Source organism: Dromiciops gliroides, chromosome 6 (genome assembly GCF_019393635.1).
Source record: "Dromiciops gliroides isolate mDroGli1 chromosome 6, mDroGli1.pri, whole genome shotgun sequence".
Lineage (NCBI taxonomy): Eukaryota > Metazoa > Chordata > Mammalia > Microbiotheria > Microbiotheriidae > Dromiciops > Dromiciops gliroides.
Window position 1 is genome coordinate 264,580,775 of NC_057866.1, and position 72,089 is coordinate 264,652,863.

Sequence of the window (72,089 nt, forward strand, 5' to 3'; positions counted from 1 at the left end):
TCGGCTACTCTTTCCACTGGCATTACATAGGAAGAGGGCTAAAGAGAAGATACAACATGGGCTATAGCTCTGGTCCTCTTATCTCAGAGCAGCATTCTTCTGGAAATCACCAAACAACATCTGTCTCTGTGACAGACTGGGCTAACCTTAGCAGAGGAAGGGGAAGCACTGAGGAGGTCCCAGGAAGGCCCCCTTCCCAAAATAAGCTATTTCTTTCCCCCAACCTTCTTCTGAAATTCTTACCATAATGATCCATTCCCATGAAATTCAGTTACCCAGGGGGGAGGAAGTATATTTCACACTGTAGTGTGAATTCATTTTAAAGTCTTTGCTTGGGGGGGGGGGAGGAGCAGCTAGATGGCGAAGTAGATAAAGCACCAGCCCTGGATTCAGGAGTACCTGAGTTCAAATCCGGCTTCTGACACTTGACACTTACTAGCTGTGTGACCCTGGGCAAGTCACGGAGGAGGAGGAGGAGGAGCAGGAGGAGGAGGAGGAGGAGGAGGAGGACGAGGAGGAGGAGAAGAAGAAGAAGAAGAAGAAGAAGAAGAAGAAGAAGAAGAAGAAGAAGAAGAAGAAGAAGAAGAAGAAGAAGAAGAAGAAGAAGAAGAAGGAGAAGAAGAAGAAGGAGAAGAAGAAGAAGAAGAAGAAGAAGAAGAAGAAGAAGAAGAAGAAGAAGAAGAAGAAGAAGAAGTCGTCCAGAATGAATGAACATTTGTTTCTTACAGATGGGAGGAATTCCAGAGGGCACTGGGGAAGGAGTGAGACATGGATGGGGAAGGGTGGAAGATGAGGATGAGGAATGGGAAATAGAGGTTAGGGAATGTAGTCCTAGTTAGCTGATGGTTAAGTAATACAAGGATACCCAGAGTAGCACATGGTGGCTTAGCCTTGGGGGCATAATGGATGGAAGATGAATCAGAATTTTCATGTGGAATGCTTAGAAATCTCCAAAGAAAATCCCAGACTCTTCCACTCACTAGTTCCACAACACATTTAATAAGAGCAATCATATTTCATATCTGTATTTTGTGAATTGACTCCCTTTGTATTTTCACACTACAGTCACTTCCCAATGAACCATCCCCATCCAAGGAACCATCATCTATAAGAAAAACTGCTCAACAAAACCAGTTCGCACAGAGATGGTGTCTGATGTGGGATGAAGCATCTCATACCCATTGTTTACCACCTCCACCAACGAGAGGACGAAAAGTATGTTCCTTCTTTCCTTGGAACCAAGATATATTATTGTATTTATTCTTGGTTCCACAATACTCCACGAGCAAAGAAACACCTCACCTCCACATCTAGTTGACAACAATAAATAATGAAAATAAGTTCTTTGAGCTATTTACCCTCCACCCCTAGCAAGTACACTCTAGGTGAGCTCACTCTCCCAAGCAGTAACTTTGCAGTGTCCCAGAGTCTTTCCCACACATATACACCACCCATGTATTTTACTAGCTGAAGCCCTGCCCAAGAACCTTTAATCCACATTCACGCATGTCCTGAGCTCCAGCCAGGCCAGGATCATTTCAATCAGCTATCAGTCCCAAAATTGGTAGAGGAGGGGGAAATATGGGAAGAAGTGAGGATGGAGTAAGATGCTTCCAATTGTACCATTTAATAAAAAGGCTGTTCGGTTTTTTGGTCATCTTCCTAGAGGTTAGAAACTGGACCATTAATTCAACTCAGTAAATCTTTATTGAGCATCCCTGGAAGTCATGGAGCCATGAAAAGAACACCAGAGTTGGCAGCATGACAGTTGGCCTCCTTGCTCATGACAGTCGTGACAGCATGGCATGACATTTATTTCCTTAGAGATCTCAGGTAAATTACTTAATGCTTCTGAGCCTCGGTTTCCCCCTCTGTAACAGGAGGTTAGAATAAATATCCCTGAGTTCCCTTCCAGATCCGCATCTACCATCCTCCAATGCGATATACAAGCACTCTCTCAAACTTATCTTCTAATTGTAATTCCATGACCAAAGACTCAGAAGGAACTTGTCCAATGTCTTTGAAAGCTATCAGATCCTTCCATTTCTTTTTTTGTTTGTTTGTTTGGTTTTGGTTTTGTTTTGTTTTGCAGAACAATGAGGATTAAGTGACTTGCCCAGGGTCACACAGCTAGTAAGTGTCAAGTGTCTGAGGCTGGATTTGAACTCAGGTCCTCCTGAATCCAGGGCCGGTGTTTTATCCACTACACCACCTAGCTGCCCCTATCTTTACAATATACACTGCAACCTTCCCACTACACCTAATTCCAACTAGTATTACATGGTCCTATTTGAACCTATACCATAGTTTTAATAAAGTTTGTTCTTATTGTTGCTGTTCAGTCATGTTCAGCTCTTTGTGATCCCATTTGGGGTTTTCTTGGCAAAGATACTGGAGTGATTTGCCATTTCCTTCTCCAGCTCATTTTATAGATGAGGAAACTGAGGCAAACAGACTAAAGTGACTTGCCCAGGGTCACATACCTAGTAAGTATCTGAGCTGGATTTGAACTCATGAAGACGAGTCTTCCTGATGCCAGGCCCAGCACTCTATCCACTTACTAGCAGTAAATGTACCAGAATACTAACTTTTATTAACTTTTATTAAATGTGCTCCTTTCCTATAGGTGTGTGAAGGGGTTTATCAACAAACCAATTCAAGAAGCATTAAGTGCCTACTATGGTCCAGACCCTATGCTAGGGGATATGGAGAGAAACAACAGCCCTCATGGGGCTCACAGTCTGACGAGGGAGACAACCTATAAAGAACTATGTGAAAAGAAGCTATAGACTGGAGGGAAGGTGCTACCATTGAGGGGGTCAGGAAAGGTCTCCTGTAGACAGTGGTGTTTTAGCCAGAAGACAGATGAGGAGGGAGAGAATAGATGCCTGGAGTCTGGAGCAAGGAGGCCAAATGGCACCACAAGATGAAAGGGGCGGGAGACAGACAGACAGACAGACACGCAGGCACAGAAAGACCCTTTGAGATTTGTCCCTTCGTGAAACTGTTAGAGATGGTTTTATTTCATAAAAGAAGAGAGGGGAAAAGCTCATTTAAAATAACCCTGGAGTGTGACAAGAAAGTGGGAAAACATAAAAATTCACAGTTAGGCGCCTCCCCTACATTATCCAAATGCAGCTCCAAAATATCAGATTCTCCAGAATCACAGACACATCCACAAAGCCCCCCCCACCCCCCCACCTGCTGCCTCAGGGGAAAATCTGTGAAAAGCAGAAATACCAAATCTGAGGAAGTGACCTAGCCCAAGGTACAGTGTCAGGGATTAGTGTCCTCACTTTCAAATCCTATTTTAAGGATTCATTCAATTGGGTATGGCCAGAGGGCAGAATTATTTCACTCACCCCCACCATAAATAATTAACAGAATGGTTCGGACAGAAACACCGGATGTGAACTCAATCCCATAATTCTGAGTAAATGCAGCTAGAGGACTGCATTCAAATCCTGGTTCTGTGACTTCCTGTTTATGTCATCCTCAGCAAGACACTTCACTGCTCTGAACCTTAGCTCCCCAAGCTATAAGGGAGTTAAATCAGATGATTTTGTCCCTGCTAGCTCTACATAAACACGTGTGTGTGCACAGAGAGAGAGAAAGAGACAGAGAAACAGAGTTTAGGATCAATGACCCTCGCGTATGCCCTTTGTGGGTACTGGATGCATGTACCAGTCAACAAGCACAGGAAATCTCCACCATATAGTTTATTTGATATGTTACCTTATTTATTATTGTCCCAGATTCTAAGGCAATTAAGGGGCATATTCTGATTTTCCTCTTCAATTACCAATTTTGCAACTCTAATCAATTAGCTATGAGCCCCCCTATCCCACCTTGTAGTTTATTAATTATCATCTGTTAAACAAACTGGTAAAATCTGTTTTCATATAAATATTTACTCATCTCTCTAAATCCAAGGGCCTTAACCTTTTTTTTTTTGTTAAGGTCACAAACATCTTTGGCTATCAGCAGAGCTTACAGATTCCTTAAAATAATCCTTCAGTAAAGACCTAAAAGGGCACCAGGTGAAACGGTGATCAAGAAGATGAAGGAGAAACACTAGCATGCATCCCCATTCAGTCCAGAAATGCACGGATGGCCAGGTGCCTGTGGAAGTTCAAAGTGGGGAACTCTCAGAAGACAGGGGACAAGCTCTGGTAAATGGGACCTGAAGCCAGTGAGGCCTTGGCCCTGGCTGTCATTGCTTTCAGAACAGAGCCAGCCCCCCAGTAGATTACTGTACAGGGGAACCTAGCCAGGCAGGGCAAATAGGCACTGAGGCTCCCCACCTGCTGGGGGCTCCTCAAAGAGGCCTGAAGCCCACCCTCCTGAAAGAGCCACAGCAGGAAACAGAGACAGCCCAGGGTTGCACACCCAGATTGCATAGGGGATGGGGGTGGGAGCATCTCCAGGAGGCGTAAGACCAGCTTGATCTTCAACATCGAGTTGGGGCCTGTCAGGGCCATGGCAAGAGGGTGGAGCTGATTCCTGGATGGGATTATGCAAGAAGGAGATCTGAGGGCAGCACTGGCATGGGGCCACGGGGAGGCAGAGACAAAAGCCAGAGAGGGTGGTAGAGGTCAGGAAATGGGTCCATCCAGAACTATAATGGGAACAGCATCCAGAATAAAGCAGGAACTTGAGCCAAGATGGCCCATCAAGGAGAGGAAGGCCCTGAACAAAGTCCCAATCCAGGACCTGAGGCTGGAGACATGAATAAAGCACAGAAGACGCCAGCTACTTTGGAGAAACACTATGGGTTAAGAGAGCCCAAGAGGTAAACCAGGAAAAGAGAGGAATGCATCATAAGAATAAGGAGCGCCTCAGAGAACCAGCTGCAAGGACACCAAGAATAGATGGAAGAAATGAAACAAGAAATCAAAATGAATTAGAACTACTGAGGAAAGAATGGACATGGGACTGGACAGCTTAAAGTGAGAAACAGAATGGGTCAAACAGAACTCCTTGATTCTGTGGGACAAGAAGAAATATGAGAACAAAGTCAAAAGAGTAAAATTTACAAGAAGCTAAAAGGTATCTACTATCAAAAACCACTGATTTAGGGAAAAGGTTGAGGAGGAATAATTTAAGAATCATCAGACATCTTGGAAACCATGCAAGATAAACCAGAAGAGCATGTTTCCAAAAAATCATAAAACTGCCCAGATGGAAAAGGTCAATCAACTGGTCACCTCTTGAGAGAAGCCACAAAGGGAAAACACCCAGTAATATCAAAGCCAAAATCCAGAGCTCCTAAGTCCTGGAAGAAATACCACAAGCGGCCACAAAACAAGAGTTAAGGTATGAAAAAAAGTCAGTAATAAATAAATCTGCAAAGACTTCAGAGGTAAGCTGCTCCACCCAGTCTGAAGTGCACAAAAACGAGGCTAGGAAAGGGAGAAGGGAGGAAGGGGGCCGAGGGGCTGAACCAGACATTGCTGGCTCAGGAAAACTCAGAAGCAATGAAGGCCAAAGGAGGGGGGTCTCTTGTGAACTCCAGACACCCAGGTGGCGGGAGGTGGGGCAGATGCCTACAAATTAATCTGAGGCAGCCAGAGGTCAGAACAGTGACTTCACAAGCCAGAGCGACTCCAGTAATGGGATGCCTGAAGCCAGGTCCCAGCCCAGACCTGGCAAAACAGACAGGTACACCAGTAGTCCTCAAGGGTGACTGCACAGGGAAACAGTGTGCCTGCATGCGAACTCTTGCAAGCACTGTGAGCCTCAGCAGAAGACAGAGATACCTTAGAGGCCAGTGTTAGAACGGTGGGATCTTAAACCTGCCATGGGGGGGACGGGACCGTCAGGATTATGAGAATCATGTGAAGACAAACAGCTGAGGCCTGAAGCAGGTATGGATTACCAGGACACGGATAAGAATCAATGATAGAGGGTGATACCTAAAAACAGCCCATCCTGATCTCAAGCAGAAGCAACCAGGAGGGAAAGCAAGAAAAGCATTGGTGCCAGGCACATGATCCTCACAATACTCCATGGAGGTAGGCGTTATTATTACCCCCAATTTATAGTGGAGGAAACTGAGGCAAACAGGTTCAGTGACTTGCCCAAGGTCACAGCCCAACATTCCATTCATTGCACCACCTTACTTTGATGCCTCTACCTAACTCTTTCAAAAGTTCTAGAAGATACTGGCTAGAACACAAAAATCTACTGAAAAACTGAAGCTAAAAACATGAGCAAACAGAAGGTGACTCTAAACACAAGAAAAAAAGAAATTTTTGAAAAAGGTAAACTGGGGGGCAGCTAGGTGGTGCAGTGAATAGAGCACCAGCCCTGGATTCTGAAGGACCTGAGTTCAAACCTGGCCTCAGACACTTAACACTTACTAGCTGTATGACCCTGGGCAAGTCACTTAACCCCAATTGCCTCACCAAAAAAAGAAAGAAAGAAAGAAAGAAAGAAAGAAAGAAAGAAAGAAAGAAAGAAAGAAAGAAAGAAAGAAAGAAAGAAAGAGAAAGAAAGAAAAGAAAAGAAAAGAAAAGAAAAGAAAAGAAAAGAAAAGAAAAGAAAAGAAAAGAAAAGAAAAGAAAAGGGTAAACTGGAGACAAAAATCCAGAAGAGAGTAATCCCATAACAACTACAACTGGTGGGGGGGGGGGTGTTATAAAGACTATAAGAGTAGCTAGAAGTGAAAAGTTATAACAAAGTCAACCAATAAACAAAAACAAGTTAAAATTTGAATTAGACATTAATTAAGAGTTTGGGAAGAAAACTTGAAAAGAGAATAAATAGCTTGGAGTAGAAAGTGGAAAAATTAGAGGGAGCAATGGATTCCCTGAAACATAGAATAGAGCCAAAAGGACTCAGTAACCCTATAAGACCAAAAGAAATATTAGAACAAAATCAAAAGTCCCCCAAGTCCAATTCTTAAAACATGATATTGCAGAGGCAGCTAGGTGGCACAGTGGATAAAGCACCCGATCTGGATTCAGGAAGACCTGAGTTCAAATCCAGCCTCAGTCACTTGACACTTACTAGCTGTGTGACCCTGGACAAGTCACTTAACCCTCATTGCCCCACAAAACAAACAAACAAAAAAAACATGACATTGAAAAAGGCAAAAGATACACTTTCAACCAAAAATAACTTAGTCTGCAAAACTATATACAATCCTAGGGGGGTGGGGACAGGGGGTGATGGATTTTTTTAAATCACAAAAGTATTTTATTATTTTCCAGTTACATGTAAAGATAGTTTCCAACATTTGTTTTCATAAGATTTCTGGTTCCAAATTTTTCTCCCTCCCTTCTTTCCCTCCCTACTCCCTAAGACAGAAAGCAATCTGATATGTGTACAATCACATTAAACATATTTTTGGATTAGTCATATTGTGAAAGATGAATCAGAACAAAAGGGAAAAAACCTCATGAAAGAATAACAAAACAAAAAAAGTAGAAACAGTATGGTTCAATCTGCATTCAGAATCCACAGTTCTTTTTTCTGGATGTGGAGAACATTTTCCATCATGAGTTCTTTGAAATTGTCTTGGATCATTGTATTGCTGAGAAGAGCTAAGTCTATCATAATTGATCAGGTGACGGATTTTTAATAACAGATTTTCAGACATTACCAGAGCAGAGTAGAAATTTTTAAATGAAAACTCTGGAGGCAAGAGAAATCTAGAAAGGTAACGGGTATTTAAAAGGAAGTAAATGCTGATTAAGTTTCAAGAAGAAAAGATAAGCATCCCTTTGGAATCCTCAGATAAGAAAAAGAGAGGCAAATAACATAGATGGTCTGGGTGTGGATTTGCTATGTTTTGTTGGTTTTAAGAAAGAATAAAGGGGGGGAGCAGGGAAGAAATACATGAAGGAAGAAATGAAGAAAAAGTGAGGGGAGGAACTTAAAAGTACAATAAGAGTATATGTGAGTGTGAGGTAGCTAGGTGGTGCAGTGGATAGAGCACTGGCCTTGGATTCAGGAGGACCTGAGTTCAAATCCAGCCTCAAACACTTGACAATTACTAGCTGTGTGACCCTGGGCAAGTCACTTTACCCCTGTTGCCCCCCCCCCCAAAAGAGTATATGTGAGTGTAACAAATAATAAAATACTTTTATGGAAAAAAAAGAGTATATGTGAGTGTAACAAATAATAAAATACTTTTATGAAAAAAAAAGAGTATATGTGAGAAGAAGAGTAATCCAAGTTTCAGGCCTTAAGGCATTTCATCAGCTCCTGCTTAAACCTGGTTCCTAATCTGGTAGAGAAGGATGCCAACACAACCTACCTGCAAGAAGGGGAGTTGGCATGACATTTAGGAGAAGAGAGAGAGTGTTCTTTTTGTTTGTTTGCTTTACCAAAAGAGAAAACATTTCCATATATGGAAAGTGGGACAGAAACCAGAGGACTAAATATAAAGCTGTGGTGCTTACATATCCGCGCTTCTTTCAAAAGCATGGGATAACTTCAACATGTTGCTTTCAAAACCGGCCTGCTTCTTTGTTTCCCTCTGAACTTCCTCCTGTTACCTTCTTTCTTCCTTTATTTTTCCTTCTTTCTGTTTATTTTTACACAGATTTATTCTCTGTCCCTCCTACTCTCCTGGCTCCCAACTGGATAATTAAAAAAAAAAAAAGAAAACACTCATAAAAAACGTGCGTAGTTCAACAAAACAAAATCCCGAGTTGACCACGTCCAAAAATGTCTGTTGCGTTATGCATTCTAAGCTATCACCTTCATGGCAGGAGACATATAATGCCTTTAGTCCATCTCTAGTCCTCTGGCATTGCCATTTGTCATTACATTGATCAGAGGTCTAAAGTCTTTCAAAGCTGATTTTCTTTGTAATATTTTGTCATTGTATAAATTGCCCTAGCTCTATTCACTTCACTCTGCATCAGATCATGGAGATCCTCAGTTTCCTCTCATATTGTGCATTTCATTGTTTTTTGTTTTTTTTTTAAGTGAGGCAAATGGGGTTAAGTGACTTGCCCAGGGTCACACAGCTAGTTAGTGTTAAGTGTCTGAGGCCGGATTTGAACTCAGGTACTCCTGACTCCAGGGTGGGTGCTCTATCCACTGCGTCACCTAGCTGCCCCTTCCATTGCCTTTTTGTTGTTGTTTGTTTGTTTTTGTTTTTTGCAGGCAATGGGGATCAAATGACTTGCCCAGGGTCACACAGCTAGTAAGTGTCAAGTGTCTGAGGCCGGATTTGAACTCAGGTCCTCCTGACTTCAGGGCTGGTGCTTTAACCACTGCGCCATCTAACTGCCCCCTTCCATTGCTTTTTATGGCATAATATTACATGACTATAATATATACAATAGTATATGCTATATACTATAATTTATTTAGCTATCCCCCAATAAGTGGGCATCTCCTTGGCTTCCATTTTTGGACTACTCTGAAAAAAAGCTGCTATAAATGCCTGTGTGCACATGGAGATATTATGTGCACTCAACATTACTTCTTTAAGAAAGAAACGAGGGCAGCTAGGTGGCACAGTGAATAGAGCACTGGCCCTGGATTCAGGAGGACATGAATTCAAATCCAACCTCAGACACTTGGCACTTACTAGCTGTGTGACCCAAGGCAAGTCACTTAACCCCAACTGCCTCACCAAAAAAAAATAAAAAGAAAGAAAGAAACAAGGGGTTCCCAACTTGGAGGCAGACCTTTGGAAAGAAAGAAAAGATTTGGGAAGGCAAAAACTTAGAAGATTTCCTGCTGATCTCCCTAGAGATTTGGGAAATTTCCCCTTGGGTGAAATCAAGGCCTCTCTCTTGGGTGAGCTATCTCATTCAAATCAGGAAAACTCATTCACTCAGTGTATTTTCCTGGCACAGAATGAGATGGATTGATAGTGTCATGGAAACAATGAACAGACTTTGAGAGATATTGGAAGATACTATGCCACAGTCCATGAGGTCACAAAGAGTGGGACATGACTGAAAAATGGAACAATAACATTTTTTCATATATTCTAATTTGTCTGACATTTCCCATTTCTGTCTGCTATTCACTTGGACAAATGGGTTTACTCATGACTGATGATTTGAGATGGTCTTCTGGGTAACTGGCATTTGGTCAGAAGAAGCCAAGCCTATGGGTGCAACCTTGGCTTACCCTCCCCTTCTTGAAGGGATAGTGACTAGGGAAGCCAGCAGTTTGTTGCTTTTGAACCTGAAAAAAATCATGCCTTTTAGGGACAAGTCATAAGGGCTCCAGCCCCTAGACTACTAAGCCACTAAGATTTGGAAGTAAAGACATAATATAATTCTCATTTGGTACCCCTTCTCTCTCAGAGAACAGAGAAGGCAGCCTCATGGCCACTTCTCCTATTCCCCTCCATGAAGCAATCAAAGTGTCCCTTGGAGAGAGGTGGGCAAGATTCCTAATTATCAATGCCTTTCCACAAGCCAAATTTAGATAACCTTTGTGGACACACACGACTTACATGGGCAACACACCCCTTGCACAAACATGAAGGAAGGGGAGATGGGAGCCAACATCTCATAACCCTGATGTTCTCTGAACCAGATCAAGGAATACAACAAAGTCAATGGAACACACCAGAGGACAGAGGATGGAGAGGGTTATAAGGGAAGTAACCACCACAAGCAAAACAAACTTCAACCCTGGAAGGCTAATCAAAAAGGGCCAATTAAAAGTTCAAGAATCAAAGAAATGGTTCTGGACTTGAAGAGAGGAAGGGCAAAGGAGCAGGACCAGGTTATTACTGTGGCCCCTCGAGGTCCTGCCTTTGCTTGTACATTTGAAACAGGGCTTCCCTGCCCTACCACCATTTAAAAAATTTTTTTAAATATGAACAATATCAAACTTTAAGAGAGATTGTTGCATGTGATGGCTACTACCAGCTGCAATGGAGAGAAATCAAAAGGTAGATTGTGTTAGCCAAATTAGGGGTGGAGAGGGCAGCCAGGTGGCCCAGTGGATAAAGCACTGGCCCTAGAGTTAGGAGAACCTGAGTTCAAATCCAACCTCAGACTAGTTGTGTGAAAGTTAAAACTGCTAATGCTAAATGCCCAAAGCCAATGCTTAACTCATCAAGGTTTTTGTTTTGTTTTTTACAAATGACCATATATAATGATTCCACTTTTACAAAGATATAAGTGAACAAAAAAGCAAAATAAAAAGTGATGGGGAAAATGGGAACAATGCAAATTAAAAGTTAAAGTGTCACTTTTTTTTTTGAGCAGGTTGTTAAACATTTGCCAGCACACCTCTGCCTTCCTCCGATAGATTGTCACCTTGAGTCATCTTGGCCTGTTTATGTATAAAATAAAGACGTTTGGTCTAAATCAGAGATTCTTAATCTGTAATCTACAGGACCCCAGAGGATTTATTTGGGGGGGGAGGACAAAAGGGATGTGAACTGGAATGGGGGGGGGGAATTACATCTTTATTTTCATTCTGCTCTAACTGAAATTTAGCGTCCCCTAGGTTTTGCCAAACTGCACGTGGCGGGAGGGGGGAGGGGGTCCCGGTCGCTGCCCCGAAAGGGAAGCCTCCCGGATTTCTCCAGCCCTGAGATACTATGAATTGATTTGGACAAAGGGGACGCGCAGTGGATAATGGGATTTCCTTAAAGTTTACGTGTAGGGTTTGGGGGGCAAACTGTGGTTTGGAGCGAACAATTTTTAAGCGGTTCTCCTCATGGTTTCACAGGGGGCGATGTTCTTTATCGGTTTTTGTTAACGGCTCTAATTTATACAGTATATAATACAAGTTCTTATAGAAAAATGAACTCTCCCGTTACGGGGCCACAGCCTCGGCACGGCTGGAGCAGGCACCGCCCCCCTTTTCCGGAGGGGCGCCCAGCTGCCGGGACAAGCTCGGACGCCAGCCGAGTGACCAGGACGCCGGGAAGCCCCCACCCCGGGCGGCGTGGGTGACCAGGAGCTAAGGCGATTGGGGTGCCAAGCCAAAGGGCTAGGAAAGTGACCGCCCCCGGAGCCTGGCGACACGGAGACCCAGGGACCCCAGACCCCGCAGGGGGTGAACACCCCGGAGAGATACGGGAAGCGGGCGCGCCCCCGGCCCGCATGGGCCAAGGCGGGGCCCGCCCTCGGGGAGCGCAGGAACGGGGGCTCCCACACGGGGCATCGCCAAGGCTGCATGCAGGGGTGGCGGCGACAAGGGGGCATGGCTGGGTCACCGGGGTGACGCCGAGGCGGTGGAGCCCGCGACAGGAAGCGTGCCAGTGAGGGAGGGGGCATCTGGGGTTGGGGGGAAGGGGCGGCAGGCCTAAGGCGCTGAGGCTTGGGCCGGCGTCGTGGGCGGACGCAGTACTCGGGAGCCACAGCCCATTCATCCACGCGCGCACGTGGAACACTCGCAAACGGGCGCCATTTGGAGTCCCGGGGCTAGGGTACGAATCCGACTCCGGCACTAAAGGCGTACCCGCCTGTGCTGGGCCTCGGTTCCCCCGCCTGCAAAATGGGGGGGGGGTGGAGGGATAAACAACGACCTCGATTCCGGTGCGGTCCCCCCGCCCTTTCCCGGAGCAAGCCCAGAGAGGGCCAGCGACCGCGGGAGGCGCCGCCAGAGTCCCAAGGTTCCAACTCGCGCAAGCGCCAAGCCGGCGGAGTTGTGAGGCTAGGGAGGGGGCGGGGAGGGACTGCGCGTGCGCGGAGGACGGAGGTTTCCCTGAGATGGGAGGGGCGGGGTGGGGCCGGAGAGAGAGGAGGGACGCGTGGCGCTACGCACCTCGAACTCGCGCTCCGCCCCCTCCTCGCGACAGGCGGTTGAGGCTCCACCTCCCCACCTCCCCGTCCCAAGGAGAAAGGAAGGAGAGGGGGGAAGTGTGGGACGATGTGGGTGGGGCAGCGTGGCGTGCGCGAGCGCCGCCAAGGAGGGGAGGGCTCGAGGTGGGCGGGCCGGGCCAACGTCTCTGCCCCGCCCCCTCCCGTGCGATCGTGACCCGGCCGCGGTCCTTCCCCTCGCGCGTCTCCATTGGCCGAGACGCGCCGGAGGGCGGGCCCGGGGGCGGGCCGGAGGGCGGGGCGGGCGGGCAGTGATGGCGGCGGGCGATGGGGACTTGAAGCTCGGCACCCTGGGCGGCGGCGGCGGCGGCGGCAGCGATAGTAGCAGCGGCGGCGGCGGCGAGGCCGGCGGCGAGGCCCCGGCGAGCGGCGCGGAGGAGGGCGGCGGCAGCGGCGGTGGCTGGGCTCTGTGGTCCGCGGCCGGCGGCGGCGGCAGCGACGGCGGCGGCGGCGAGATGCTGCTGAACGTGCTGCTCGTGCTGCTCGTGCTGCTCGGGGCCTACCGGCTGTGGGTGCGCTGGGGCCGGCGCGGGCTGGGCGCGGGCGCGGGCGCCAGCCCGGACAGCCCGGCCGCCGCGCTGCCGCGCATGAAGAAGCGCGACTTCAGCCTGGAGCAGCTGCGCCAGTACGACGGCGCGCGCACGCCGCGCATCCTGCTCGCCGTCAACGGCAAAGTGTTCGACGTGACCAAAGGCAGCAAGTTCTACGGGCCCGGTGAGGACGGGGCGCGCGCGGGGGAGGGGGCGCGGGGACGAGCGGCCGCCCCACCCCCACCCGAGCCCCGCGTCCGGGGCCCGCACAAAGCCCGGGCCGCCTTTTGTCCTCCGGGCCTCCCCGTCCATTCCTCCCCAGGAGCGGGATCCCCAGCCCGGCCGCCCAGGCTGCCGGGAGCGGCCCCACCTCCCTTCCCCTCGCCTCTAGAAGCGGGTTTTACCCCCGAATCGTCGCCACATAGGCCCGGATCCGGGCGGGTCTCCGCAGGGCCCCCGGCCGGCTCGCTCTTCCGGAGGAGCGGGGCGCGCTGGGGGTCTTAGCCCCCAGTTCACGGCGTCCCCATGTGCGAAGCTCGGAGCGCTCTGTAGACGCGGCCGCTGCGGGTGGTGGGGATGGGGGGCCGGTGTCCGCGTACATCGCTCCGAGTTAGGGCGCCAGAACCTGGCTTGCAGCAGCCGCGGGCGGCGGGGGCGAGGCGAGAAGCGGCCCGGGCCGTGCCCATGCCCGTGCCCCTGCCCAGGCCGCCGCTCCCAGACGCCGCGCGGAGGACTGGCGACATGAAGAGGGCTATTTCAGAGGGCTTCGGCTTCCCGCGGAAGAGCCGGAGGCGTGGGGGGCGGGGGAGCCGGGTGTGCCCTGCGGGGACATGCCGCCCTGGTGCCTCTCCTCGCGGCTGCCCCTGTCGTGGGGGTGAAACTCCTCAGAACTCCGTCTCCCCAAGGTAGTGCCGTGGCTGTTCGCCTTCGGTCCAGCCAGGTGAGACCTGGCCATTGGATAACTGGCCGAGTTCCATGCTTTTGCACACACGTCCAGCCGCTTAGGTCAGCTCTTCTGGCTAATGCTTGTAAAACCTAGCCCCAAGAAAGAACAGGAGCGTTGTTTGCATTCTCATCCATTTCGTGTTGACTTAGAGAATGTGTAGAGGATCGTCTTCCATATGACAGGAATGGCTTAATCCACTTTTTACAGGTTTTAGCCAAGCTATCACACTTGATTAAGCAGTGCAGCTGTAGGCGTGCTCACATTTCTTTTAAAAGTATTGTCATTATCACATGAATGTGAAGTGAATTGTGTATCCTATCTGGATGGTTTTTGTATCATTTCCGACTTGAGCACAGAGTTTACCTGGCTTCTGTTAATACTAAGTTTATCCGAATTATGAACCAGGAGCTATAGCCAAGATCTTATAGGAGAGAAGTACAGAAGTCACACTATGCATGGATGGTATTGTCTTAAAGTAGCTACTAGAGAGACAACCACAGACATTTTGTTTGGCCTACAGTTAATGCTCTATGATCATATGTGTGACCATACATTTAAATACACATATTTTAAAGAGCTTTCCCCCAGGAATCCTGGAGTTTTCTTTTAAGACTTGAAGCTAGAGACAAAAGCCCCACTGAAGGGGCCACTAAGGCAGCAGCCCAGAAGTGACACAAACTTTCCTGTTCCCTCCTGCTTTTAGTTAATTCAGCAAGGATATTTATAGATGAATATGAGAAATGCTGCCCACATAACTGCATGGGCTTGAGTTTCCCTATTTTTTGATTAACAAAGGGTAAGAAGGTCTTTTTTAAGTTTAGCAGGGGAAAGGGTAGGACAGTTTTCTAGCTGTGCCACTTAGGATTTTAAGGAGGCTTTTAGAGGACCTGTGGTTTCATTGGTGTAGAAAGGTGACCTCTCAACATACCGATGCAAATAGGCAGAGTTGCCTAGAACCCTTCAAGGTTAAGCGAGTTGCCCAGGGTCACAGAGTAGGGACTTAAACCCCTCAGTCTTCCTGACTGCAATCCAGCACCTGTGCTTAATTTCTCCTACAGCTTACTATTATTGGGAAAATGCATTATATTTAGGTTGGTATTTGTTTTGGTTTGGTTTGGGGTTTTTTGCGGGGCAAAGGGGGTTAAGTGACTTGCCCAGGGTCACACAGCCAGCAAGTGCCAAGTGTCCGAGGCCGGATTCAAACCCAGGTATTCCTGAATCTAGGGCCGGCGCTCTATCCACTGCGCCACCTAGCTGCCCCCTGTATATTTAGGTTTTAATTTAAATAATTTTCAGGTAAAGCCAGTTTTCAGATAAATAATTTGCTAAAAATTACCTGAGGCTGAGTCCACCTTTAAGGATCACAGAAATTAGGAAACTTTCTAAATCTAGCCAGACCCAAAATTGGATTGTTTTAACTTTATAGTGCCTCCTCTTCCTAAGGAAAATGAGTAGTAGCTTATACTTTACTAAGGTGCCTTCTGGGAGTTTTCTACAATAATAACAGTGCCTAGTTTATAGAATTGTTATTTGATTGAATTAACATTAGTGTAGTAGAAACAACTTCTGGATTCATAGACAATCTGGGTTCAAATTTCGGTTCTGTCACTTTTTACCCACATGACTTGATGTCTCGCATCTCTTTGGGCCTCAGTTTACTTTTTAAGTTTACTTTTATAAAATGAAAAGGTTTCACTACCTTAGGGGGTTGTTTTACCCTGAGGCCCATGAAAATATTTCAAACATGCCTGAATCATCCCCAGGCAGGCCAGAAAGGATACTAGCTGATCTCTAAATCTGTGATGGGACCATGGGACACGAGCTCCTCGGTGCCACACAGGAGAAGCATGAATGTATGATCAGTACAAGGAACCAGGAAAACAAGAGACAATGGTTACTGCACATACCGCAAGCTGTTCTTGGCCTGACTGCTTATCTGAGAGAAACTTGTAAAGAGGCCCACTGGCCAGGCTCCATGTCATTGTGCTTTCTGAAGTTGGCTTCGCCTAGTGGCAGATTCAGATTCTTTAGAGAAATCGCAATACAGACACTTGAAGATTTACAGTAGTATCCTTTATAGCAGCTTCAACTCAACTGTTAGGTTGAACTAATTTCAACCTTCATTAAAATTAAGAATGCGTTGAGGTGATGATTTTGACGTTTTGTGAAACTATTCATTGACTTCCAAGCAAGATCTCATTTCCAGTTGAAATTTGTTCTGGTAGTAGTGAATTTGTTTTTCTTATAAATGTATTGTTTCAACTCAGCAAACATTCAGAGTGCCTATTTTGTACAAGGGCGTGCGTTGAGATGAAGCTATGAAGACAAAAAGCAAATAGTCCCTGTCTTTGAAGACCTTATATTCTAGTTCTTTATTAACTGAACAAGTACATCCTTGTGTGGATCTTCTTTAAAGAGAGGGATTACACATGCAGGGAGTCGTTCATCTCCCAGGGCTTTAGGTTTTCTCCACTCTAAATTTAGGGGATCAGATGACATCATTTCTAAGTATTATTATTATTCCATTGCTTGTATTTTTAAGTGCCCAATAAGCAAATAGACACTTACTCTACAATATGTCCATAGTGTAAAATCATACTTAGGCAAAAATTACTAGGCTGGTTTTGACACAGCAATTTGTGTGACTATTAAACTTTTTAACTTAGTTTTTCCATTCCTAAGTTTTTTCTTAAGTATGATATTTGGAATAATTGCTACAGGATATCTAGATCTGTGAATAAAATGGGAAAATAGGCATTAAATTTTAATTAAAACATGAAGAAAATATGTGCTAACTGCTTTTAAAATCAAGAGTTGCAAGGGATCTCAGAAGTACTCTGGTCCAACCTCTAATGGATCTATGACATCCAGAAGAGTAGTCATCCAGCTGTGGCTTGGAGAATTCCAGGAGTGGGGAACTCACTAGTTGCAAAGGCAAATTCTCTTCAGAAAACAGTATAAATGTCTTTATCACCGGAAGAGGAAGTGTGGATCTAAAGCAGAAGGCCAGTGGAGCCCCGGAGCACTCAGACACATACAGGTGGCAGCCATCTTCAGTAACTGACATTGTACCAAGCGGTATAGAAAGAAGTTGCCTAAGTGTGTATATCATTTAGTAAGTCTATAAACTATTTTTCCCAAAGTAAATTATACAGTCAGCCCTTCATACTCATCACCTAAGAATGTAGTTACTCAACTAGTATTTATTGTATTCTGTGCATAGGCACTTTTCACTGGAATTTAAAAAATAACAAAATTATGCTCATTTTAATGCAATAAATATTGGCTTTTGGATTTTTGCTAACTTTGTTTCCTTATGATGATAGAGATAATCATGGGATCATAAATTTGATACCAGAAGGAACCCAGTCTCCCATTTTGCAGAGGAGGAAACAGGCCCCCCCAGAGGTTAAATGACTTGTCGGCAGTGCTAGAATTTGAACCCAAGGCTTATGACTCGATGTCCAGTGATCTTACACTCACACCACACTATCAAATTTAATACGAAAATAAAACTGGATTGTTGATTGTTTTTATAATCCATCATGAAATAAGTGATTAGGAGAGGAGGCAGATCCCAGGATCGTGCATCTATTGTCTAAGATCTTATAGTCCAAACAGGCTCCAAGCAAGAGGTCATGTGAGTGGCAGTGTTAGGGGTCAGGATTGGAACACAAGGCCTCTCCCCAACACCATTTCCCCCCTCTCTTCACACATAGGCCGGCTAAAATAACCCTCTGGAAAGGATAGGTGGCACTGCCTCCAACTGCTTGCTGTACTATAGCTCAAGTAAAGCAATTAGAATTTATGACTGTGACCCCCGTTGGGCACCCAAGCAATTCAGGAAAGATTCTCTTAAGGCTCAGCTCAACCAGTTTAATAGAACTGGCTTTCTGCTGCTGTATTGATTAAGTATTTGTAAGAGTTAAAAGGGAAGAGGTCAGAGCCCTAGATTGAAATGGAATGTAAGGGATCTAAAGCCACGTTTCTGTTTATATAGGAAGCAGGAGAATCAACATTACCGTAGCTTTAAAAGGATACAACACTTAAGATTTGGTTCTTGCTAGGATTAGAGAATGTTAGGTAAGTCCTCCCTTGTGTTCCTAGAAGTTTGGAACACGCGTGGTATGATGTCCCCAGAGGCCAGGGCGTTCCTAGGCTGCATTCAAAAAGGCAAGAGGCCTTGGTGGGGGAGATCACAGGTGGAGAGGACTTTTAGGAATGACACTGTCCCTTGGAAGGTGTCAAAGGAACCTGCCCAGAGACTCCTTGGCCCAAGAGGCCTTCTGAGGCTGAAACGAGAGGCAAAGCAAGTTTTGATGCCACATGCCTAGTGGGCAGTGGGGTCACCCCCCTAGAGGGCCAGAGGGCCTCTTGTGAATGCTGTAGAAGAGTTCTTGTTGGTTGGGCTCTGCTGGCTTCCCTGTGGGAAGGCCCTTTCTGCAGGTCCTGTGGTTCCATTGAGGATGGGTTTGAAAGAGTGAAGAGGCCGAAGGATGGCAAGGCTTCCCAGAAGCCCAGGTAATGAAGGAATGCATTCAGGGCACAGTCTGGTGCCTCACACTGCCTTGTGGAGGTACTGAGTTCTTGGAATAGCCCGTCCAGTTCAGCTGGATTACAAAGTTGGGCATAGTGTGTAAGGCAGCACTCCCAGTGCAGTGTGTTGTCTTTGTATCCACAGCACCTGCTCTACCTGTAGGCGATTAATAAATGCTTGTTGATTGATCCCTTCATAAGGTAGTGGGTTCCCCTTAATTGGAAGGCTTTGAGCAAAGCTGGCAGGGCCATTTGTTGAATTTGCTTCCAGGGCTTTGCTAACCCGGATTCAGCAGCTCCAACTCAGATTTCGGTGAGTCGTGGACATAATTGAGTGTGAGTGTCGGGTACAGAACTTCAGTCAGCAGGTGTGTGCTGCTAGTTCTCCGAGTGCCGGGGACACAGATGCAGAGAAGATCAGGTCCTGGCTTCCAAGGAGCTTCCAGTCAGGAAATGGCATTGAGCGCAGGCTTTTCCACTTGCCAGCCTTGACCAGGACCCTGCACCACCCTGTACAAGTGAGGGTCTTGCTTGCAGGTAGCTACCCAGAAGGTGCTGTAGGGAGCAGCTGAAGTGTTATGGAAAGTGTTTTAAAGACAGGAAAATACTGTATACCTTAGCAATTATAATTTCATAATCATTCTGAATTATCTTTCTGCTCTATGTAACCCTTTGATTCAAACTAGCAAAAATAGTATGATAGCTAGCCTATGCATACCGGCACCATACCATGGGCTTTGCAATTCTTGTGATCTTCAGAACAACCCTGCAAAGTAGGTGCTAGTGTTATCTCCATTTTATAGATGAGGAAAGTAAGGCAGAGGTTGTGACTTGCCCGGGGTCACACAGCTAAGTGTCTGAGTCTAGATTTGAACTCAGGTCTTGATTCCAGGCCCAGCTCTCATCTACTGCACCACCTCATGTCAGGGTCTCAAGCCTCGTCTTTTCCAGTATTTAGCCTAGATTGTTCCTGCTTAGCTTAGGCCGCTTCACACACCACGTAGGTATGATTGTCTCCAGCTTAATCCCAGTTACCACCCAGACATGGCAAGGACAGCCATAGGACCAAGCCCAGGAGGGCCAGAGAAGTGCACATTGGTGCAGGTCATAGGTCTCCATACAGAACCCCCTGAAAAGGGGGCCTGCCCCTGAACAGGCTCTTCTCCCCGAGTTCCTCTAGAGGCAGCTCACATCGCACAGCCCCAAGTGTGGATGAACCTGACCTGGCACTCCCCCCGTTATCTCAGCCTCCCCTCCCCCCAAGTCCAAAGCCAGCGTTCTGCCCACTGGAGCAGGCTGCTCTCACCTGGACAGCATTATTGCCATGTTTGAGTCTTTGACTTTGTGTAACTAGTCATTTCTTTAAACTTGGGCGTAAAAGGCCATTTCCTCCAGCAAATCTTTTACGAGCAAAGCAACATTTTTTTTTTCTGGCTTAATATGAACTACAGTTATCCCTTCCACATCACGACTTGCCCCATTGTGCTTTCAATATAGCACCGATCAGCATAAGACATTAAATGGGAATTTGGGCCAGCAGATGACAGAAAGTGTAGAAACTCAGAAATGCATAAAATGTATATATAGTATTGTAGAATATCAACATGTTTTATCTTTTAATACCATAATTCAGACTATGGAGGACCAAAAAGTTTTGTGTGGATTTTCCAGATGGGCTACCATGCCCCTAACCCCCTCAATGGCAAAGGAAGAACTGTACTAACTGAAATGATTGTTCACCTAGTGGTGTGCTGTAAGTGGCAGGAATGCTTTGTGCTATAAAGCTTTTAGGTTCTAACCCCTATCTGATCAAATTCCTTGTAGAATTACTCTTTCCAGGCGCCCCTATAATTCATACCACCCCCCTGAAACTGCTCAGAGTCATCTGTGACTTTAGCACTGCTAAATCCAGTGGCATTTTCAGATTTCATTTTCCTTAACTTCTGTGTAACATTTGTTGCTATTAGCCATTCCTTCTTTTTTGGGGGGGGGGGTGAGGCAGTTGGGGTTAAGTGACTTGCCCAGGGTCACACAGCTAGTAAGTGTTAAATGTCTGAGGCTGGATTTGAACTCAGGTCCTCCTGAATCCAGGGCCAGTGCTTTATCCACTGCGCCACCTAGCTGCCCCCACCATTCTTTTTTTGTTGCTGCTGTTGTTTGTTGGTTTGGTTTTTGGTTTTTGGTTTGTTTTTTTAGTGAGGCAGTTGGGGTTAAGTGACTTGCCCAGGGTCACACAGCTAATAAGTGTTAAGTGTCTGAGGCCGGATTTGAACTCGGGTCCTCCTGACTCTATCCACTGCGCCACCTAGCTGCCCCTCCCACCATTCCTTTTTAAACCCATCTTCCCCTTGCCTGCTGACTCCTGCTTCTTCTAGCCCTCTGTTCTTCCTCTGTCTCTTGGATGCCTTTCTGCTTCCCGGTTTTTCTGTCCTTTTCCTCCCCCTTGCTAATAATATTCTCCAGTATTCAATCCTTAGCCTTAAGGACCTTTCTCTCAAAGCTCTGCCGCTATTTCTCCCCCAGCCTTGATTGCCCTTGGTCTCTAGGTATGACCCTACCCCAGACTGTTGTCCTGAAACATCCTATCCTGCCTTTGCACTCTGGCGTAGCTCTTCACCAGCTTAGAATGTATCCAAATGCTACACATGCTTTAAGGTCCAGCTCTCCTACCATGGTCTTTGTGAGTCCTCCCCTGACCACTGAAGAGAGAAAAGATCTATTCTGCCCTTTTTTCAACTGCAGGAAGCAGTAGCTAAGCTCAGTCTCTCTTTTTTGCGCTTCTTCTGCCCCAGATGGTTGGTATAGTTAGCTTTTGTCTACAGAAACTTCTCGCTTTATTTTCTGAGCCCATCCCTCCCTGGCCCCTACACAGGTACACTGCGGTCCCTCCTTCGTCCCCTCACCAGTCCCATGCTCTCCTTTTTGTGATCTATGGCCCAGGTATTGGGAGGAAAACTCTGTGTGTGTGTGTGTGTGTGTGTGTGTGTGTGTGTGTGTGTGTGTGTGTGTGTGTGTGTGTGTGATTAAGGGGTTGTTAATAATAAAACAACGAGGCAGAGCACATTTATTAGCACATGCTGTGTTCTGAGACCAGCAAATGGGAAACGGTTCCTGCCTTCAAGAATTTTATGGGGAAGACAGCATGTACCTGTGTATACAAGACACTTAGGCAAAGAAGGGTGAGAAGCACTAGCAGGGAGGGCTCCTGTAAGTAAGGAGGTGAGCTTTGAAGGAATGGAAGGCCACCGGCTGGCACAGGTGATGGGGATTGCATTCCCCCTTGTTGGAGACCAGATGACATCTCTGGGAGGAAAAGCAAAGAAGGCCAATCACCCCCTTCAACCAGTTGGTAGAACTTGGGTCTGTAAATATGAAAAGGGAATGGACGTTTGGGGGCTGGGTGAGAAGAGCATTATGGGGGAGAGATTGGGGGCTTCTGTTGATGTAGAGAACTTCATCAGTGGCATTCCATGTGCTAGTAGTTGGGTGACTTAACCAGAAATAGATGTGTGCTTTAATTAAGGTATCCAACTCTCAAAAGCAAATGCTTCTAAACTTTTTATCTGAGGCCAGCAGCCTCTGAATGCAAACTGTTAGGTCCTTGACCTTTTCTTATGCCCCCCCACCCATGTCATTTACTAAGAGCATAATACTAGATTCCACAGAGTATAGAGTAGGTTATGTGGCTCTTTTGATGAATTATTTTATTTATGGCCTTCAGTCTAGAGTCACATTAAATGAGCACCATTAATTTTAAGATTCTAGAAATGGCTAAGATTTAATTCAAGAAATATTTATTGAAGTTTGACATCTAACACTGTGCTGTTATGCTAATAATTCATTAATATAGCATGGTTTCATATCTGTGAAGAAAGTGTAGGTGTTAAAATTTTGTAGATCAGGAAACATTTTTTAATAGTGACAGCAAGTCTGGATTACTGAATGAATGCATAAATGAGCATTTATTAAGGATCATGCTAAGCACTGGATTTATTAAGAGGTGCATTTACTAAGGATCAGGTTAAGCATTGGGGGAAAAGTCAGTCCTTGTAAACAAGCACACTCTGCTTCTACATTTTAAAGAGTTGTGATGGCCCCACCTGCTGAGGCTGTGGGCCAACAGGTGCATCTCCCCAAGTCAAGGTTCCTTCCCTGGGTCTTGAAGTTCTCCATTCTTCTCTCTGAATGAGCCTCCCCGTTATGGGACGTGCTGGTCATATTGAATTCTCCAGCAACTACTGCTTTGCATGCCTGGTAGGACCTAGCCTAACCTCCAGCCACAGGTGTGGCCATGCAGATGACTTAATGGCACCCTTCACCGATGCCTGCAGCAGAGTTCTGCCTTGCTGTTCCTGAGTTCCTGAATCAGCTTTGCCTGTAGCTCTCTGTGCCACTTGGTAACAGGGAGTGTGAGCTAACCATGAGGTCTAACCACTAAGGTTCCTTCTTATCTTTGGGGTACAGTACTAAATGAAGACTCCTTCATTTGTTTGCCACAACAGCAAAATTGTCACTTTAGGTGGTAGAATTCATTGTGGTTTTTTGCTAAGGACCTTTTTTTAACCCAACTTACTCTAATGCCCATACTTTTTTTTTTTTAAAGGTTTTAAGGTCATTTTTCCATTTCATTCTGTCCTTTTCTCCATTTAAAATCATTGCTGATTAAATGCCATTTAGGGAGAAAATTGTTACACACCTGAAAAGGTTATATTTTTCTTTTTTTGCTGAGCAATGAGGGTTAAGTGACTTCCCCGGGGTCACACAGCTAGTCAGTGTCAAGTGTCCAAGGCTGGGTTTGAACTCAGGTCCTCCTGAATCAAGGGCTGGTGCTTTATCCACTGTGCCACCATCTAGCTGTCCCTGAAAAGGTTACTCTTCATAAAATACACTAAGGTTTAGAAGATCGTGATGTGCGTTAATGGGGATGGAGTAATAGCAAGTTACATACATTTCATGCGAAAGGTAGATGCTGTTCTCATGCCCACCTTACGTGGAAGAGAAACCTAGGTGCAGAACATTAAGTGATTTGTCCAGCCTGACAGCATGACCAGTAGAGATCTAAGGTGGCATCTACACCAAGGGAGTCTTGGATCCTTAGGGTGTTGTGATCTCTGGCTCCCTGCAGCCTATCACAGGATCAGAGCGACCGATGGAAGGGGGCTCAAAGGTCTTGTAAGCCAGCCCCCTGAATTTACAGATGAGATGGTTAAGTGACTTGTGATGTGGCCAACAGAGTCAGGGTTTGAGTGGACCTTCCCTTGTCTGATGACCAAATCCAGCCCTCTTCATGATGCTGTACTGTGTCTCACAGCAGCACTGGGTGGGAAATCCTTCCTCGCTTCGGATTCATTAAATTATCCTTAGTAAGAACTTTTATGAATTTATTTTAAGAACTTTCACTAAGGTCTCATTGACCTTAGGAATCTCATCCCTAGCTTTATTGACAAGAATAGAGGAACAGAGTTGAATGCAGTGACTAATTACTAAACTTACTCTATTTTAAAAATCTTGACAGTGACTTGTATGGTCGGGCAGACCACTGCTGGAGTTGTTGGAATTAGAATTAAAGTAAGGCAGTGCTGGGTACATTTGGCCATATCCTTGATATATGATTAACAAGATGTCTAAAAATGGCATCCTTGTTCTAGAGAGAGGCTATTTTTAAAGACTCTGTTTTATGAATCACACTGACTATTTTCACTCGAATTTGGGGATCTATTTTCTTGGCTTAATCCTGCTCATTAGATTGTGAATGATGATTGCAAATTCTGAATTTATTTTAATGAACTAAGAATATCTAATTAGTGAACACGCCCTCATTTCTAGGCCTAATGTTGCATTATAACACTATTGTTGGTTGGGTGGATCCTTATTCAACATTACTGAAAGCCAAGTACAGCTAATAAAATGTGAACAAGTCTATTATGTAAGAGTTTAATAAAATGGGAATTATGACTGGTTTCTGAGGTTGTACCTCTTTTTCGTGGGTCCATATTTCCCATACTAGAAAAAGTTCCTTTTATTAGAATAGAATTAGTCACACTCAGAACTGACTGATCCCACATCTGAAAGCATGTTATGGGTTATGGCCTTGCATAACTTTTTGGTGAAAATGAAGAAATCTAATGCCACAGAGACTTTGGAGGGCTTGGTATTTCATGTGAAATATAATTTTTTTTTTAGTGAGGCAGTTGGGGTTAAGTGACTTGCCCAGGGTCACACAGCTATTAAGTGTTAAGTGTCCGAGGCCCGATTTGAACTCAGGTACCCCTGAATCCAGGGCTGGTGCTTTATCCACTGCGCCACCTAGCCACCCCCCCCCCAGTTTCCTATTGCTTTAAGGATCAAATGCCAGCTTCTCTGGGTGACCCTTTCTCATTGGGCTTTATTCCATTGAACACATCCCCATTCCCATTTTTTTTAAATGGGCTGAAAATGGCACTGTGCTATCTAGCTGCCCCTGTGAAATATAATTTTTTTTTAAATGGGCTGAAAATGTGGGCACATCTGTTTACCACTGAACCATTTCTCTTCAGGAGTCAATAAAGCATACTTTTGTCTTGGTTTTGGCATAGAATTCTAACTGTTTACACAAGTCCACTTTAATTCAGTAACTGTCAAGAAGAAAAGGGGGAGAGTGGTATTTATTCAAAATTGAGACCTCCTGAGGGAAATTGGCATTATACACAAATTCGATCATACGCTAGTGTATATATTAATTTCCTAAAGCTAGGAGTTTTCCTGTCTAGCTGTTTTCAAAGATAATGGCCATCTATTTCTTCCCCAGTCTTTCTGCCCTTGAAATGAAAGACCATGTAAATCTGCCATTGCAACAACCACCTCCTCTGGACCGAGCTAGCCTTTCCAATCCTCGCTGGCCTCGGACAAGTCACTTCTCTTCAGTTATATCAGGTGACCCCTAAAGTACATGCCATCTTCCAATTTTATTTAAGAGTTGCACCGCATGGGGAATTTTTTCTTGATGGGGGAAGAGTGAGGAACCATAGACTGAATTTGTCTTTATCCCAAGTCTGTCATTAACTTTGTTCTTGTCCTTATGTGTTCATTGAAGGGTGAATGGAAGGGCCCAGACATCTAAGGGTGCTGACAGGTGTCCATGCCCCTGAGGTCTGGAGGATATAGTAGCAGGTGGATCCTCTGCGGAGGAGACTGACCAGGCAGGAGGTGGGGAAGGAGGACTGGACTGGACCTGCCCTGGCCTAGCTCACCCCCAGACTAAAGTTTGGTTGGATCTCAGATGTGTTGAACTTGATGTGCTGGCAGAACATCCGTGTAGAGGTTTTGGGAACTATCCCTGTAGATCTTAGAATACTCCAGATGTGATTAATAGCTGGTAATTAAGGAGCTGTGGGGTTTTTATTGGATTTTTTTAGCTTCTTCTGGGAAGTAGGAAGGAAATTATCAGCTAACAGCATGACATAATTCTCATTACCTCAAAGTGACCAGAACAACCAAACATGGCTCTCCTGAAAGATAAATGCTAAGTGAGATTCAGTCACAAAGTGGGTGTGTGTCCCTCAGCATCGTCAGTGAGATGGAGCTAAGCTAAAATAATTAGCAAAAAGTTGACTGGAAAGCTCATAGGTTTTAAAGATGAAATGCCCTGAGAAATTGTACAATTGAAATTGTTGTTAATGAGAGCATGACACCACCAGAATTAACAAGACATTGAAAAATACTTAAGCTTTTCTTGCCGAAAATCTTGTGTGTGTCACCTGTAAGAATTCTTATCTGTGTTATGATAGCTTGGGAACCAAACAGTCTGACCAGTTAAAAAAACTTCCAAAGTCTCTGAGTTTTGAACCCATTTGTTTAAAAAAAAACATTGCAGCTAGGTGGCACAGTGGATAGAGCACCGGCCCTGGAGTCAGGAGGACCTAAGTTCAAATCCATTTTCAAACGCTTGACACTTACTAGCTGTGTGACCCTGGGCAAGTCACTTCATCTCTGCTTTTTCTCATTTTCCTTATCTGAGGTGATAATAATAGCACCTAATTCCCAGGGTTATTTTGATGATCATTTGAGATATTTGTTAAGACCTAAAGTGATAATGTGAGCTCTGGTGGTGGTGATGGTGTCATTCTTTTCATGCAGAGCTTCCTTTGGGGAACCTGGCTCTTTAAATTTACATGTACTTTATACTTGGTAACATAATTCAGATATTTATTGGCTTATATTCTAGTAATTCATATTTAGTAATTGCTTTGTTTTATACATAATTGAACCCTTTGGGGGGTTCATTTGGGATCAGTTTTTGAGGCTGTGTGACCCTATGGATTAAGTATAGACTAAAAATTAGAATCATGAATTCTTTTTTGGGGGGGTGTAGAGGTAGAACGTGATATGAGCTTTTTAGATATTAACATTTTATTATTAGTTTAGATATTAAATTAACATGAGCTTTTTAGATAGCTGTTTAAATTGGTTTTGGTTTTAATCTATTCCATTATTGTTGATGGCCCCATTTTCTCCTCCCTTCTGCCTCTAGCCATTTAATTAGTTATCATTAAGAAAGTTGTACCCCACAGTAGCTCTCTTCCCCAGAACCACAGATAATCAATATCTAACTGAATTGGCAAAAAGAGAATGAGCCCTCTAGGATATCTAATCTTTTCTTTACCTCCTTATTATATTAAGCTACTTTTTATAAATAATACTTTTTAAAATAGATTGTATTCATCCAGCCAGCCATCCCTATCAACTGAGCATCCCTTATCAGGAGCGAAGGGCAACCTGATGAATTAAGATAGCCTCCTACAATACATTTCCATTTAAGTGTTCTTAAAGTGCATTTATGGTTCATAGAGTACTATATTTCCAAGCTGGGTATCAGTAATAAGGTTAAAGTGGGAATTTGTGGCTAGGATTTCAAGGTGGCCAGGAGGTCTCCTTGGCACAGCTCTTTTCTCTCATAGAAAGTATGGGGAGACCAGAGGTTTTTTGGGGGGGAGGGGTGTAAATGGTACTAGGATAGCATTTCTTCTCTACTTAATAGAGAACAAAATCAGATTTTTAAAAATATTATGTACCATATATTTGATTAAAAATTGTTCTCAGATTTATCTTCCTTTAAACTTGCTATGGCAGTTCTTGTCTGTCTTAAGCTCCAGGTCAGGCTTCCTCTTTTCTCTGACTTCTGTGGCTGGCTCACCATCTTCTCTCCTCCACAAATCCTGCCCTCGGGTAGGAGGCTCAGTGCTCATGTTGATCTGACAGACCTTCTGTCTGTGACCTCAGCTGCCCAGAGGAAGGGCCCCACCCTAGATCTCACTCTCCACCAAAAGTGTCCCAGTTTCATGATCAGAAATTCTGACACTTCTTCATCTGACTATAACCTCCCTCTTGCTCACCGCTGTAAACCTCTGACCCCAGTACTTTCTCAGGCCATCCATCGGCCCTGTTCTGATTTCATTTCCTTCCCTTCCTAATCAGTTAGCCAGTTCAGATCTGCATTGTTTTCTATTCTCACATCTCATGCCTTGCCAAACTCCATCCCTGAATTACTCCCATCATCCATTTCTCTCACTTCTCCTATCTGTCTCTCTCACTCTCTCGCCCTTTCTTCCCTCCCCCTCTCTCTTTCCCTCTTTCCCAGCAAGTGCCTGGCACATATTAAGCTTTTAATAAATGCTCATCGAGAGAAGGGGGCAGCTAGGTGGCGAAGTGGATAAAGCACCAGTCCTGGATTCAGGAAGACCTGAGTTCAAATCCAGCTTCAGACACTTGACACTTACTAGGTGTGTCCTCATTGCCCCACAAAAAAAAAAAAAGGCAAAACAAACAAATGCTCATTGATTGCTACCACCACTTTGTGATTCTCACTACTTATTTTCAGAAGAACATTAATCTTATCGTTGTTGTAGGTATCAGATACCAAAATGGATCACAACCTCGCCATTCCTTAGTTAAATGGTCTCCTTTAGTTGCCAAGACCAAAATCATCTCCTGGTTGCCAATTCTGTGGCACTTAACTACTGTGAAACTGACTAGTCTTCAGACTTGTGAAGACCATTATTCAAAGGCTTTCCAACTTTAGTAAGACCTGCCAAAACTTGTATGTCTTGTTAACATAGCCATCAAAAATTCTCCACGGCATAATGAATCATCAGAGTAGATGTATTACTGTGTGCAGTGTGGGATTGTGGATATTGGTCAATGTCATTTTCTCCTATTTCCAAATCACTTGGTTCCCTGAAAGGGTAGCAAGAGGAACATGTCTTACCTAACTGTACCCCCATCCTTAGCACAGTTTGTAAATTGATGCTTATAGCTATGATGCCTAAACAAGTTGCTGATATTGTTGGTATTGCTGTATTGCTTTGTGACACACACATTTCTTAATAGTCTGGAGAGTTATTTGCTTCTCAAACTGTGTTTAGAATCTCACTTCACATTTCCAACATTGGGCTTCCTACCTTATTTTGGAAAAATAGGTTCATAAATCTGAAAATTTTTATTTCTGAGATCACAAAGGGACTTGATAGGCATTATATTTGGTTAATGTAATTAAAGAAAACTTTGCAAAATGTACCGCATCATGCAATACTTTGCATGTTGAAAGCATGCATAGGACTCTAGGATAGAAAATTCTTAAGATTCTCCAAAATATGTATTCTTCAAAGGGCTCCTGGAATCCTCAAAAAAATTGATCAGGTCAGGGAAATCCCTATGTGAGTTCAGAAAATGAGAAGTGGGGGACAATATTTTCAGATTTTAGTGCAATAAAATAAATGACAATATAGATAAGAGACCTGGAAGTTGAAAAAATAATCAAATAAGCAATGATTAGGTTAAAGAAGAAACAACGGGAGAGTTTGAAAGAATGAAAAGAATAGCTTTTATAGAGCCTAGTATATGCCAGGTACTGTGCTAAGCACTTTAAAAAATAAGATTTCATTTGATTGTACAACAACCTTGGGAGATAGGTGCTATCATTATCCCATTTTGGAGATGAGAAAACTGAGGCAAGCAGAGACTGATTTGACCCCTATGGTCATGTAGCTAAAATGTTTGAAGTTGGATTTGAATCCAGGTCTTTTGCCTCCAGGACAAGTATTCTATCCACTAAGCCAGGAGGAGCATCAGCAATAATATAACAGTACTTCATTTTGCAAATTGATTTTACTGAATGCCCATGTTAAAAGAAAATAGATGAAGTAAATGTACTTCAGGACAGTAGACAAGGAACAAAACAAAGTCCAAAGTAAAAACACATTGATAAAGAGTTTTAGAGAAACAGACTAAAAGGTGAAAGAGCATTTGAAATGATAAAGCCAGGTACTGATTTGAAAATAATATAAAATTGGGAAATCAATAACAATCTGGAAAAGAATTTGGTTAAATTACCAACAAAAAAGGAGACAACCAGGTAAAAATCAACATGACTACACTAACAAATCAGAGAACAGATGATTGGCCACAAGGACATGAACCACAGAAACTGGATATTTCACAGTAATAAATTTGCAATAGAAAATCATTTAAAGAAGTAAATATCAGGGGAAGCTAGGTGGCACAGTGGATAGAGTACTGGCCTTGGATTCAGGAGGACCTGAGTTCAAATCCAGCCTCAGACACTTGACACTTAACACTTACTAGCTGTGTGACCCTGGGCAAGTCACTTAACCCCAATTGCTTCACACACACAAAAAAAGAAGTGAATATCAGAAAGGAGCAAGATAAGTCATATCACTCAACCAAAAACTAAAACTACTCTATACTATAGATTCTTTATTATTTCTAACAAATATAGAATGTACGTTACCACCTTTTATGAAGTAAATAGTTTTGATTTTAAAACCTGGAAAATATACTCAGATATACACAGAGAACTATGAGTACATTTATGTGAATCTTCTCTTTAATGATGCAGATTGCCACCCATCCCCTCCATCCGTGCTCCTTGACGGTTTGGGGCAAGAAATGTGCCCAACCTGCCACGGGCTCTTTTCACATTCTCCTGGCACTGTGAGGATGCCAGTACAGTACGCCCACTGTCCAGAAGTTACCGCTTGCTCTTGCCATGTGACCAGTCCATCTTATTTTTCATTATACATTTCTTTGAAATACTTTAAGGAAATTATAGAGGAATTGCCTTCATGATATGAATGCAAAATACTAATTTGTTAACATATCTATAGACATGAAAAAATGTTCTAAATCACTATTGATTAGAGAAATGCAAATTAAAACAACTGAAGGAGTAAAAAAACAAACCCACACCTATCAGATTGGCTAATATGACAAAGAAAATTGATAAACATTGGAGATGTGGAGGAAATGGAACTATTTTTTCACTAATGCGTTTTTGGTGGAGTTGTGAACTAATCCAACCATTCTGGAGAGCAGTTTGGAACTATGCTCAAAGGGCTATGGGACTGTGTACATACCCTTTGACCCAGCAATACTACTACTAGGTCTATATCCCAAAAAGATAAAAAGGGGGAAAAGACCCACATGTACAAAAATATTTATAGCTACTATTTTTGTGGTGGCAGAGAATTCAACATTATGGGGATGGGATGCCCATCAATTGGGAAATGGCTGAACAAGTTGTGGTATACCAATGTGATGGAATACTATTATGCTGTAAGAAATGAAGAGCAGGCAAGATTTCAGAAAAACTTGGAAAGACTCACATGAACTGATGCTGAGTGAAGTGGGCAGAAACTGGAGAACGTTGTACACACAGTAACAGCAACGTGGTGTGATCAACTGCTTTTCTCAGCAATACAATGATCCAATACAAGTCCAAAAAACTTGTGATGGAAAATGCTCTCCACATCCAGAAAAAGAACTGTGGAGTCTGAATGCAGATCGAAGCAGACTATTTTCTTCTTCCTCTTCCGGGTTTTTCCCTTTTGTTCTGATTCTTCTTTTACAACATATCTAATGTGGAAATATGCTAAACATAATTGTACATATATAATCTATATGAGATTGAATGCTGTCTGGGGAGGGGGGAAGAAAGGGAGGAAAATTTGGAACCCAAAATCTTACAAAAACAAATGTTGAAAACTCTTTACATAAAATTGGGAAAAAAGATAAACTATTAACAGAATAGAATAATGCTACTACTAATATTCCTGTATAGCACTTTAAGGTTTACTTCATTTTACAGAGAAGAAATTGAGGCTTGGCAAAGTGAGAAGTGAGTGGGCCAAGTTCTTAGCAACTAACAACTAATCAGTGTGTAAGAGCTGACTTTTAAAGCCAGAGCTACCCTGCTGCCTCTTTAAGATGTACAGTAGGGGCAGTTAGATGGTGCAATGGATAGAGTACCAGCCCTGGAGTCAGGAGTACCTGAGTTCAAATCCGACCTCAGACATTTAATACTTACTAGCTGTGTGACCCTGGGCAAGTCACTTAACCCCAACTGCCTGACTTAAAAAAAAAAAAAAAAGAACATAAATGACCAGGGGCAGCTAGTTGGCGAAGTGGATAGAGCACCGGCCCTGGAGTCAGGAGTACCTGAGTTCAAATCCAGCCTCTGACATTTAACACTTACTAGCTGTGTGACCCTGGGCAAGTCACTTAACCCCAATTGTCTCACTAAAAAAAAAAAGTTAAGTTTAAAAAAAAAAGATGTACAGTACTTTTTAGAAAAATGGAGCATTTTAAATTTATCATTTAAAAAGAGCATATATAATTAAAGAGCAAGAATGTCGATTCTTACCTTGTAAAGGAATTTTCCCTCAAGCCTCAAGTCCTGGTGAATTCCCTTTCAGTTATGCAGATAGCACACCACCCCTGCTTGCTCTTTCTCTACGAGCCTCTGCATCCTCCCCCCCACCATCTGTGCTTGAGGCCTTCTTCAGTTCCTCATGACATTTCAGGGCGACTGGTGAAGCCTGCTTGGCCGTCTCCCTCCCATCCCTGCTCATGCCACTTACCTTGTTCATCTTCCTTTTCTGATATGATTCCTGAGAAACCTCCTTTACGCCTAGTGACATGGCCCAGCCTTCACACACTGACCACAACCCTTTTTGTTGTTCCTTGGGTGATACTGATGCCTTTCTTAAGCTCTTCAGAAGCAGTGGTGTTTCAGGTCTCATTGCTCTACGCCAACACTGAGAAAATGTATTGAAAAGACTGCTTGCTATTGTGGGAAGTTTGAGTCAGCTTTGAAATTTCCCAGAAGTAATCAAGCTTATTTTCCTTTTCAGTTCTGGGCCCAGCCCCTTCTGTCGGTATCACCTCTGACTGTCTGTCTGTCCGTCTGTCTCTGTCTCTCTGTCTGTCTGTGTGTCTCTCTCTCTCTCTCTCTCTCTCTCTCTCACACACACACACACACACACACACACACACACACACACACACACACACACACACACTGGTAGATGAGCTTTATGGGTTACTTCAGATGCATGTTGAAATCTGGGCAATAACCATTCTTCATCCATTTGGTCTTTCCCATGTCTGTGGACCAAAGGACCTCTGGGTGATTACATACCTCAAGACAAGGTACTATATGTTACCTTTAAGCAAAAGTTTAAAACAGACAAAATGGAAAGACATTAAAGATTCCTGTTACGAACTGGTACCAAGTAAAAGTCTGCCTTAACCACTTCAATGTAGCATATAAGTAGTTTAGTGATGCTAGAAGAGGCCAAAGCCCTGACTTCAGAGGGTTCCCCAGACACATGCTCCCTGTGTGACCATGTCACTTCACTTTTCTGAAATAGCCCCATGCTTGTAGTCCCCACCCACCCCTGTCTTGTTGTGTGGCATTCAAATGAGACCATGCATTCTGCAAAATTCAAGTGTCAAGTGTAAAATACCAGGTAAAATTATGGTATTGGAAATGATAGCAATTGAAGTGAACGGTAAAAGACGATAGGATTAGCTTCAGAAATAAAAGAATATTATTTGCAGATTATTTAGTATATCAAAAAAATTCAGCTGTCTCCACCAAAAACATCAAGAAAAATGAGCTCAGCAGGGCCTCAGTAAATTATTAGTCCACAAAAATATTTATATTCTTACAAGAAAAAGAATTTTTTGTTTGTTTTTAAACATTAAAAACAATCAGCTATTTGGGAATGTAATTCCCTAGCCACACATCCCTTCATAGAGACACCTGTAAGCCTACAGCTACCCCTTCCACGTCGCAGATGTTAGGAGCTTGGAGCCCCTGAGATCCAGAAAATCCACATAAAATGCATTGGACGTCCTTACGAGAGAAGTCTGAATTTTTTCTTTTATGGGGTGTTTATAGTAGCTTATTGTAAAATTTGGGTTATTGTATAATGACTACAAATGTTTTGTGTATTTCTGAGTTTCTAAACTTTTTCCCATGTCTGTGGCTTCCACAGAACTCCCCAAAAATTCCCATTTCTTAATGCCAACCTGTGATATAGCAAAACCGCTGTGGGCAAAGTCACGATGTGAAAGGGATAACTGTATGATAATTGAAGAAAAGGAAGTTGGAGTAGACGGAGTAATTTAATGTTCAGGAATAGATTGGATCAGCATCGTCAAGATAATATTCAAGAAGCATCTGGAGGGAAGCATTGGCTGTGGGGATTTCCTCTTTCCTTTGGATCCAGGCATAGACATTTCCCATGATAGCAAGTGTTTGCAAGCATCCACCTCCCTGCTGTATGTCAAGTTTGGTTTAGAATAAGCAGACAAAGGTGTCTCTGTTTTTGAATCTTATGTCTTTGACACATGCACATGAGAGACCTTCTTGGGAGAGAACCTTTAAGTAAGCACTGCCAGATCGAGGACTAGCTAACAAGCACAGCAGAATCTGGTGTTCTCGACCATTGTCAGCCAGAGGGATGAAGATGAGATCTAAAGCTGGGAGATGCCTGCAGAGTTTAGTTCTGCTTGCTTGCTCCTTTTTACAGGTGAGGGAGGAGGTGCTTTGACTACTCTCCCAGCAGGAAGAGCCAAGCCCCTTGATTTCAAACCCAGAACCCTTCTCACTCTGCTGCTCCTCATCGTGGAGCCCCTGAGCAGCTGGACACATCCTCCTAAAATCATAGGACTACTGCAGAGACACCATTAAGCTGATAAACACACATATGTGAACTCCCAGACTTCGACACAGGTTCTGAGGCAGCCATTAAAACTATCATACCAGGCAGAGAGAGAGAAAAGTTGGCAAAACAGCATAGAAATGCTGATCACCCAACCAGAAACGTATTAAAGATAGAATCTGATAAAACACAGCTAAGGAAAGCTTCATTATTTCCCAGGTAAATGTCCTTGGGGAAACTAACTAGCAGTGTGATAAGAATGTGGTTTTATGTTCCAAACCACTCCATATGGAATAACAATGGCTAACATTTATAGAGCACCTCTTGTGTGTGAGGCCCTGGACTAAGGACTTATTTTACAGATGATGAAACTAAGGCAAACAGGGTGAAGTGATTGCCTAGGGTCACACAGTCTGAAGGTGGATTTGAACTCAGGTCTACCTGACTCCATGTCCAACACTATCCATTGGGCTAGCCACCTAGTCACACTTAAGGGGAAACATTAAAGGGAATTCCATCTCACTAGTAGTTTTAAATGTAAAAATAACTCTGAAAATATAAACATGGTGATGAAAAGGTGAGTTTTCTGACAAGCAGAAAGAATAAGTTACAAACAAGGTAGGTGTGCCTGGTTTCAAAAACAGGCTTCAATCCATACAGTTAAAAAAAATCACTAGACTGAGAAAAATGTAACTGTGATATAAAATCTGGATGTCTAAATTTTATAAATTTTATAAATTTTATATTATAGAGTTTTAATAGTAGCGCCTGTTTTGTGGTACATGTACAGATAATTTCCAAAAAGGAAATGCAAATCGATCATTTATTTAAATGCTCGAGCTCATAATCACATGCAATTCAAACCATTTTGAGGCAGCATTTTCACATGCATAGCATTGCTATAATGATATAATAGTAAAGCAGCCCAAGTTGAGTGGGGTTGTATAACATAGAACGCCTCAAGGGTGGAGATGGCTGGTTTTCTGTTTGGTCCCCAGCATACTGCACACAGAAAGGCCTTAAATGTGTATAGAACTGAGTTTGTTTTAATCGTAGAGAAACTTGCCCATTTCGTTTTTGTTTTTGTTTTGTTTTTTTTCCCAGGGCACTGAGGGTTAAGTGATTTGCCCAAGGTCACACAAGCTAGTAAGTGTCAAGTGTTTGAGGCTGGATTTGAACTCAGGTCCTCCTGAATCCAAGGCCGGTACTTTATTCACTGTGCCACCTAGCTGCCCCAAAACTGATTAGTGCAAACTAATGCAGTGTCTTTAGTACTGTGTACAGCAAATAAACATGTCCTTTGGTACCCATATGCACAAAGCCCTGGACCTGAAGTTGGGAAGGCTTGAGTTCAAATCCAGTCTCAGACCCTTACCAGTTAGGTGGCTTTGGGCAAGTCACTGAATCTGCCTCGATTTCTCCATTTGTGAAATGGGGATAATAACAGTACCTGCCTCTCAAAATTGTTGTAAGGATCAAGTATTTATAAAGTGCTCTGCAAACTTAAATTGATATTAAATGTTAGCCATTTTATCATGTTGTTCTGTTAGCCTAGTTTTAGTTCATACAAGTGCAACTACTTTTCTCTGAATTATTTATAATTTGTTACAGCATAGTAATAATCTATTATATTCATGTACCACCATTTGACTTTGATCATGAAACAAACTTTTTACTATTCTGAACCTCCTGGCTTTAAATCGAATAACCTTAGTAACCCCAGCTAGTATCATTTCCCACTTCTCTATTAGAGGCTTTTGGAAGTAAAGGTTATACACCAAAGCATGGTTCACATGGTGATCTTTTCCCCATATCTTCCTGCCAGATCTTTTAAAATACGGATCAGCCTAATAGAACAAACTTTAAAAATAATCGTTTTCTTTTTCTCTGCAGTGGGACCATATGGAATATTTGCTGGTAGAGATGCCTCCAGAGGGCTAGCAACGTTCTGCCTGGATAAAGAGGCGCTCAAAGATGAATATGATGATCTCTCTGACTTGAATGCTGTACAGATGGAAAGCGTTAGAGAGTGGGAGATGCAGTTTAAAGGTACTGGTGGTGGGCGGGCATGAGAACATAGAATACAGGACATGTGCCCAAGACACTTAGGAAATAGAGTCTGCTTTTAAAGCCCAAAGATGGTGCACTTTTCAGCGTGATTCTAATTTTGTGATGTTGATATATTTTAATATTTGTAAGGAAGTCAGATAAAATACATTTGCCACTTAGGGTTGTTCAAGAGTATTAACAACTGAATTCTAAACAGTTTTTTAATGTGGTTTCATACTCCCTTGTCTGAAATCCCAGAGATTGCTTTGTTATTCAAACTGTTAATTACTAATATTGACATGATTTAAATGTGATTAAAATCCAATTTTTATGAAACATTTTGCCCCCTAGCATGTATTGGGAAGATCCTGCTTTCTGAAGAGCCTGTTGGTTAAGCTTCCCTAACCCCTTTAAGACAGTGCTCCTAGCCTCCTGTCCACTTACATCCAGCATTACACTTTTGTGTATGTGTAGAGCAAAACCTATTAAAAATTCATAATGCCTTAATGAGAAGGAATGATATCGTTTCTAAACTCTGTAGTTTCTAAAGCCAGAACATGGCTCAGATGTGTGTGCACATACATGAGAAAAGGAAAGAGATTGTGTTCTTCAGTGGGCGGCCATGGGATCACTCAGACCACTGCTTTTCACATCATTTAAATAGTTCTTCTGGATTAGTGACATTAAAGAATTTTGAGACCATGTTTTCTACTCAGAGCTGCCTGATAAAAAGGAGCTTCCCAGGCCTTAACAGCATTCACATCTTGTTTTGAGTATCAAGCTGTTCACTTAAATAATTAGCATCCTCAGTGAAGAGAAGATAAGGAAGTAACTTACTCTGATGAAGAGGACAGTATGACATAGAAAACAGAAACTGACGGCTAGATCGGTGATGCTCTTTTCTTTTCTCTTCCAGAAAAGTATGATTATGTCGGCAGACTCCTAAAACCGGGGGAGGAGCCATCAGAATACACAGATGAAGAAGATACCAAGGATCATAATAAACAGGATTGAACTTTGTAAACAACCAAAGTCAGGGGCCTTCAGAACTGCAACCTCTCTTAATTCCCTTTCACAGAATGTCCTGCATCTTTGGGTTTGGTTCATCTGCTGCGAGAGAAAAAAAACACAAAAAACATTCAACAGATTTTGTACAAGAAAATGTGTAGTCTTGCTACAGAGCTTTGACTGCTAGACATCATTCGTGCTGCCAAACGTTTGTTGGAGTCGTCTGTGGCATCCAGTATGGCTTCGTCATTGAAGAGACGGGGGCAGAGATTCTAGAAGGTGTAACAAAACCACACAGCTGTTCCTCTTTGGTGAATCACAGACACCCAGTAGCATTTGCTGCTCTGGAAGTGTGCCGGTCTCTCTGAAAAACAGCATGGATGATATGTTGTTTTATGTGCTGTATTTTTGTTTCAGCCTTGAGGGAAAACTCTTGTGTACATCCATCCGTTTGAGTAGTTGGCCTACTGAAACATTAAAATGTGAATTTCCAAACTTTTGTCATAGAGGTGTTACTAGCTCTGGCAAAAAAATAAATAAACAAATAAATGAAAACAACACTTCAGTCCTAAGAAACCTTGGCAAATTAGAAGGGGGATATCAGGTTGTCCTTTTCCCAGGTGGATTTATGTCAAAACTAATTTCCCAGCATCAAGAACCCTGAAGCCAGTCTTTACCCCTTTCTTCAAATCAAATCAACATGAATTGTGCCTTATTTCATTTAGGTAAACTTGGATTGTTTTAAGGAGAACCCCATTTGTGATGTCAGAAGTCACTACAAGCAGCGTTGAGACTGAATCGGAGAATGTTGTGTTGACTGGAAACCTTGATGTCATTCTGTGTGCATAGAATGTAAAAGGGATATTCAGTGTTACTGCCATATCTGTTAATGTACATGAACTTAATTAGCATTGCAATGGCCAAATACACCCTCCATGATATCTTTTTAAAAAAAAATTAAAAAACAACAAAAAGGAACCCTTTCTGTCCCCCAAGCAGCTGCCTAACCATGGGAGCCTAGCCCCCCTTGTGTCTCCTGTTGGTGTGAGCGTGCATGGTGGGGGCAGGAAGGGAGATCGTGTGGCTGGGTGTCTGCAGGTGTGTCTGTCTCAGTTGGAGTGCATGCGTGCGTGTGTGCGTGTGTGCGTGTGTGAGAGAGAGCCTCAAGGGGCTGCTTCTGCAGATGTTGTAAATACGAATGCCATTTTAATAAAGCATGTACAATAAACCATAATCAGCTGGAGTTGGATTTTATATGCAAAGTATATGTCTGAATTAGGCTTTTGTTGGCCAGGTTTGTGCTATCAGCCGAGGATGAGGAAATATCTTAGTCACAAAAAGTTGGCACTGTTAACTGTCAGTCCCGCAGAACTTCATGAATTCTCGAGAGAAATCTGAGATGATTCAGGTAAGACTTGGTTTACTGAAGCCTAGCTCCTGTCTGCTACGTTTTGGTGACATCAGCCAGTAATAGAGTCATTGAAATCATTGAAAACCAAATAAAAAGGAACTATCCCCCCATGGTCCATGAAATTCATACCCAGATTGCAAAGGCCCATTATCTATCTAGTCACTGGACTTCATGGGGACCGCTTAGTTCCTCAACAAGGTGACAAGTTGTCCCAGAAAAGCAGTCATCTTCAAAAAGTCACCAATTAAGGAGATGACTTCTTTCTGTTTTGTAGATTGGATGCATTCAGAAGCAGCCTCAGAGGAAAACACTAAAACTGCAATACATTGAGCCTTAATGAACATGAACTGCTGTGCTCTGTATCCAGTTTGGGAATGTTTTGTACAAAACAGTTGAACCTCAGACGAATTTGTGCTAGGGAGTGGTTGCAATGACTGAAGAATGTTGGTAGATGCTTCGTGTGTTGATGGAAGGCATTTCTAGAAAAACCAATGTTAAGGTAGATCTGTCATAAATTGACCTGTGAATCACTTGAGCACAAAGTTCATAGTAAATCCACACTTGTGACTCCTTCAGTTTTAAAGATCAATGCAGAAAAAGAAAATATGCAGTCTGTTGAGAAAAAAAAAAGCAATTTGTGTTTGAATTTAAAATAAACAGTGTTCTGGACTTGGGTTAAATGTGTCACTCATCTTGGAACATTCTTTCTTAGCAGTCAGTGAATGGGGGCAGCTAGATGGCGCAGTGGATAGAGCACCGGCCCTGGAGTCAGGAGGACCTGAGTTCAAATCCGGCCTCAGACACTTAACACTTACTAGCTGTGTGACCCTGGGCAAGTCACTTAACCCCAATTGCCTCACTAAAATTTAAAAAAAAAAAAAGAAAGAAAGCAGTCAGTGAATGAAGTAATGGGTGTTTCCTTTCCCTCATCCATCCTTTTGTTACTCATTTGAGATGGAAGCTGAGGGTCAGGTCAGCTTCTTCATAACCAGACATCTGATATGATGTCTCACCCTTGGCCTTGTGTTTGGGTTCTCATTTAAAAACTAGCCTGGGGAATAAGACTAGGAAAGCATTGGGGAGTCTAAATGAACCTGCCTGGATTCATTCTTCCAAATGCAGTTCTGTTTTGACCAGTAGCCTGCCTCAGCCTGCCCTTGCCACCTGTCCTTAAGTTGTTCGAACTAGTGAGTGGGGAGAAAAGTAGAGCTGCCTTCCCTCCACCATTGCTGATAGAATGATGAGACCTGCCTAAGCTTTCTGTATCTCTTCCTAGCAGAAAAATAGCCTCTTGTCTCTGTTAGCCCTTGCCTGACCTTTGTTTTCCCCCTCACACAGTTAAAGAATTCTGCTCTGGAGAATTACAACCCTGATGGTATTATTTAGTGTAGTGAGTCTCTTTCCATTTGAGGGAATAATGAGGCCACCAGAAGAATGAGGCACGAGCTGAGGCCACAACTCCTGGGCGTGTGCCGTTCCTTGAGACTGAAGTAGAATTCAAATGGTGAGGAGACCAAATGCTAGTTTTGTTAGGCAATTTAGTTGAAAGATCTGCTTGTACAAAAATAATAGAAATGTCTCTAAAGGTACATGTAGTCATTAGTTGGAAATTCTGAAAAACTTTTTCATCTCTTTGCCTGTCTGTTTTGGCAACTTTATAAGGGTGTTGGATTTGCCCCAGTACTGCAGCTTGGACCATAATAGCCATTTATGGTTAAAAGGATCAGTTGAGGGGGCAGCTAGGTGTGCAGTGGATAAAGCACTGGCCCTGGATTCAGGGGGACCTGACTTCAACCTCAGACACTTGACACTAGCTGTATATATATATATATATACGTGTGTGTGTGTGTGTGTGTGTGTGTGTGTGTTATCTGGGGCTAATGATCACTTCGGTAGTCCAGGAAAATGTTTCAGTCCACTGTATAAGCAACATTTATTGAGATTTATCCTAGCATCAAAAAAAAAAAAAAAAAACCAGTGCTGAAACAAAACCAGTGGGTGTCCATGGAATGGTAACTAGGATAATGATGAGACTCAAAACTATGTCATGGGGATCAGTTGGAGGATGACTGCTGCTTGAAGACAGCCCTTCACCCCTTGATACAAGGGCCAGGAGCAATGAATGAAAGTTAGGGAACAGATGGTTAAAGTTAGTCTGGAAGTGAATTGGCTTCCTGGAGGCAGTAAGTGGCCAACCCTGTGCCTGAGCGATTACCTGAGCTCTTGTGGATTAGTTGATGGATGACGATAGGAAGAGAGGGCTTCATCGGGCAGAATAAGCTTCTGGGTCTTTGTAGTCTGAAGGAGTGGGATGCTTTGGGAGTAAGGACAAAAAGGGGGGGGGGACCAAGTTGAAGAAGATATTTGCACTTTGGGTGAATTCTATTTTTTGTTACTCATCTGCATGACAGTCAGAAGGGGCCTGGAGGTAGACATGTACATGTCTGCATGCATAGGTCTGTATTCAAAATGCAGGTAGGTCTAATATGGAAGCAAACTAGGTTTGTCTCGTTCTGGCACAACCTTCATGCACATGTACACGGAAGTTCTCTGAGGCCATGTTAAGGATTAGTTGTTTCATGTAAGTCCTTTGCTTAAATGGTCAACTGCCAGGTGATGCAGCACCAGCTGTGGTGATAGTTTAACTTTCCAAATTAGGCCCTTTTGTACCCCAGACCAGGGGCGTATCGATTCTACAAACATGTCCAGAAGAAGCAGGCCCTGGTGCAGAGAGGGCGAGCCTCAGCCAACAAGACTAGGGCTCGAGTCCTGCCTCTGACATTCACGTTGCCTGTGTGCCCACTGACACGTCACCACAACTTTAGGGTTCTCTCCCTCCAAGCTGTGGCAGCGGTGGTCTCAAGAATGAAGAAGCCTTAATGGCCTAAGTGCCAGGGATACAAGTATAAAAGGAAAGCAAGCCCAACACGTAGTAGAGGGGCGGCGGCCAGGAAAGGCAGCAGGATGTGGAGGGGAACGAAAGGTTCTCCGGTGATGCCACCTTGCCTGACTTCCTTGGAGTGTTTGTTGGCTTCCACTTCTCTGGGCAGGGAGGGTTTGGGGTTTGTTGGAAGATGAGGACCCCTGGGACTAGGTAGTGCAGTCATGAGTGACTGAAAAGTGCCTCAAAGCAGGGGACGTTGGAAAACACCAATGAGTCAGGGAAAGAAAGGGTTCTTGTGTGGGGTCCAAGTTCCTGGATGTTCAGTGACCTCAATGAAAAGGAGCTGTTTTTTAAAAAGTATGAACCACATCCATCAACATTTTCTTGATGCTCATTGTCAGTTGGTAGACAAACACTGAAGTGTTATTTTTGAAAGGCGCCCAACCATGACTGTTCTGCCGCCTGCCACTCTCTTTTCCCCCATCCCCCAAAAACTAAAGTAGTCTGCTAGATATGGTGAAATGCCTTTCTGCCCTTTTAGTTTCAACCCCCTATCAGTCCTGGTCCTCCTTCCCCCAGAAACAGAAACAAGAAAGATTTTAGAATCCATATATTGAAATTCTTACCATGAGAAAATGTCCCTGGAGAATTCGGATGTTGATGGCTGTTCTCTTCTCCAAGCACGCTGCATCCTTGCATGCTGGGTGAATTCGTGAAGTGAATTGGCAAAATCACTTTCCTGGCCTTAATATTTCTGCAGATTCAATCCATCTTGCAACTTCATTACAAAGTTGTCGGATTGCATCTGCATCCCATGAGTCAATTTTCTGCTGTATTTCCCATGGTTAAAACCAAGAGAATTTGTTTGTGTACTTCAGGTCGGGGTGGTAGGGAATTACCATGTTTGCTAGCTGGTCCCTCCTGTCGGTTGCATGTTTTCCTTCATTCCAAAGCTAGTTGCTATTGGCAGAGATTTGGCTCTGTCCATGGGGGAGCTGCAACAAGGCCAATGGAGAGACCATGTGCTTTACACAGCGTCTTTGTGAAGACTGTTAATAACACTCAGAACTGGCACCAGGAAAACCTCTAAACCTTCCACCCCGACCTTGGTTAAATTTCACTGGCCTACCTCAAGGGTACCAAGATTGTACTCTGATATGTGCTGGGGTTCTCACATTCAGAGAAAGGCTTCATGAGACTTGATTCACTGTGAGTTTGGTTTTCTCCTGCTCTATATTATCCTTATTTAGACCCTGATGCACATACCTCTTAAAAAAACAACAAAAAAAATAGATTTGATGATTATTTTTAAGGCAAAAAGATTGACAAAATGCTGGCTTCAAATGGAATTTTTCAGCTGTTATGAAGGTTGGCCTAATCTCTCTCAAAAAAAGATGAAATAGACAATAAATATTTAATATAACTTTTTTTAAACAACCCGTTTTATTGAGATTTTTTTCAATCAATAAAAGTATGCCTTCTTTCCCACTGACCTCCCTTCTTGTGCATTTGAGAAGAAAAGAAATACAAAACATCTTTTATAAACATTTATTGTCAAGCATAACAATTTCCTGCATTGACTGTCCAAAAATATACATGTCTCAATCTACACTCTGAATCCATCACCTCTCTGTCAGGAAGTGGATAGTATATTTGTGGTTGGGCCATGATTGATCCAATTAATCCAAGTTTTAAGTCTTTCAAAGTTGTCTGTCTTTATAGTATCGTCACTATAAAAGGGCAGCTAGGTGGCACAGTGGATAGAGCACTGGCCCTGGAGTCAGGAGGCCCTGAGTTAAAATCTCACCTCAGACACTAGCTGTGTGACCCTGGGCAAGTCACTTAACCCCAATTGCCTTAAAATATCCAGGGCCATCTCCAGTCATCCTGATACATATCTTGCACTGGACCCAGATGACTGTGGAGAAGAGAGTGAGATTGGTGAGCTTGCACAGACCTTCCCCATTTAAATCCAATTCAGTGCAAGTCATGACATCACCTCCTGCTGTCACAGTCCTCTTTGAGAATGAAGGGCAAACAAAACACTGTATAACATTCTGGTTCTGCTCACGTCGCTCTGGTTCAGTTCATATAAGTCTTCTTGGAGTTCTCTGAGACCGTCCCCTCCATCATGTTTTACAGGATATCAAATTTATATAACACAACTTAATCAGCCATTCCCCAATTGATGGGCACACACTTCAATTCTTTCCCACAAGAAAAAGAACTACTGTAAATGCTCTTGTACATTCTTAGAGTTTGTTTTACTTCAAACTAATTCCTCCCTCAACCTACCCTTCCTCTTTTTCCTCCCCCACATCTCCCTTCTTGAGTGAAATATATTTCTGTAGCCAGCTCTGTGTGTTTCATGTCTTCTAGGAATTCTGGTTGAACTCATGCTCAGGCTATGATTTTCTTTTGTTTCTTTTTTTTCTCTTGGACAAGGTTTTGTATTTGTGACATGACATCAGTTCCCTTTCCAATTCTTTCTTCTACAGCTCTCATTTCTTTTCCATTGTTTTGAAACTCAAAGAGTCTCCTTTCATTTGTAAAAAAACATTTTAAAAACTCTTTTTTTTAAACTCTTGCTTCATCTCTTCCAGGTATTCTGGTTGAACTTGTGCTCAAGCTGTTTTTCTTTCTTTCTTCCTTTCTTTCTTTCTTTCTTTCTTTCTTTCTTTCTTTCTTTCTTTCTTTCTTTCTTTCTTTCTTTCTTTCTTTTTGCAGGACAATGGGGGTTAAGTGACTTACCCAGGGTCACACAGCTAGTAAGTGCCAAGTGTCTGAGGTCAGATTTGAACTCAGATCCTCCTGAATCCAGGGTCGGTGCTTTATCCACTGCACCACCTACCTGCCCCTTAAGCTGTTTTTCTTTAAGGCTTTCTTTGTAATGATTTGGTGTCGTTCTCTTTTCTGGATTTATATCCTGAGTGACCCTGTCACCATGATATCTTTTTATTATGGATTTTTTTTTTGTTTACTTATTTCAGCCAACTTCTTGACTTTATATTAGGGCTGGCCTCTGCACATCTCTGGAGAGAATGTCTGAGCTGCTGCTGCTGCTGCTGCTGCTGCTGCTTTCTTAGGATATTGAATGTTATGTGATTCCAGGATATCAGTGACAACTCAGGCTGGAGACTTGCAAGCTTTTGATGCTCCCAAAAGCCTAATTTTTCCCTTCTGCCTGAGTTCTGCAAGTTCCTGACTTATATTTGGGTCTGAGCAACAACACACCTGAAGGTTTGCCTCTTGTTGGAGTTCCAGCAGACTGCTGCCGGACCCTGCCCTTATTAGCTAACTGGAAAAGCTCTACTGGTTCAGTGACAACTTCAGGCTTCCCTTTGGTCTGGGATTCCTGCTCTGGTTATTTAGCTGCAGGCTTCAGACTGGGCTCAAGGCTGGGAATGAGACCCTGCTCCATTGCTGGGGTCCAAACCACATGACTGCTGCTTCCTTCTGCACTTGCTTCTTGCAAAGTACACATCCTGTGGTCTGTAACTGATGCTTACCTGAGATCACTACTCCTGGATTCCCTTCCTCAATCTGCTCTGGCTCTGTGAGCTAACCCGGGGTAATGAGTGGCAGAGCTGCCAGTTGGCACCTGTTCCTACTACTGCCTCTCATGAGCTGGATCTCAGATCTCATCTTCCCTGGTACACAGGTGGATGTTCCCAGCTAAACCGTATCCCCATTATCCCCAGACCTCTCTGTCTCCCATAGAATGGATAGAATACTGAGCCTGGAATCAGAAGACCCAAGTTGAAAACCTGGCCTCAGACACTAGCTATGTTACCTTGGGCTAATCACCTAACCTTTGCCTCAGTTTCATCAACTGTAAAATAGAATAGCACCAGTCACTGTGCATAGCAGGTGCTATATAAATGTGTTTCCCTTTTCTTCCCCTCTGTGCTGACCTGAGCGGGAAAAATGGTTCACCAGGTCTTGGATTTCCCAAACAAGACTTGGTCTGGTGCATTTTCTAGGTCTATTAAAAGTAGTAGGAGCTGCTAGGTGGCGCAGTGGATAAAGCACTGGTCCTGGATTCAGGAAGACCTGAGTTCAAATCTGGCGTCAGACACTTGACACTTACTAGCAAGTTACTTAACCCTCATTGCCCCGCAAAAAAACAAACAAAAACAAAAACAAAACAAAAAAATAAAATAAAGTAGCGAAGAGCTCAGCTCTCTGCCCTCTTGGCTTGGTTGTCCAGCTTTCCATGTTTTCAGAGGCAATGTGTTAGAATGGAAAATGCACTGGACCAGGAGTTCTGATTGTGACTTCACCATTTGGTAGCCACACGGCCTTGAACAAATCCAAGAAGCCTGCGGAGCCCTGGCTGCTCGAGACTGGGCTTCTATTCCCCAGTCAACTGTGAAACTGTCATATGTTTGCCTCTGAGACCCATGGATCAATTATTTTTTAAAGATTTAGAATTTTATTTTTTTCCCAAATTACATGTAAAAACAAATTTTAACATAGATTTTTTTTTTTTTTTTAGTGAGGCAATTGGGGTTAAGTGACTTGCCCAGGGTCACACAGCTAGTAAGTGTTAAGTTTCTGAGGCCGGATTTGAACTCAGGTACTCCTGAATCCAGGGCCAGTGCTTTATCCACTGCGCCACCTAGCTGCCCCTAACATAGATTTTTAAAACTTTGTGTTCCACATTCTCTTCCTCCCTCCCCACCCTCCTTAAGAACTCAAGCAATTTGATATAAGTTATATATGTGTAGTCGTGTAAAACATTTCCACATTAAGACCCATGGATCAATTAAATCTCTTTTTTTTGGGGGGGGGGGTCAGGGCAATGAGGGTTAAGTGACTTGCCCAGGTTCACACAGCTAGTAAGTGTTTAAGTGTCTGAGGCCGGATTTGAACTCAGGTCCTCCTGAATCCAGGGCCAGTGCTTTATCCACTGTGTCACCTAGCTGCCCCCGGATCAATTAAATCTCAAACCACCAAGCAATAATAACCTGCTCAAGTAATGAAGACTAGAGATTCCAGACTGCGCCTCTCTGCTTCAGAATGTGTTTTGTTTTTTTGTTTTTGTTTTTGTTTTTTGCAGGGCAATGGGGGTTAAGTGACTTGCCCAGGGTCACACAGCTAGTAAGTGTCAAATGTCTGAGGCCAGATTTGAACTCAGGTCCTCCTGACTCCAGGGCTGGTGCTTTATCCACTGTGCCACCTAGCTGCCCCCTCTGCTTCAGAATGACCTGAATGAACTACGCTATGGTGGGGCAGTCTGCAACAAGTATCCCGATGTATGATAGCAATAACGAGATGATGAAGAGGAGCAGCACCCGAAACATCAGGGCCTCAGCACCGAAGATGGAACTCCCCAGCACAGTAATGGATTCTTCTTATAGGTTATCTGTTGTAAGGTGGGAACCCCATAGAGAGAAGGAGGCCTCTACTCAGGGCCTTCCCCCTTTGTTGTTGAAGAGAACCAATGACATCATGGAGTCTTGAATTGCACATGAATTGGACTTAAGGGAGTCAGAGTTGCACAAAGCCATCAGCCTCACTCTTCCAGAATCATCCAAGTCCGGTGGCAAGAGCAAAGGGGATGTAGAACAAGGAAAAGCTGAAGAGGGCCCATTGGAAACTATGGCTAGAAGCAGTCCATACACGTCAGACCATGATGTCATTGGTGATAATTCACCTCTGATGTGACATCTGAGAGGTGCCCCGCCCCCAGTCTTAGTAGTCAGGGGCATGACCATGAAGCTCAGGGGTCCTCTTCTGCACTCTCATCCTTGGAGAGAGGGTGGTTAGGGGGTTGACCGCTGGCTAACACACTGGCAGGAATATGGTGGGGCCTAATCAGTTTCACATCAGTAGAGGACTGGGATGGACCCACTGTGCCGCTGCCTACAAGCCAAGGTGTGATGCCCCAGCCCTCTCCATCCTTCTCTCTTTTTTTTAACATCACTTGAAAGATAGCCTTGGGGCTGAGTCCAAGAATGGGAACCATCAGCATACTAGGGAAGAGAATGGGGGTCCTCCAAAACCTGGAGAGTCCAATAAGCCTCTGAGCATCTCTTAGACTACAAAGAAATAAAGGTCAACAGCTTGTTCCAGACTGAATTTTAAGCTACCTGGATTACGCTGATCCACTGTGTGACCAAAATTTTAAGTTTAAATCCAGAAAGTTTGACTAGCCTAGACTTCGGATTTTCATTAGTGTTGAAGCCACCAGTTGCTATCTTCCTTCCTCACTAACTAAACACGGCTGCTACAAGAGGAAGCTAGTGGGGCAGTGGATAGAGCACTGGCCCTGGAGTCAGGAGGACCTGAGTTCAAATCCAGCCTCAGACACTTGACACTTACTAGCTGTGTGACCCTGGGCAAGTCACTTAACCCCAATTGCCTCACCAAAAAAAAAAAAAAGGAAGCTGGTTTAGGAAAGTGCTCTAGCCTCCTTCATCTCTAGCACATTTTGGAGTGTCATTAGGAAGCACTAGTAATGTAAAACATCATAAATACCTTTCACCCCTCCTTGGACTTGGTATTACTTGGTGTTAACTATTTCCTTTCCACAGTAGCCTGTGTAGAAGTCACTGTAGAGGTACTAACTTCCAACATGATGTCCTGGAAAAGGTTGCAGTTCCCACTTCCCTCAGTAATCTGCCTCTTGGCATCCCAATGAAAATTGGGGGACCTTCATGGACCCATTAGAAGCCGCTTAGTAACCTGACCATCACTGTCCTTATATATTTGGTGACCCACCACACCCTTTCCAGGCCACTGTAACTTGGACATTTGACTTCCAGATAACCCAAAGTACAACAGTAAGAATAGCCCAGTGGTCAGGTAAACCTCGACTCTTGGCCAAAGGGTCCTTGTCTCAGAAGTCTCAAATGTGTGTATATTGGGATTTAGGTGGCTTGGGACTGACAAAGTGGGGCAGGACTTTTAGGAGCTACCCTAAGCCTGGAAGTAGGCAGCAAAGGGTCCTTACCACTCTGATCAGAGATGTGTTCATGGTTTTACTGGTACCCTCATAGTCTGCCCATCCATCTTCTTTTTTTTTTTTTTTTTTGCAGGGCAATGGGGGTTAAGTGACTTGCCCAGGGTCACACAGCTAGTAAGTGTCAAGTGTCTGAGGCCGGATTTGAACTCAGGTACTCCTGAATCCAGGGCCAGTGCTTTATCCACTGCGCCACCTAGCCACCCCGCCCATCCATCTTCTTAACCCTATGTTTCAGGAGCCACACCCAAAATTCCTAACAGGAAAGGTTGTAGTCACTCTCCACTCATCCAGGAGCCAGCAGGTGCTGGGCCTAATTTCACCATTTGCAGGTGGACAACCACTGTGATTGTCTGATCTTCCTCTCATACTTCTCCAGTTGGTGAGGTGCCCACACCTGTGTATGAAGGTGTGGTAGAAGAGGCCAGAAGCTCAATCCTGATCCCATTTGGGGAGAGCTCTCCCATCAAAGCCATCTCTTAGGGGATTTTTACCCCTGCCTTGAAAACTGCCTTTGTGGGACTGCTGACAAGGCCACACTTTCTTGCCTCTTATGGTAAGAGCGTTATCTACCAGGGTCTTGTCAGCGGGGCTGACATTTTCTAAGATCCTGCCTATCCTCTGCCAGTGAAGCTTGTCAAAAGAAACTGAAGCCGTCCTGGAGTCTTCATTGACTTCCAGGGATGGTGGCACACACCTATAATCCCTGCTCCTCAGAAAAATGAGACTGGTGCGGCCCTCACCCTGGGGAGCTCTGAGCTGCAGCTGGACTAACGCTGATCAGGTGTCTGGCTACACTAAGTTCAGCAGGCCCCTGGGAGGAGAGGGCCACCAGTACTGCCTAATGGGGGACAAACCAGGTCAATAGTGAGATCAGTCTGGGAGTGGCTGCTACCCACCCCACTTTGCTGCTCGCCCAGTCTGGGCAGGATAGGAAGATCCCGTCTCACCTCCCGACTACACCGCCCCCAAAGTCTTCATTGTCCCAGGAGGCTCAGGCTCAGACTACTGACATAAACACAAAGGCAAGTGAAGAGGAGTCAGGGCCGTCTCCCTCTGGCTTTATCCACTGCACCACCTAGCTGCCCCCAGGAGCTTTTAATAAATGTTTATTGGCCATCATTGTGGGAGGAGGTGTATATTATCAGATGTGGGCAATGAGCTGGGGCTTTTTGCTTAATTGCATTTCTCTGTTAAATCCTTTAATGGTGATAGGCATCATTAGGAAATGACAGCAATGATGTAAAAATCCCTCTTACATTTTTAGAGCTGTGAGAATTCATTAGGAGCAGTGTTCCAGGGAGGATAGACGTTAGGGCCTGTTCCAGGTCTTCAAAGACTTTCCACCAGTCCGTCTCATGGACCCCAAGAGAGGGTCAATGAAGGACTGAGTACACAGCCTCCAGGGAGCACCGGCCTGGCCCCTTAGAGCCCCAAGGCTGGCTTAGGAGAGCTAGGTCAAAAGTCCAGACCATCAAGCCACTGTGGTACCTTTGCCCTTTTTTATGAGCTCTGGCCACCTGTGCAAAGGGTGAACTCCTGGACTCAGGGAGAGTTTCTCAGAGCCCAAGCAACGGCACAAGGACAGGACTTTCCCTCTCTGCCGACAGGCTGAGTCAGCCTCCCTTTCACTTTCTCCTTCTTTCACACCGTCTCAACCAATAAGAATATTCAAAGATTCCTAACGGTCTGTCCGGGCATGAAGGTAACTGGTACCACCCATCTCTGCTGTAGAACCCCAGAGGATCCAGAAAAGTGGAGGAAGCACCCTAACCACAATTCAGAGAGGGGACCTGTCCTAGGAAAAGCTGGAAGCCATTGGAATGATGTCATCTGTAGGCCCGGAGGTGGGCTGCACTCCGCTCTCCAAACCTCAACCTGAGTGAACCGTCAAGACTAAGCATCTTTGGATCCCTAAGTTTGGGCGGGGGCTTTCTCCCTTCTGCCTCCATAAGCACAGAATCCCTCCCATTTACTGCATCTGCTGCCAGATGGAAGGATTAAAATAGGCAGGAGAATATGATCGGCTCTTCTGTTCATTTTGAAAAAGAATGCTATGAACCTAGAAAAATAGCAGCTCTGCCTCAAATGCTGCCCAGAGAGGGGATAATTCATTACTCAGAGGATTCTCGACTATTAATAAATTAGTCATCGGATTCAAGAATGAGGAATCATTTATTAAGCACTTACTAGATGCCAAGCGCTATGATAAGTGGGAAGAATACATAGAAAAGCAGGGATTCCCTGCCTTCAGGGAGATCTGATTCTATTTGGGGGAGACAACACAGAGAGGAAGGTTGGAAAAGCCTGGAGCTCTGTCTCACCAGAAAGATTGCAATTGGTCACTCCCTACTTGTGAGGGACCAGAGCTGCCCTCAGTGGCCCCAGCTTCTCTGGCAAAACGTCCTGGTCATCAAAAGTCCCAGGGGCCATATCCCACTGACTTGGCGACTGGACACATGGCCAAGTGCCGCTATATCCCTGGTACAAATTCCCGGCCTTAATTAGGGCACAGTAAACCTCCTTTGTTACATGTTCAATGACTTGCGATTGCCTTGTTTCATCCTAACGTTGAACCTGATCCAAGAGGCTGCTGGTGTTAGAACCGCACCTCCAAACTCCTCATCCAAAGAGTCTGAACAGCTATTGAGCACATTACATTCTTTTTTTTTTTTTTTTGCAGGGCAATGAGGGTTAAGTGACTTACCCAGGGTCACACAGCTAGTAAGTATCAAGTGTCTGAGGCCACATTTGAACTCAGGTCCTCCTGAATCCAGGGCCGGTGCTTTATGCACTGTGCCACCTAGCAGCCCTGCACGTTACATTCTATTGAAGAAAGCAATTCACTCACACATGCACATACAGACATGATGCTTGGGCTGATAGGTATATATCCAACCAAAGCTCATTTTTTTTCCCCCTCCACTCAGGGCAATGAGGGTTAAGTGACTTGCCCAGGGTCACACAGCTAGTAAGTGTCAAGTGTCTGAGGTCAAATTTGAACTCAGGTCTTCCTGAATCCAGGGCTGGTGCTTTATCCACTGTACCACCTAGGCACTATATAAATACTGGCTATTATTATTATTATTAAAATGGGTATAATAATATTTTCACTACCTGCCTCACAAGGTTGGAGATCCAATGAGACAATGGACTCAGGATGCCTTATAAATTTCAAAGCATTGTATGCCATTCTTATCGTGATGAGATGGGACAGCTTGTAGTCACCCAACCCTGCACCAATGCTAAGGGCCATAATTTCCCATTTTTATTAAGATTCTCACTTGCCCAGACCATAATTAATCTGAGGCCTGGCCTCATTTAGAGACAAGTAGGTGTGGGGAGAGGAAGTACGGTTGGGTTCTGAAATAACTGGAATAACTGGATGAATCTATAGTTGAAATGCTGGGATTCAGGCAACCAACCTTCTAGGAGATTATTCTAATCACCAGTTTCAAAGTATTACATTGTTGGGTCACCTTGTTAATCATCTGATTAACTGCAGTCCCCTCTGTGTGTGTGTGTGTGTGTGTGTGTGTGTGTGTGTGAAGGACTTCTCACTGGCAGCAAGATTTAACATACTTTTGTAAAAAAAGAAAAAAAAGTAATTCATTTTTTGTTTTGCCACAAAAAAAAAATCACTTCCCAATATAGCCCTTCAGCTCAGCAAGTACTGTTATAGAGATGTCAGATTCCAGAAATGGTCAAATATTCTGTCCCAGAATTCCTTCCTTGGGTGACCTTTTTTGAAACGTCTAAGAATGAGAAGCCAGAGGAGACGCCATCTTGAATGTCATGTAGAGAGAAGGTGATAGGCAGGGTCGAGCTCAGTATAGCCTGCTCCCTCCTCCACTGCCTCTGATGGGACTCTGATGGGCTATTCTTACAGAATGATGGCAAGCAGAGACTATCAGGAGCTGACCGATGTGCTGATATGGTTTAACTGCCAAGATTGGCTGGAAACTGTGCTTCTTCTCACCATTAGATAAGAAAGTCATGTTGTTGTTGTTGAGTCATGTCTAACTCTTCATGACCCCATGGACCATATTGTCCATGAGGTTTTCTTGGCAAAGATACTGGAGTGGTTTGCCATCTCCTTCTCCAATGGATAACTAGTGTCTGAGACTAGATTTGAACTCAGGTCTTCCTAACTCCAGGCCCAGCACTCTATCCACTGAGCCACCTAGCTGCTGCCTAAGAAAGTCATAGAGAAATGTTAATAAAGTAGATTAAATTTAAATATCTTCTATCCTAGGCTGGATGTGTTTTGTTTTGTTTTGTTTTGTTTTTTTTTCTCAGAGATCCAGTTGCTAAATTGCCCTTTTGAAATCCATGTGTCTGACAAAAAAACAAAACAAAACAAAAAAAATGGCGGCTCCCTACATCCTTGTTTCTGTGGTTACAGATTTGGGAAGAGGTCTTTGGCCCTTTAAAAGAGACAGGAGGAGAGGGGGGAGGCAAAATTTAAAAAAAAGAAAAAACAAAGAAAAGAGACAAGAGATGCTGCTGAAAAAAACACTGAGGAGGAATTAAGAAAGATCCCATTTGGATTCTCATCCATGGGCGTAGACATAAACATAAAAGTTAATTATCTCTCCTAAACCAAACACTGAAAAGTCCTTGAGGCAAATGTGAGTGCAGGCAAGATAAACTTCAAACTGGATGGCAGCGGGGAATATCTTCTGGTGGTGGAGCTGCTGGGGCCAGGCAACTCTCTGCTTGGCCCCAAGGGCTGGTGTTTGCTGAGGCTGCTTTAGCCTGGGGAGATTTGGCTGCAGGCTACTAAGGCTGGTCACAATTGGAAGGTCTCCCAAAACCTACACAAGTGAATGGCCCAGATGTCCCACTTACCCATTGGACCTCACTTCCCAGCATCTGTTACATAGTTGCTTGGACCCCTTGATTCACCTTACATGTGGGGGCTGGATTCATGGCCCACAAAGGGAGCCACTGCCCCTCACAAACTATAAGGTAGGCGTTCCTTCCGCCAATACTAAAATGGTGGAGACATCATCCCCGTGCATTCTACACCTATAAACACCCCTCCATACTACCTTCCCCTAAAAAAAGGAAAGCAAAACTGTCTGATGGAGTGTTTGCAACTGGTAGCACATTTCAATTCTTACAGCTGGTCATTTGTTGGATCATAGTCATGTTTTGTTGTGTTTTTTTAAAGCACAGAGACTTTTTATTCTTTTTTTGTTGTTGTTCCATATTTTCTCCCTTCTCTTCCCCACCCATTGAGAAAGCAAGAAAAATAGTCATTTATTATTTTTAATAGAAAAGAAGGAAAGTGAAGGTGCAGGGGGAAACTTAAGTGATATTTAAAAACGCAAAAGATCCAAAATTTAGTTTTAAAAAAAGGAAGACGGGCTTCAGGCGTTTTTTTTTTTTTCATATATAAAGGAAAGGGTGTTGTATTTGAACATCTCTAAGGACACTTTCAGATCTGCATCTATGCTTCTGAATGTGGTTTAACCTAGGGCATTTGTAGCCAACCTGGACTGTGAAACTAGACTTGAATTTTTTGTGTTCTGTATTTTTTATGGTCACATATAAATGAATTTTCCTTGTGCTGGTTTCTTTTCTCTGCTTCAGGTCATAGAAGTTGTCCCACACTTCTCTGGCTTCCTCTTATTCATTATTTCCTTACAATGTAATACTATTCTGATATAACTGTATCAACAGTATTTTAGCAGAAAAATTAAAAGCTTGAGGTAGCCTGTGCCTTTAGTTTATCAATGTCTGTGATTCAGTGGAGGTGCTAATTTAGTCTGTATTACCTCTAGTTGGGATTCTTTCAACACTGATGATGTACCCTTCAATGAGTTCCTTGGTGTGGACACCTCCTCTAATAGGATCTTCAACCATTCTGGAGAGCAATTTGGAACTATACATGACAGGCTATGGGACTGTGCATACCCTTCGTAATACCACTACTAGGTCTGTATCCCAAAGAGATCATAGAAAAGGGAAAAGGACCCACACATACAAAAATATTTCTAGCAGCTCTCTTTGTGGCGACAAAGAATTGGAAATCAAGGGAATGCTCACCAACTGGGGAATGGCTGAACAAGTTGTGGTATATGAATGTAATGGAATACTATTGTGCTGTAAGAAACGATGAGCAGGCAGATTTCAGAAAAACCTGGAAAGTCTTGTGGACTGATGCTGAGTGAAGTGAGCAGAACCAGGAGAACATTGTACACAGTAACAGCAACATTGTGTGGTAATCAACTGTGATTGACTTGGCTCTTCTCAGTAGTGCAATGACCCAAGACAGCTCCAAAGAACTCATGATGGAAGATGTTCTCCACATCCAGAAAAAAAGAACTGTGAATTCTGAATGCAGATTGAACCATACTGTTTCTACTTTTTTGTTGCTTTTTTTTCTTTTTCAAGATTTTTACCTTTTGTTCTGAGTCTTCTTTCACAACATGACTAATTCAGAAATATGTTTAATGTGATTTTACATATATAGCCAATATCAGATTGCTTTCTGTCTTGGGGAGGGGAGAGGGAAAGGAGGCTGGGGAAAAAATTTGGAACTAAAAATCTTATGAAAACAAATGTTGAAAACTATTTTCACATGTAACTGGAAAATAATAAAATACTTTTATGATAAAAAAAAAATAGTGAGGAACTTGACCCAATCACATCTTCTCATTCTGATTCTTGTCAATGCCTTTCCTAATGCCTAAGCTAACACACTAGAGGTCATCCTTTGCATCCTTTAAAATATCTTCCAGGTACCAGTGTAGCTGTTTGGCCCACTTCCTTGTCCAGGCTTTCAGGTGACCCAGAAAATTATTTCAGGGAGTTATATTGTGGAAATGTTCTTCATTGATCTACAATTCCTCAGAATCTTTTTGTCTTTCAGGGAACCTGAGACACTGAGAGACTATGCAATCTACCTACATCTGGTATTAGAGACAGGATTTGAATCCAGGCCATCATGATTCCAAAGCTAGCCTTCTATCCACCATGTTTCCTCTCTGATCATGGAATATTTGAAGAAAAAACTAAACAATTGCTTTGCCTTAGTATCATTTGTTAAGTAAAATTAGTGGTTTCATGTCTAAGGGTCCCTTCTTTTGCAAGAATGCAATGTGCTCGGAATTGCATTTTCCTGAAATGCTTACTCTGCAAAGTTGAACATCTGGCTGGAATGTTAAAATGCTAGTCACTACAATTAAGAAATCATTTCGTTGACACACACGGTGTTAATGCAACATGTTCTTAAGTGGCCTCTGAGTACACACCCTTGGACCAAGAACTACTGGTTGATTTTAGCTTGAAGGGTCCATTTGAGATTAAGCTAGAAAAAGTTGGTTTTATTGTCTTAACTACTGGTAAATCCATTCCTGAATGACTTCTCTGCTTGATAAGATGTGATCTCTACATGCTTAAATTACTTTAGCCATTTCTGATAGACACTTGAGCCCTGAATGTAACCCCTTATCAACATGAGTACTCTGGGTTCAGATCAAGTCTAAAAGAACTTTTCACTTCTAACCTCTAAATTACTATTTTATTACTGGTCATGTGATAGGGAGAAAACCAACACCAATTTGTAATCACAAATCTTACCCTGTCCCCTTTGCCCCCTACTGTCTGTAATACAAAGTTCCATCTGAAATTCAGGTGAAAGGGCATAGTTTAGAAATTGAAATCAAAATTCCCAAGATAAATGTGCTGAAATGAGCTCCCCATTTTCACAGACATCACTGTGGTCTTCTGCTCAGTTATTTTGTCTGCAAAAATGAAGGGGAAAATGAAAGGCAAATTGTTGTAGGGCTTCAACTACCATCACTGAAAACCTCCATTAACCATTGAGATTCTCACCTTCATTTGCTGAAGAATAGTAATTACAGCAAGGTGACACCTGCTAGCTGTGTGACCCTGGGCAAGTCACTTAACCCTGTTTGCCTCAGTTTCCTCACATGTAAAGTGAGCTAGAAAAGGAAATGGCAAACCGCTCCACTATCTCTGTCAAGAAATCCCCAAATGGGGCCATGAAGAGTCAAACATGACTAAATAACAACAAGTAATCACACAGCAGTCCGTGGTTAAGTAAATTTGAATCTATATCTAATATTGGTCCCTTCTGCCAAGAAAGATAAATGATTGGTAAAGTGATTGAAAAGTCATCTTCACAGACTTAAGGCCAAGGTGGCTGCCCGAACTAAGGTAGACAGCCCACTTCTCACACACCTACTCCAGCAAAAAACGAAAAATAGAACCAGATCAAATAGTGGTCAAGAAATCCAATGAAAAAGGACAGGAAGTGATTTTGTCCACCTCAAAGCTGCACAAAAATTCAGCCAGGATCCCATGGACAACAGGAAAAAGGGATTAACATACTGTTGATAGAGTTATAAATTGGTCCAACCATTCTGGACAACAATTGGGGAAGTGTGTAGGAAAACCATTTAGTGTAAACTTCAGAGAGTTTAAAAAGGTACTTATTAAGTGCCTACTATGTGCCAAGCACTGCTAAGTGCTATAGTAGCAAAAAAGTTGGAAGTAAAGTATGACCCCAATTATTGGGGAACAATTCAACAATTTGAGGTATATGATTATCAGAATGTTATATCAGAACAAAACCAGCACCAGTCTGGCAAATAAAGTGGAAACCTCCCAGCACAATCAGAGATATGGGCCAGAGACATCTGTGTCCTGAAAGGTTCTGCATCTGGAGGTAACAAGAGTAGGGAGTTCTCCTGAGAAAGCCCCAGGGGGGTTGGAAGCCCACAGAGGGAACACTGGAAGCAGCTGTGAGCAGCACCTACCAGTCTAGTTACAGCAGGATTCAGCAAAAATTAGTAGAAAAAAATCAAAAGATTGAAGAAAATAGAAAAAAAATTAAAGGTATCTACTAGCAAAAAAAAAAAAAAACTGGCCTGAAAAATAAATCAAGAAAAGGTCATTTAAAGATCTCTGGACTCCCAGGAAATCATGAGTTTAAAAAAATAAACCTAGATACTTTATTTCAAGAAATTATAAATGAAAACTGTGCTAGAAGGCAAAGTAAGGATAGAAAGAATCCACTGATCACCAGCTGAAAAAAATCCCAAAGGGAAAAGCCGCAGGAATATCATTGCCAAAATCCACACCTTTGAGGTCAAAGGAAAAATACTGTAGGCATCCAGGAAGTGTTCAAGTACCAAATACCACAGTGAAACCACAGAAGAAACAATTAAAAAAGAAAAAAGTCATCTTTACATTTGTAAGTCCCTTTGCTTTTAAGTTTCAGGTTTCGGTTTACACACCCAGTTTACACTGTTGGCTTTTTCTGAAGGGTTAAATGTACATTGGGGAGGACACTTCTCTCCAGTCCAGGGAGAGAAACAAGGAGAGAAAGATCAGGAAAGGAACATTCCTAGTTAACCCTTCCTTTCCCCCAGTCCAGCCACTATCAAACAGGTAGGACTTAAAAAGGAAAGATTGGGCCTGGCCACTTACTGGATTTGGGGAGTGACAGAATGAAGAAACAAGGGTGACTTCTGGATTGTAAACCTGAGTTACTGGTGTTGACTTCAACAGAAAAAGCAAAATTTGGGGGTTGGGTGCGTTTGGGGGGATCATACTGGAGTTCAGGAAAGAGATAATGGCTGGATATGAACATTTTGGAGTCATCTGCATAGAGATGATAATTGAATAGATGGTATGAGAGCATAAAGCGAAAAGATAAGAGAGCCTTGGACAGAGCCTTAGGTTACACCCATGCAAGAGGGTGGTACATAAACGCTGATACAGACAAGGAGACTGAGAAGAGGCAGAAACAGTGTCATATAAACCCAGGAAGGAGAGAGGGACTGTGTATCAAGAATGGCGGAGGGGCAGCTAGGTGGCGCTATAGTGGATAAAGCACCAGCTCTGGATTCAGGAGTACCTGAGTTCAAATCCAGCCTCAGACACTTGACAGTTACTAGCTGTGTGACCCTGGGCAAGTCACTTAACCCTCATTGCCCCACCCCCCCCCCAAAAAAAGAATGGCAGAGAAGTTGAAAAGTGAGACTAATGAAGGGCCCCTGGGTTGGCAGATTGCTGATAATATCTGTTCCTGTCAGTTTTTTCCAATTGAGCAGTCAGGTCAGTCATCAGATTCAAGGGTGGCCGAAAAGTCAATGAGAGGCAAGGTACTGAGAGCTTTCTTCTATCTTGAGGATGGGGCAGGATCAAATGAAGATGTTTTTAAGGATAGGGCCAATCCCGGCACAGGTGTGGGCAGCAGGGAAGGAACCAGTGAGTCAAAAGATTGGTGAGTATAAAGAAAGAGGAAATGAGTGAAGGAGCAATCTCCTGGAGGAGATGGGGTCAAGGGCATGGGTAGAGGGGTTGACTTTGACAAAGAGAAGGACCATTGTGTCATTCTGAACTTGAGTAAAAGAAGGCATCATTTAACCCCATCCAAAGCAAAGTGTGAGCAAAGCTTAGAGATGCCATATTGTTGACTTTGTAAGAAGGTAGATGAGATCCAGTTTTACACCAATTGTAACACTCCAAAACACTTCTACCATGCCCTATAGGGTATTTATGGTCCAAAGACCTTTAGTGCATCTCAACTACTCAAGGCAGATAATGGGACAAAAGAGGAGAGAATGGGGTGGGGGTTGAGGCGACTCGAGAAGTGGGGAGGAGAGGAAGCCCCTGAGATGTGGCCTCAATTTTCTCCACCAAAGTATGAGACAAGATCCTCTGCCAAGAGCAAGGGAAAGAATATGGTGTAGGAAGCTTGAGGAAAAGGGAAGGTCTGGAAGAGCCATTGAGATAGAGAGTCAGCCTGGAAGGGTAGAAGGACTGGGGGGCAGCAGAGAGGACCCCCGAGGTTAGACCTAGGCCTACGGCTGTATGACCTCTCTGTCTAGAACACTGGGAGTTCGAGTGGAAGAGGAAGATGTCCAGGGTAATGTGGGGTTGAGGCAAAGGACTGGAGGGCTTCCTGATGTTGAGCTTGTTAACTCCAAAAGTGATGTTTCAAAGAAGAGAAAGTGAGGCCAGAAGCAGGGCCAATGGCCAGGGAGAGCAGGAAGTGCTGGAAATTACTGCAAGTTGTGAGGAGGTCAAAGAAAAGTTCAGGAGGGATTGAGACACAGAAAGAAATGGAAGAGCAGAAAGTTAGGGTCAGATGGAAGGGAGTCAGAGTTCTCAAAAACATTCCATCCCAATAAATCACTCCTGGCAGGGGAACTAATGCATCATCTCAGAAAGGGAAATTAGGGGATGGGAATTGTGCAAGGAAGGAATCTTTCCTTCTCCAAAATGTGGAGGGGCTGGGCAGGAGAGAAAAGCAGTGAAGGGACCCGCAGCCAGACCCTACCAAGATGAGCCAATCTTTGATCTTACTGATGATGCAACAGGAAACACCATCCGCCCCATGATCTTTAAGGGGAGAAACAAGTCACCAGAGCAAAGACACTTAGCCTGGGACCTTGTCCAAGAAATGTGTAATTGGCCTAGATCATGTGTATTTACAGAAGGAGATGGACTGGACTTATAACAAGAGCCCAGGATAGACACTCAGTCAGTCAATAAGCATTCATCAAGCACCTACTATGTGCCAGGCATTACTTGGTGATGGGGATTCAAAGAAAGGTAATATATTTATATAATATATACATATATTTCCTGCCCTCAAGAAGCTCACAATCTAATGGGGGAGGCAACATACAAACAACTATGTACAGGATTTATCCAGTATAGAAGTTATATGCAAGATAAATAGGAAATAATCAACAGATGGAAGGCTCTTGGGGCAGCTAGGAGGTGGAATGGATACAGCGCCAGTTCTAGAGTCAGGAAGACTCTTCTTACATCTGGCCTCAGACACTTACTAGCTGTGTGACCCTAGGCAGGTCACCTAACCCTGTTTGCCTCAGTTTCCTCTTCTGGAAAATGAGCTAGGGAAGGAAATGGCAAACCACTCCAGTATCTCTGCCAAGAAAACCCCAAATGGGGTCAAGAAGAGTCAGACACGACTGAAAAATGACTGAACACAAGGAAGGCATTTAAATTAAGGGGTATCTGGAAAGGTCCTCTGTAAAAGGAAAGCAGGAAGGAAGGAAGGAAGGGAGGGAGGGAGGGAGGGAGTTGGCAGAAATGAGGAGAGAGAGCAGTCCAGGCATGGGAGATAGCCAGTACAAAGATATAGAAACAAGAGAGAGAGTGGGGAGGGGGAGGGGAAGGAGAGGACAAGCACTTATTAATTACCTACTATGTGCCAGGCATTGTACTAATTGCTTTATAAATATTCTCTCATTCGATCCTCACAACAGCCCTGGGCTTCTCACTGCTGGAAATCGCCCGAGGACAAAATTTAATTCAAGTCCTTCCTGACTTCAGGCCCAGCACTCTAACCACTGGGCCACCCAGTTGCCTCCAAAGCTGTCTTATACAAGAAGCAGCCAGGAAGTTAATGCCGCTGAATCACAGAATATATGGCAAGGAATAAAGTTCAAAAAGACAAGAAATCTAGAAAGGAGCTGGTCGTAATGGTTGGGGAGAACTCCGGTGCCCTGCATGAAGGGAAGTAATGTGCTATGAGGCCATGGGGGGGGGGCGGAGATGAGTTAAGTTTGGGACACATTGGGTTTCAGGTGTCTACAGGACATCCAGTTGGAGATGCGAGATTGGGTCAGCAGAGAGATAAGGGTTGGACAAGTTGTCATCTGCAGAGTTGAAACCAGTCTGCTAAAAGTGGTGAAGAACATCTTCAATTGGCTCCGTCTTTGGGACTGGGTGAGCCTTTGTAAGGCTTGAGTCTGTTGTCTCTGGTAGTCTGATCTTTTCACTGGTGGGGTCCCTGGCTGAGAGACAATGATGTAAGGAGAGAGTCTTCTCCCACTGAAGCTGACATGGGTCTTTCCTGCCTCGGCATTTATCTTTTCATTCTAGATGAAGATTAATTTGGAGGATCCAACCTTGTGAGTTTTGAAATGTCAGTAGGGGAATTCAGGAGCTGACAGCTATACCAATCCAATACTGATGTCCCAAGGAGCAAGGAGTGACCTTCAGGATCCAGCCCAGCACTAGCTGAGGTGATGACACATCCAGCAGCAATACCCCATTTAGACTTGAATTTGGTTTCCCCAGACACCAAGGTGTTATAGGGGCGCCCCTGAGGTGCTGGTGGGAAATATTTGTGCTTTTCTTCTTAATATATCCTCAAAGTAAATATCCTTCTGTAAAAGCCACTTGACATTAAGTATTAAATGGAACTCTCTCCCTCCCTTCCTTCCTTTCTTCCTTTCTTCCTTCCTCCTTTCCTCCTTCTCTCTTTCCCTTCCTTCCTTCCTTTCTTCCTCCCTCCCTTCCTCCCTCCCTCCCTTCCTTCTTTCCTTCCTCCCTTCCTTTCTTTCTTCTCTCCTTCCCTTCCTTCCTCCCTTCCTCCTTTCCTTCCTCCCTTCCTTCCTCCCTTCCTTTCTTCCTTCTTTCTTTCCTTCCTCCCTCCTTCTTTCCTTACTTCCTTCCTCCCCTCCTTCCTCCCTCCCTTCCTTCCTCCTTCCTTCTCTCCCTCCCTCCTTTCCTTCCTTTCACTGGCCTTCAGCACCTGATCTCCTTGCTCTTTCTCACAAGGACACTCCATTGCCAACTCTGGGCATTTTCACTAACTGTCGCCCATGCCTGGAATTGTCCCCTTCTGTCTTTCCTCAATTCCCTGACTTCTTTCAAATCTAAGCTAAAAATGCCTTCTGTTGCACCTTATCCAATTCCCCTTAAAGCTAATATATTCTCCCTGAGATTATCCCCCATTTCCACAGTTGTTTGCATGTGGTTTCCTCCATTAGACTGGAAGCTCTGTGAGGGCAGAGGTTGGTTTTGCCTTGCTTTATATCCCCAGCATCTAGCACTGAGCCTAATAGGCACATAGTAGGCACCTAATAAATGCTTATTGACTGATTGCTTAATGTAGAGCAGAAGCTGGCTTGTTCTTGAGTGACAAATCTCAAAGGAACAAGACAATTCATGGGAGTTTCCTCTTTTCCCAATAGAAGCAGAGGAAAAGGAAGGGGTTTTGGAGGGGGTACACAACCACAATGGGGCTCAGTTCTGGGCAGCCTCTGCTTCCGTCTGCCCAGCACGGCAACATCAAGGTCACTGGAGATCCCCTGCCCTTAATTCTCCCGTCACCTACTTCCTTTTACCGGATTTGACAGAGAACAGGCCAAGGGAGAGTGAGGCTCTCCCACAGGCAGATGGAATGGTCAGCTTTAGACCTGCTATCTCTGTTAATGGCATTTCAGAGTTTTCCTGTTTCTCATTTGTAACTGTATTAAAACCAAATAGCTTGGGGCAGCTAGGTGGTGCAGTGGATAGAGCACCGGCCCTGGAGTCAGGGGTGCCTGAGTTCAAATCCAGCCTCAGACACTTAACACTTTACTAACTGTGTGACCCTGGGCAAGTCACTTAACCCCAATTGCCTCACTAAAAAACCAAAACAAAGCAAACTAAATAGCTATAGTGAGTGCTGTGGCCCATCTCAGAACCAAGATGGCACCCTACCCCCTCAAGACCCCAGGGGTACACTCGAGGGGCTCAGTGTGTGTCCACACACACCCATTAACCTCCAGTGACAAGCCCCAGCTCCGTTCCATTTTTTTTTTAAAGAGACAGCAAGAAAATTTCCCCACAACCCCTCAGGGGCACACTCTTCCCTATCAGTCCCTGCAGAGAATGGACTCAGACCCACTTAACACAGTTTCTACATGGCATTAGTCACACCAAGTTCAGGTCCAAATGCTACATCATTCCTGGAAGAATCATAGTCTAAGCTATTGCTGGTCTGGGCTCCAAAGGTCAAAGAGAGCCCCTTACTCCTCAAGGCACGGGTGCCAAGCTGGCTGAAAAGTCCAGCATGGACTAGATTCCCAGATGTAATGAAGGTGGCTTGGTCTTCTAACCTTTCAACGCTCACAAGGTCATAGCTGCCAATTCCTTTCACCCCAAATGAAAGAACCAAGGCTGTGGTCACAGAGGGAGAGGGAGAGGGTCCTAATGGCATTGCCTCTCACTGGATGCCATCAGTCAGGAAGAAGTCACAACCAAGAGAAGGGGCAGATCAGCATTTAATGTCCTTTGAATGAACCCAGCTGATCGAAGGTGCTCCTTCTCACCACCTGGTTGATAGAATGGAACGAGCTGCCCAATATCTGCATAAACTCCAGTCTCTGAAAAGCATAACAACTCTCCTGGCAGCAGGGAATTGCAATCAGTGCTTCGAACATGCTCATAAGTCCTAACCTCAGTTAGACACGTAGCAAACAATATGGTACCAGCTCTACTTACTTGAATATGCGTGAGAAAACTGGGAAGTGGTCACTTAAGTGAACAAAGTGGCAAACCTCCATTTCCCCTTTCCCCTGGGAGGCAGCAGTCCAACTTGCACTGGCCTTGAAAGAAGTCCATGCCTCCAACAAAAGGAAGGGAATGAATTTCTGGGAAGAGAAAAGCATCCCTCAGAAGGGAGCAAGCTGGTAGGGAAGCTCAATGCGAAGGGAGGGCAGGCAGCAAATTTCTCATTCACACCCGGTCAGGGACCTTTATCCAGGGACACTTGGGAGTTCTGCTTGCTTTACCCCTCATCTGCATCTTGTGGTTATATACATGAAATAAATGCAAGTTAATTTCAGAGGAGAAACTAGTAGTTGGATGTATTAAGAAAAGCGTCATCTAGGAGCTGTTTGTTTGGCAGTTGGGGATAAGTGACTTGTCCAGAGTCACACAGCTAGTAAGAGTTTGAGGTCACATTTGAACTCAGGTCTTTGTGACTCCAGGGCTGGTGTTCTAGCCATTGCATCACCTAGCTGCCCCTAGGACCTGGCATTGAGCTGGGTTCTGAAGGAAGTTAGACATTCTAAGAAGTGGGGGTGTGAGAAGAGAATGCATTCCAGGCATGGGGGACAGCCTAAAGCCTTGGCAAAGGCATGAAGATGGGAGATGAACTTCAACACGTGAAGATAGGGGTTTAGAGCGTTCCAGGTCAGCGAAAAGTACAGGCAAGGCCAGAAACAGAGTGCGTCCTTGCCAAGCAGAGAGCCGTCCAGTTTAGCTGGCACATAAATGGGAGTAAGATAAGACTGGAAAGATAGGGTGAAGCCAGCCCGAGAAGAGCCACGGATGCCAGGCAGAGGAATTTCAACTTTACTCAGCAGGCAAAAGGGGGCCCTGGACCTACCTCCCAGGGCCGTTGTGAGGCTCAAATAAGAGTATATGTAAAGCCCTTAGCACAGGTTGTTTCCTTCCTCATTTCCTTCTCCCCTTCTCTCCCCTTCTCTCCCCTTCTCTCCCCTTCTTTCCCCTTCCCTTTTTTTTTCCTTTCTTTTCCTTCCCTTGCCTTGCTTCTCCTTCCTTCCTTCTTGAAGATTTTGGGACAGAAGAATGACACACCCAGATTCCTATACAATAACTAGAATTCTAGCAGCGGTATAAAGAATAGGTTGGGGACAGAGGAAGTGGGGAGGTAGAGAGACCTGTAATGAGGTCAAATGATGAGCCCAGTGCAGGTGAGGGAACACGAGAGCTTTCACTGGGAGCCTGCTCTACAACATTCATCAGAGTTGGAAAGGAGCTTTCAGCTTCACTCCAGGTGACGTGGGTACCACTTCTCCCCTCCCAGTCTCATGCCATGCTGATGCAATTCTGTTTCAAAGGCTGCAAGAGAAAAGTTGCTGAGGATTTTATCCTGAAGAGTGGGTCACGTTATTCTTTATTTACGTAGCAAGGGTCTTAACGACAAATCTTTCGGAAGCCCATGTACGTATACCTGTATGTGGCTGCCCCTGTGTGACCATACATTAGCTCTTTGCCTGATCGGAAGAAAAACGAGATTTCTGTGAGATCCTGAGAAGCATATGTTCTAAATGGAATCAGGGATGGGGACCATTTATGAGTAAGAACTTTAGCCTGTTGGCCCAAGGACAACACCTGGCCATGAGTCACGGAGCACCATGAGGTCAGCTGCATTAACATTGCAGTTGGCGGGAGATGAATGGCACATCTAGTGGCCAAGTAAAAGTTACAGGAAAGATTTTGTGAAGGAGGACCAATTGGCCGTGCTACAATGATGAAGGCACAGATAACCAAAACCCTGCATGTGGATCTTTGAAAAAGTCAAAGACAGAGGAAAGTCCCTCCCATCCCCATCTCCTCCAACAGATCACCCCCTCCATCATCCCCTTGTCTCTCCCATTCTGAAAAACCCTCATTGACCCTTCTATCTACTAATTATCGTCCTATATCTCTTCTGGCCTTTGGAGCTAAACTCAAAGAGGCAACAGGTGCCTCCACTTCCCTCCTGCCATTCTTTTGTTTAAGCCCCTTACAATCTGACTTTTAAGCTCATCATTCCTCCAAATCTGCTCTCTCCAATAGCGGTGATGTCTCAATTGCCAAACCCAACAACCTTTTCTCTCTCTCTCTTCATTCGTCCTGACATCTCCACAGCCTGTGACACTGTTATTCACTCCTCCCCAGGATATTCTCTTCTTTCTAGGTTTGCAGGATACCACTTTCTCTCTCTCTCTCTCTCTCTCTCTCTCTCTCTCTCTCTCTCTCTCTCTCTCTCTCTCTCTCTCTGTGTGTGTGTGTGTGTGTGTCTCTGTCTCTGTCTCTGTGTGTGTCTCTGTCTCTGTCTCTGTCTCTGTCTCTGTCTCTCTCTCTCTCTCTCTCTCTCTCCCCTCTCCCTCTCCCTCTCCCTCTCCCTCTCCCTCTCCCTCTCCTCACCTCTCCTCTCCTCCTAACCATCTGACTGCTCCTTCTCAGTCTCCTTTGATGGATCCTCATCTCTTCTCCCTCTATACTACTTCATTTGGCCATCTCTCATCAGCAACCATGGATTTAAGGGCCATCTCCATGGTGCTGATTTTCAAATCTTCCTATCGTGTCCCAAAGACTCTGATGACTTCCAATGTCACAGCTCCAACTGCCTTCCAAGACATCTTAAACTCAACATGCCCCAGACAGAGCTCATTATCTTTTCCCTTAAACCATCTCCCCCTCCAACCTTCCCTATCACATAGAGTGCAACACTATCCATTCCTCAGGCACCTAACCTAGGAGTCATCCTGGACTCCTCACCATCTCCCATGCCATCCCATCTAACCTGTTGATTTCACCTTTGCAGTATCTAACACATTCCCTTCTCTCCTCTTACCCCCACCTCTGGTGGAGACCCTCATCACCTCACACCTGGATTATTGCAATCGCCTGCTGGTGGGTCTCTTGCCTCAAGTCTCTCCACATTCCAATCTTTCTTCTGTTCAGCCTCTAAAGTGATTTTCCTAAAGTGCAGATCTGATCATGCCACTGCCCACCCCCATTCTCACACACTCACACTCAACCTCCAGTGGTTCCCTGTCATCTCCAGGATCAAATATAAAATGTTCTGTTTGATATTCAAACCCCTTCATAGCCTTTGCAGACTTCTTCCACCTTAATCCCTGCAGATCTAGAGATTTTCTCAAAAGAGACCAAAAAATGGGTCAGAGTGGCAGCGCTGCATTCTCCTGCTGCCTAGGGTCTGACTCTGGGATCTCAGCCCACTCCTGTTCCATAGTTTCTGCCCTAGTCACTTGCCTGTGGGTCAGATCTGTGATCTTGTACTGGAAATGTTGAAAAAATAAAATAAGGGGCAGTTAGGTGGTGCAGTGGATAGAGCACCGGCCCTGGAGTCAGGAGGACCTAAGTTCAAATCTGGCCTCAGACACTTAACACTTTCTAGCTGTGTGACCCTGGGCAAGTCACTTAACCTCAATTGCCTCACCAAAATAAATAAATAAATTTTTAAAAAAGAAAATAAAACACTATTTTAAAAATCTTTTTTACTTCAAGCCTTGGTGAGTTCAATAACTTTAAATTTAAAAAAAGTAAAATAACTTTAAATAAATCAAGTTCAATTGCATCATGTTAAAATTACCAGAGAGATAGCTGCTGTAGATGAGGATGTGGCAGCTACACATCCTGATGCTTTGGAGAAAGTAATTAAAGAAAGTAGAGATAATATCAACAAAGTTTTAATCCGATGAAACAGGCTTATTTTGGGAAAGGATACCTTCTAGAATTTACATTTCTTCTTCTTCTTCTTTTTTTAGTGAGGCAATTGGGGTTAAGTGACTTGCCCAGGGTCACACAGCTAGTAAGTGTTAAGTGTCTGAGGCCGGATTTGAACTCAGGTCCTCCTGACTCCAGGGCTGGTGCTCTATCCACTGTGCCACCTAGCTGCCCCAAGAATTTACATTTCTAAAAAAGAAAAGGTGGTGCAGTGGGATACAGTGCCCCTGGAGTCAGGAAGTCTCCTCTTCCGGAGTTCAAATCTCTTCAGAACACTAGCTTTGTGATCCTGGGCAAATCATTTAACCCTGTTTGTCTCAGTTTCCTCAACTGTAAAATGGGCTGACAAAGGAAATTACAAACTACTACATTTTTGTCAAGAAAACCCCAACACGGGATCACAAAGAGTTGGATGTGACTAATTGATTAAATGACAACAAAAGAAAGGAAAAACCCCAACCTGCATTTAAAATTTCTAAGGATCTCCTGACCTTTTATTAGGAGGTAATAGAGAAGGAGATTTTAAACTAAAAGTGCAAATCTTTGCACTTGCGGAGACTACAACCATTGTTCAAACAAGAAATAATGGAAGTCAAATAAGAAATCATGGGTAACTAAAGTGGTTTTCAAAAACTGGTTTTCAAGTTATTTTAGCCCTGCTGTTGAAAAACAGTATCATGTTTAAAACATTCCTTATTTTAGAGAATGCTGCAGGCCATCCATTTACCTTTGTTTCATAATGTGAAAATTTTTTATTCAGTCATTTTCCAGTCGTGTCCAACTCTCTGTGACCCCATTTGATGTTTTCTTGGCAAAGATACTGGAGTATCCTTCTCCAGCTCATTTTACAGATGAGGAAACTGAGGCAAACAGGGTTAAGTGACTCGCCCAGGATCACACAGCTAATCAGCATCTGAGGCTGAATTTGAACTCAAGAAGACAAGGCCCAGTACTCTATCCACTATGGTACCACCTAGCTGCCCTTGTGAGAAAATATGAACGTGCAAATTTGCCAAGATGTAGATAAAGCTCTCTACACCTACCAGTGTGTGAAGATTTAAAGAGAAGACAGCTCAGTTCATGCTGCTAGAACATTTTGAACAATAATAATGAAATTTTCATCATATCAGCGTGGACATCAGTTTTTGCATACTTTTATTTTTTTGGCTTTCTATAACTATTATTTTGTAATAAACTTGAATAAGAAATAACTTTTCTTATCCTTCATTAATGATGAACATTTTTAAACTGATTAAAAATGTTTTTCATTGTATATTACCTCCAGTTTAGATCAGTTATCATATTTTATACATAATTGTACCTTCAAATAATACAAAATCAAATAATGTGACCAATTCACAGGATCTGTTATTTGCACTAATTAGGCTCCAGCTGTGTATACAGAATAGACGAAAGGTGAACTTAGAGGCAGAGGCTCTAGCAGGAGGCACTTGAGCTGAGTTTGGAAGAAAGCCAGGGATTCTCAGGGACAGAGGTGAGGAAGGGAAGCTTTCTAGGTCTGGGGGACAGCCAGGGCAAAGTCACAGACCGGAGGCCAGAAAATAGACCAGTGTGGTTGAAGCAGAGCGTGCACAGACAGGAGAGATAAAGTGTCAGAAGACCAGAGAGGTAAGATGAGGTCAAGTTATGAAGAGCTTTAAAAGCCAAAAAAAGAAGGTTCTGATACGGAGCCACTGTGGTTTATTAATTAGGGGATCAGCATGGTAAGGAGAATCAATCAGGATCACACTAGTTAAGGCTGTAGTGATTTTAATGGAGAAAATTTTCTTGGAATATGGTATTTGAAAGGGTAAAAGATAAGGGCTTACAACCAAGAAAAACCCACTCTGAAAAAGCTGAGCATAATTAATATCACATGGGAAATAATGTACATCTAAGACAATAGAGGAGGCAGCTAGGTGGCTCAGTGGATAGAGTGCTGGGCCTAGGGTTAGGAAGACCTGAATTAAAATTCAGCCTCAGATGCTTTACTTGCTGTGTGACCCTGGGCAAGTCACTTGACCCTATTTGTCTTAATCCACTGGAGAAGGAAATGGAAAACCACTCCAGTATCTTTTTTCCCCAAAACCTTTTATTTTTTTCTCTAACTACATGTAAAAACAATTTTTAACATTCTTTTTTTTAAATTTGGATTTCCAAAATCTCTTTCCCTTCTTCCTTTCCTTCCCCCTCAATGAGAAGGCAAGCAATTTGATAGAGATTATACATCATCCATATTATTCATGTGAAAGAAAAGAAAAAGAATTATTTTAAAAAGTATGCTTCAATCTGAATTCAGACTCCATCTGCTCTTTTTCTGGGGGTGGATAGACTTTTTCATCATAAGTCCTTTAGAATTGTCTTGGACCATTGTATTGCTGAGAATAACTAAGTCATTCACAGTTGATCATTGTACAATATTGCTGTTACTATGTACAATGTTCCCCTGGTTTCACTTCGCTATTTCACTTTACGTCAGTTCATATAAGTCTTCCCAGGTTTTTCTGAAATCCACCTGTTCATCATTTCTTATAGCACAATAGTATTCCATCACAATCATATACCACAACTTGTTCAGCCATTTCCCAATTAATGGGCATCCCTCAATTTCTAATTCTTTGACATCACAAAAAGAGCTACCATAAATATTTTTGTACATATAGATCCTTTTCCTTTTTGTTCTTTATCTCTTTTGGAATACAGACCTAGTTGTTACTGCTGGATCAAAGGGTATGCACAGTCCCATAGCCCTTTGGGCATAGTTTCAAATTGCTCTCCAGGATGGTTGGATCAGTTGACAACTCCAACAATGCATTGGTGTCCCCTGCAACATTTGTCATTTTCCTTTTCTGATAGGTGTGAGGTGGTACCTCAGAGTTGTTTTAGTTTGTGTTTCTCTAATCAATAGTGCACTCCAGTCCCTTGGCCAAGAAAACCCCATAAAAGGGTCATGGAGAGTCAAACACAACTGAATGATTGAACAAGACAATAGAGGACTTTAAAGCATTCATAATGAAAAGACCAGAGCTGAGAAGAAACTTTAAAATGCAAACATGGGAGTCAAAAGAAACCTAAAAGACAAATACACTTGAACAATTAGAAAGTGATCCACTGGAGGAAAGAGAGAGGGTATCCCTTCAGAATCCCACTGTTTTTAGAGGACACAGAGGGATTTAAGAAATACATAGTGACTATCTGTGGTTTCATTCTATTTGGTTGTTTTCAAGAAGGAGAGAAAAGGTAGAGAAAAAGGGAAAATGTTAGGGAAGAAATGAGGAAGAAGAGCTCATCTCCTATAATAGTTACACTCAAGAAAAAGAGAATGCAAACATGGAGGAATGGGTAGGGGGAGCTTATGAACATCATTCTCATTTGAAGGAGACAAAGGAGGGTTGAACATATACAAAGAGTTTGGTATAAAATGATATTAAACTCAACCAGAAATGGGGGATAGAGAAATGGGGAAATGGGGTTTAAGAAGAAGAATGGGGGGGCAGCTAGGTGGTGCAGTGGATAGAGCACTGGCCCTGGATTCAGGGGGACCTGAGTTCAAATCCGGCCTCAGACATTTGACACTTACTAGCTGTGTGACTGGACAGGTCACTTAACCCCCATTGCCCCACAACCCCCCCCAAAAAAAACCAAAAAAATGTAGAAGAAGAAGAAGAATAGGAATGGGGAGGGCATAATCACAAGCAAAACAAATTTCATTCTCAGAGGGTGGATCATAAAGGGACTATCATTTTAAAAAGAGAAAGATAATGGAAAAACCAGAGATCTACATCTGGGCTCAGTGAAGAGAGAAGGGCAAGGAATTAAGAACAGACCACTTTAATTATAGTGTTTATCAGTTTCCTTTTCTTTCTACGCCTCATTCTTTAAAAAAGAGTATGTGATTGGGGAAAATATCCAATTAATTATCATAACCATGAACATGAATGTG

General features: G+C 43.7%; 1 protein-coding gene across 1 annotated transcript; it reads left to right on the forward strand.

Annotated features, from left to right (window-relative positions):
- Positions 1-13,013: 13,013 nt before the first annotated feature.
- PGRMC2 (progesterone receptor membrane component 2) lies at positions 13,014-39,068 on the forward strand. The gene is made up of 3 exons (XM_043970891.1): positions 13,014-13,475; positions 36,671-36,826; positions 37,743-39,068. Exons 1-3 carry the CDS (start codon positions 13,016-13,018, stop codon positions 37,838-37,840), a joined length of 714 nt encoding a protein of 237 aa, XP_043826826.1. The 5' UTR covers positions 13,014-13,015; the 3' UTR covers positions 37,841-39,068.
- The last annotated feature ends 33,021 nt before the right edge of the window (positions 39,069-72,089 follow it).

Bases quoted from the DNA above. Each gene is read 5' to 3' on its own strand.
- PGRMC2 (XM_043970891.1), top strand. From the start codon at position 13,016: ATGGCGGCGGGCGATGGGGACTTGAAGCTCGGCACCCTGGGCGGCGGC. The intron at 13,476-36,670 runs GTGAGGACGGGG...TTTTCTCTGCAG, and splicing joins CAGCAAGTTCTACGGGCCCG to TGGGACCATATGGAATATTT. The intron at 36,827-37,742 runs GTACTGGTGGTG...TTTCTCTTCCAG, and splicing joins GTGGGAGATGCAGTTTAAAG to AAAAGTATGATTATGTCGGC.